At 43.8% G+C, this 72089-nt stretch overlaps 3 protein-coding genes and 1 pseudogene across 3 annotated transcripts; 3 read left to right on the top strand and 1 right to left on the bottom strand.

Moving 5' to 3' along the window:
* Positions 1–4786: 4786 nt before the first annotated feature.
* LOC125551670 (uncharacterized) lies at positions 4787–5394 on the top strand (annotated as a pseudogene).
* Positions 5395–25093: 19699 nt separating this feature from the next.
* LOC147989886 (uncharacterized) lies at positions 25094–27967 on the top strand. Its single transcript, XM_087517594.1, has 7 exons — positions 25094–25325; positions 26052–26117; positions 26615–26695; positions 26813–26884; positions 26995–27279; positions 27363–27462; positions 27547–27967. The coding sequence occupies exons 1-7, from the start codon at positions 25095–25097 to the stop codon at positions 27576–27578; spliced, it is 867 nt and encodes a 288-aa protein (XP_087373720.1). The 5' UTR covers position 25094; the 3' UTR covers positions 27579–27967.
* Positions 27968–48013: 20046 nt separating this feature from the next.
* On the top strand, positions 48014–48873 carry LOC147989887 (uncharacterized). The gene is made up of 3 exons (XM_087536474.1): positions 48014–48355; positions 48451–48542; positions 48666–48873. The coding sequence occupies exons 1-3, from the start codon at positions 48014–48016 to the stop codon at positions 48871–48873; spliced, it is 642 nt and encodes a 213-aa protein (XP_087392600.1).
* Positions 48874–67071: 18198 nt separating this feature from the next.
* On the bottom strand, positions 67072–69269 carry LOC147989888 (E3 ubiquitin-protein ligase SINA-like 2). Its single transcript, XM_087536478.1, has 3 exons — positions 69135–69269; positions 68465–69052; positions 67072–67092 (listed from the first exon to the last, which is right to left on the bottom strand). Exons 1-3 carry the CDS (start codon positions 69267–69269, stop codon positions 67072–67074), a joined length of 744 nt encoding a protein of 247 aa, XP_087392604.1.
* Between the last annotated feature and the right edge of the window lie 2820 nt (positions 69270–72089).

A 72089-nucleotide genomic window follows, 5' to 3' on the forward strand; every position in this document is an offset into this window, starting at 1 on the left:
TATGGACTGGTGCAAGCCTCTCGGAGTTGGAATAAACGCTTTGATAGTGTGATCAAAGCATTTGGTTTTATACAGACTTTTGGAGAAGCCTGTATTTACAAAAAAGTGAGTGGGAGCTCTGTAGCATTTATGATATTATATGTGGATGACATATTACTAATTGGAAATGATATAGAATTTCTGGATAGCATAAAGGGATACTTGAATAAGAGTTTTTCAATGAAAGACCTCGGTGAAGCTGCTTACATATTAGGCACTAAGATCTATAGAGATAGATCAAGACGCTTAATTGGATTTTCACAAAGCACATACCTTGACAAAGTTTTGAAGAAGTTCAAAGTGGATCAAGCAAAGAAAGGGTTCTTGCCTGTGTTACAAGGTGTGAAGTTGAGTAAGACTCAATGCCCGACCACTGCAGAAGATAGAGAGAAAATGAAAGATGTTCCCTATGCTTCAGCCATAGGCTCTATCATGTATGCAATGCTGTGTACCAGACCTGATGTGTGCCTTGCTATAAGTCTAGCAGGGAGGTACCAAAGTGATCCAGGAGTGGATCACTGGACAACGGTCAAGAACATCCTGAAATACCTGAAAAGGACTAAGGATATGTTTCTCATATATGGAGGTGACAAAGAGCTCATCGTAAAAGGTTACGTTGATGCAAGCTTTGACACTGATCCGAACGATTCTAAATCGCAAACCGGATACGTGTTTACATTAAACGGTGGAGCTGTCAGTTGGTGCAGTTCTAAACAAAGCGTTGTGGCGGGATCTACATGTGAAGCGGAGTACATAGCTGCTTCGGAAGTAGCAAATGAAGGAGTCTGGATGAAGGAGTTCATATCCGATCTAGGTGTCATACCTAGTGCATCGGGTCCAATGAATTTTTTTTGTGACAATACTGGTGCAATTGCCTTGGCAAAGAATCCAGATTTCACAAGAGAACCAAGCACATCAAGAGACGCTTCAATTCCATCTGGGATCTAGTCCAGGTGGGAGACATAGAGATTTGCAAGATATATACGGATCTGAATGTTGCAGACCCATTGACTAAGCCTCTTCCACGAGCAAAACATGATCAGCACCAAGGCTCCATGGGTGTTAGAATCATTACTGTGTAATCTAGATTATTGACTCTAGTGCAAGTGGGAGACTGAAGGAAATATGCCCTAGAGGCAATAATAAAATTATTATTTATTTCCTTATATCATGATAAATGATTATTATTCATGCTAGAATTGTATTAACCGGAAACATAATACATGTGTGAATACATAGACAAACGGAGTGTCACTAGTATGCCTCTACTTGACTAGCTCATTAATCAAAGATGGTTGTGTTTCCTAACCATGAACAAAGAGTTGTTATTTGATTAACGGGATCACATCATTAGGTGAATGATCTGATTGACATGACCCATTCCATTAACTTAGCACCCGATCGTTTAGTATGTTGCTATTGCTTTCTTCATAACTTATACATGTTCCTATGACTATGAGATTATGCAACTCCCGTTTGCCGGAGGAACACTTTGTGTGCTACCAAACGTCACAATGTAAATGGGTGATTATAAAGGTACTCTACAGGTGTCTCCAAAGGTACATGTTGGGTTGGCGTATTTCGAGATTAGGATTTGTCACTCCGATTGTCGGAGAGGTATCTCTGGGCCCTCTCGGTAATGCACATCACATAAGCCTTGCAAGCATTGCAACTAATGAGTTGGTTGCGAGATGATGTATTACGGAACGAGTAAAGAGACTTGCCGGTAACGAGATTGAACTAGGTATTGAGATACCGACGATCGAATCTCGGGCAAGTAACATACCGATGACAAAGGGAACAACGTATGTTGTTATGCGGTCTGACCGATAAAGATCTTCGTAGAATATGTAGGAGCCAATATGAGCATCCAGGTTCCGCTATTGGTTATTGACCGGAGACGTGTCTCGGTCATGTCTACATTGTTCTCGAACCCGGAGGGTCCGCACACTTAAGGTTTCGATGACAGTTATATTATGAGTTTATGAGTTTTGATGTACCGAAGTTAGTTCAGAGTCCCGGATGTGATCACGGACATGACGAGGAGTCTCGAAATGGTCGAGACATAAAGATTGATATATTGGACGGCTATATTCGGACATCGGAAGTGTTCCGGGTGATTTCGAAGAAAACCGGAGAGCCGGAGGGTTACCGGAACCCCCGGGAGAAGTAATGGGCCATATGGGCCTTAGTGGAGAGAGAGAGGGGCAGCCAAAGGTGGGCTGCGCGCCTCCTCCCCCCTGGTCCGAATTGGACTAGGAGAGGGGGGGGGGCGGCGCCCCCCTTTCCTTCTCCCTCCCCACTTCTTTCCCCTCCGAGTAGGAGTCCTACTCCTACTAGGAGGAGGACTCCTCCTTGGCGCGCCATAGGGGCCGGCCGGCCTCCTCCCCTTGATCCTTTATATACGGGGGCAGGGGGCACCCCTTGATACACAAGTTGATCCACGTGATCATATTCTCAGCCGTGTGCGGTGCCCCCTTCCACCATAATCCTCGATAATATTGTAGCGGTGCTTAGGCGAAGCCCTGCGACGATAGTACATCAAGATCGTCACCACGCCGTCGTGCTGACGGAACTCTTCCCTGACACTTTGCTGGATCGGAGTCCGGGGATCGTCATCGAGCTGAACGTGTGCTAAAACTCGGAGGTGCCGTAGTTTCGGTGCTTGATCGGTCGGGCCGTGAAGATGTAGGATTACATCAACCGCGTTGTGCTAATGCTTCCGCTGTCGGTCTACAAGGGTACGTAGATCACACTCTCCCCTCTCATTGGTATGCATCACCATGATCTTGCGTGTGCGCAGGAATTTTTTTAAAATTACTACGTTCCCCAACAAATTGGCATCCGTCTTATGTCATGGCAAAATCTGCCATTTCAATTGGAATCGATTAACCCAATACAAGGACGGAATGTGTTTCCCTTGAACCTCACTATATTTGGGTCTTTTGCAGTTGACTTTATGTACTATGCACTCACGCACTCAAAGGTCCCAGTGGATAATAACAAGAAAATTTGGATGCCGAAGATTCCACTAAAGTTAAAAAAAGTTGTGGTATCTTCGAAGGGGAGTTGTGCTAACCACAGACAACCTCACCCGTCGCTGTCGTTAGGAAAGATTGGATTGCATGCGACTTAATTCATATACAGGTACATGGGTGCACAACCTCGACTTGTCTCCCAAGCTATACATTGTACATAAGAGAAAGGAAGCGTGACAATACATGACCCTAACCTATATGTATATACACGTTCAACAGTCACAATTGACAAGAAAATAAGAAGTGTAGGTTTTATACTCATGAGATGACGACTTGAGACATGTCGTGCAGACGATAGACAAAGTCGTCACTATGGCTACCGTGTAAGACCTTGTACAATGGGAGATGCTCAGGAAGGTGCTTAGAGAAATAAACTAGGCTTTCTTTAAGCACCAGTGCTTATTTATACAGAATAGACGTTTAACTAAGCGTCTCTCCCTAGAAATAGGCACCGGTGCTTCAGAAAAACCTGATTTATTTTTCTAAGCATCTCTCATTGTACAAAGCCTAATGATGCTTAAGAGGTATGAACTGTCCATACTTTAAGAATTTATCAATGGAATTTGTCGATGGCGACTAGGATAGAGTAGGATCCACCAAAGCGGGGCAGTCCTCTACTGACCCCTTCGCACTGGGCTGCCCCCAATAATGCCAGACTTACATAACTGGCCTAACGTATTATATGTTTTTTTTAGTGGTGTAGTACCCCGGCACGTCAAATTACAAAATCTCTAGGGATACATAAGCCCCAGGCTGATCTAAAAGCCAAATGCATCGACCAATATTACTCTGGAGCGATGATCGGGCGAGCATGTGGGCTTCAAAGTTTGAAACCCACTTCTCGTGACTGAACTCAACCCCGTTAAACCACGCATCTCTAGACTTAGGCTTTGTTTGGTTCATAAGTCCTAAGATTTTTTCTAGTCCCAATTAAAAAGTTTCTAGTCTTTAAAAAATTTCTTCCTGTTTGTTTTCAGGAGTCCCTCCGTAAAAGTTATTAAATGACCATGTTACTCCTGGTATATAGAAAAATAACAATCAATCAACACCATAGGGTGGCGGACCAATGAGTGCATGGAGGGACATTGTTGGAAAAGTCCCAAAAAAGACTCTCCTTGAGAGTCTTCTTCATTTAATCCTAAAAAGCAACTTTTAGTCCATAGTAGTCTTTCCTGTTTGGTTAAAAAATCTCTAAGAAAGATTTTTTCTAGTGCCTACACCAAAAAGTCCCTGAAAACAAACACCCCTTAATTAATCTCCTGCCAAATATGATAGTACACTGGTTTGGATCCCTCCTTCAGTGTGTTGGTAACTCTGAGGCAGTCTGAAGCTATTTTAATTCTTCGGGCGAGCAGGCCATCTGCCAATGATAGCGCCTCCCTTACTGCAAGCGCTTCAACAATCTCTGCATGAATGCAGCCTGAGAAAAACAACTGTAGAAGCTCCCAGAAACTCGCCGTTGCTGCTCCTAGCAACAGTTGCTACTGCAGCCATGTCATCCACCTTCCCCAATGCTCCAAGGCCCCAGAACTGTACGTGACTTCTCCTCTTGTAACTGTCCTTTTTTTTCAACTAAAAAAAAACTGTCCTCTTTTCGGCGAGCTCACGAACAGGCCCTAAGCCACTGAAACATTTGGAGCGCGCTGGTGATCGAGTTTCGGAGTCGAATTCGAGTTTCCCGTGAAGTTTTCGAGTTCGCGAGTAATCGAATGCTGCACGCGTTTGTGCAGAGCAATGACAACGACGACACCGCGAGCCAGGGGAGCGCCGGCGTCCTCTGGGGTCGCCGTCAGCGGCGGCCGCCACGGAGATGGACGGGGACGAGACGGCCGTCGTGGCGGCGGCAGAGGCTGAGGTGGTGGGGTCGGCGGAGACGGAGGAGCACGTCCAGCGCATCCTCCTCGCCATCGACAACTTCACTCGCAAGGTGCGCCTCTTCACCCTCTCCTCCTCCCCCATCGATTCTACCTTAATCGTCTAGTGATGCCGGTGGCATTGCAGGTGTCGGAGATGCTGGACTCCGGGCGCGCCATGTTCAAGGACCTCGCCGCCGACTTTGAGGACCGCCTCTGCACGTAAGAAAAGAAACTCGCCGCGGCAAGCCCCATCATCGTCATGCTTGCTCCTCGGGCGGGTGCTCACCAACTGCTTGCTGTATTGCGTGCGTCGCAGGATCCACAAGGAGAGGGTGGACAAGTGGGAGGAGGAGATCAGGGAGCTGCGCGCCCGCGACGCCGCCAACGAGCACACCCGCGCCAGCACTTAGGCATCTCCAGCCCTTCAGGAAGAGTAAAAAATCGCCCCCTGAGGGCGCACCGGCGCTAAACCGCGCACTGGGGGCGTGATGTCCCCAGTCGCGGCCCTCCACGGGTTTTTAAAATGTTTAAATTCGGCGCAAACACAACGTAAACACGGGCGAGTTCGTTCAAATTTAAACATATTTTACAAAAAAAGAAAAAAACTACCGCGGGCTACCCCGTCGTCTCCCTCGCCGCCCGCCCATGCGGTTCTACATGTCGAGAAGGCTGTAGAACCGCGTGTAGTCACCGCCGCCATCGTCGTCGTCGTCGTCGCCCCCGCCTACGCCTCCGCCGTCCCTGCTGCATCCCTCCCCCGGTTGGCGCGGCGGGTTGGACGGTCCGGGGGTGTCGTCGTCGTCGCTATCGAGGACGACGACACCGTCCTTGTCCTCGCGCCCACGTTTGCGGGCGGCGATCTCCTCCAGGGCCCGGCACTGTCGGATCATCTCCTCGCGCAGGTAGTCGTCGCGCGACCACCGCATGGCGTCCTCGTCGGAGAACCCGCCCCGGGCTATCTCCTCGTACTCCGGGGGGAGGCTGGATTCCACCTTGGGCTCGACGAGGACGCCGGAGCTGCGGGTACGCGCGCTGACAGGCGTGTCCTGGGGCTCCGGCTTGACGGGGCGGAGGTGGAGGCAGGGAGAGCCGCTGGACGAGGAGGAGGACACCCCGGTCACCATACGCCTCGGCGTCCAGGAGCTTCCCCGGCGGCGTGAGAAGGACGGGGGAGCGGGGTACTCGAGGCGCGGCGTGTTGCTGCCCTCGATGTACTCGAGGACGGACTCCAACGTGCGCCCGGGCACGCCCCACCACCGACGCCGGCCGGCGGCGTTGAACCTGCCGGAGGGCACGACGCCGTTGGTGGCCTCGAGCTGCTCGCCGTGCCGGCGGCGGAAGTACGGCTCCCAGATTGGGCTGTCAGGGACGTACCGGGGCCCCTCCCTCGCCGCACGCGGCAGGGACGAGCGGATGCGTGCGATCTCCGCACACCGCGCCGCGCCGGTGGGTATCGGGGGCACCGGCACACCGCCGGCGCTGATCCTCCACGCCCCGGGCACCCGCATGTCCGACGGGACCGGGTACTCGGCCTCGAAAAGGAGGCGAGCCTCGTCCTCGTGCAGATGACGGTGCCCGAATCCGTTCGCCGCTGCGCCGTCGCCTGGGAAACGCTCGGCCATGCTTTCTCAACTGGTGACGGCGAGAGGAGGAAAGGGGGAGAAATGAGCGCGTCGTCGGTGGATGATCGGGGTGAGTCTCTCCGGCGCGCTTGCAGTCGGCTTTTATAGGCGGAGACGCCGCGTGGTAGGCTTGGCCGGCGCGTTACGCGTGGCGTGATTGCGTGGCGGCCGAGGGACGCGTTGTTCAGCCTTCACTGCGCCACCCGTGAGGCATCAATGGAGGCTGACCGGCGCGGCAGCGCACGACAGTTTTGGCATTGATTCGCCGCGGGAAACGACGCGATGAGGACGACGAAGGGGCGAGAAGAGAGTAGAGTTGCTGACGCGGCGGGCCCGCGGCTCTTCGCGCCAAAAACGATTCGCCCGGCGCCCCCGAGCGACCCCCAGCGCGCCGGGTTCGGATTGGGTCCGCCGACGCCAATTTCGGCCCGAGTCGGCGAAAACTGGGCTCTTGGAGGCGTGACTGGGCCGATTTTTTGGCGCCGGCGGACGAAAAAACGCCTGAAGGGGCCTTTTTGAGGGCGCGGCTGAAGATGCCCTTAGTTGCCACTACTGAATCTGAACATGAATACCTTGCACTTATTTTGGATGTTAAATACTACACTGCACTTCTCACTGTACACATTAGCTACACGAACATCATTGGATGTTAAGTACATTACACTTCTGAATCTGAAAAATGTTGTTTGGTTGTGGTTGATCCAAACCTGTCTGTACACACGAGCATCATCGAGTCCGTAGTCTGTTTCTCGAGGAACTCTTTCTTGTTTGCGATGCGTTTCGCCTGGTCCAGTGCAGCATGAAAATGAAACGGTAGAACCTTGATATGTATCCTGTCCAGCCGCGTGTCAGCACACTTTCAACCTTTCTACATGTCTCGATCTGCAAACAGAAAGTGCGAGATTAGTTTTCAGACACTGGAACTTTTTGGTATGTTTGTTTTGGTATTGAAGTAGACTGGCAGAAAAAAAATGTTCTACAAACAGGAGATTTCTCAATAATCTTTAGATGTTGTTCTCTTCATCTTGTTCAAAAAGGTTGTTTTCGGATTCTTTTCGGCATTGTTGTCCGAGTGACGGAGCTATTCAAGAAAAGTTGGCCGGGCCGGTACAAAGGAAGACCAACTATTTTTATCCACATGATCTAGTTTCGCTCAATTCTACACTGTATTTGCTATATGTTGGGTGGGCCATAGCCCATTTTCCCAACGCATAGCTCCGCCAGTCGCCTCCACTGCAGTCCAGAAGAATTTGCAGTTTAATAATACAAATGTGGTCTTTTCTTTTTGCATGGTAATACGTGTCTCATTCATATCATAAAGAACAAAGTACAAGTCACACGTAAGAACCGACATAACAAAACTGAAAAGATAGCAGAACATCTTCAAGCTTGACACCAACGCTCGTCACTTGTCTCCGGCACCACCACACCAGCCACCGAAGAAAAGAATAACGGATCACCTCCTCACCCGAACTCGACACGGCTCTATCGCTGATATGCAGCTTTGCGGGCCTCCTAAGTGGCTCATCAAAAGTGAAGCCATTGTCGTTGAACGAATCAGACCAGGGCAACACCCCGGACATGCCATCGAACTCCAGATCTGGCACCCCAGTACTACTGCAACAAGTCATGATCTGCCATAGGACCTTGGAGAGCTCCAGTACTCGGCGGGGCCACGAACAATTGCAAAGCGCTCCTGAGGCTCTCTTCACATCTTTCCTAGCCGTTTCTTGACATTGAGCAAAGTCAATGTTTTTGTTGTCTTTTGGACGTGGAATTGTTTTGACTAATGTGGCCCATATGGGGCATAGATGCTATCCGCAAGGTAGTAACCCATCGAGTAGTTGTGCTCATTGACTGAATAGTTGCAAGCAGGAGCATCTCCTGTAATAAGCTTAGCAAACAGTGGTGTTCTCGACAACACATTTAGGTCATTGTGAGAGTCAGGAAAACTAAAGAATGAATGCCATATCTAAAGATCCTTCATTGCAACTGCCTCAAGAATGATTGTTGGATTGTTGTAGTGACCTTTGTACTAACCCTTCCACTCTGCATGACAATTCTTTCAGATCCAGTGCACACCGTCAAGTGATCCAAGTATCCATGGCCATCCTCTTGCTTCACTCTCTGTCATTAGCATTTGGGTGTCTTCCTCGCTGGGTGCCCTCAAGTACTCCAGTCCAAAAGCATCGATCACTGCTCTAGTGAACCTTCGAGCGGACTCCAAGATTGTGTCTTCACCAATGTGGACATAGTCGTCAATTGCATCGGCCGAACACCCATATGCCAAAACTCAAAGAACTGCAATACACTTCATCAGAGGGCTTGCACTTATTTCTCTGCATGCATTCCTTTTAAGCTTGAACCAATCTCATACGTCTCAACGACAATGGTGATAAAAAGACTTGTGTGCATCACTAGTAGAAAAAGGGCCATTTGTCCCGGTTCATAAGGCCCATCTGTCCCGGTTGCGGAACTTGGACTAAAGGGTCGTTACTAATTCCCTTGGCCTTTAGTCCCGGTTCTTATACGAACCGGGACAGATGGGCCTCCACGTGGCCGCTGTGGTGAGCCCAGGCATGAGGGCCTTTAGTCCCAGGGTGGCACCAACCGGGACCAATAGGCATCCAGGCGTGAGCTGTTCAGGGGCTAGGTTTTTGTTTTTTTTCTGAAAGGGGGGTGGATTTGGGGTTTTTGTATGGTTAATTAAGGTGTTTCATATATTGTGTTACGTAGCTAATTAATTAATAGAGAGAAGTGTCCTCTCTTATCTCCGTGCTTGGTCGACACTACGTACTATACGTATAGAGAGGCCCTCGACAAGCTAGCTAGTAAGAAAATGAAGGAAATCATTAAGTACAGAAGTTTGTCATGCATACTGAGAGAAGTGATCGACCTCTCCTTCTCCGAGAGATTGGTCGAACAACAATTTTTCGTATTATCTATCCGACGCTACTGGCTACATACATATACAATATGTAAGATCTGTTACAATCCCCTAGCATCTGAAATCAAGTTCCACATGGTATTCTCCGGCTTTATTGATGACGTGGTCAAGAAAGAATCCCGCTAATTCCTCTTGAATTGCTTTCATGCGATCTTCTGGTAGGAGTTCATTCCGCATCTCCCACGTCTAATTTGAAGAAGGGGGTTAATACATATATATGAATGAAACTCAACAGAAATGATGGTGTAATAAAATGAAATTGTGAATATTATTGCTTACGCACATCAAATTGTCTTTTAGAGTAGCCCCGCTTATCTTTGCAAGTCGCGTTGTAGATGAACTCGCACACGTAGTATCCACAGAAATCATTCCCTTGTTCCTGCCATAAGCACTTTATGAGAAATAGATGTCAATCAAACTGATAATGAAGCATTATAAATGGCATTGATGAAAGTAGCTAGAATCAACGGGATCGAGATGCGCGGAACTAGCTAGCTAGTACTACTTACTTTCGGGTATGTCCATCGCAGCTCCCCCGGCAGTCCTGGAGCTTGTGCGGTGAATACTTTCCAAACCTTGTGAGACAAAGAAAACAATTACTTGATATCAGGAAATGAACAAAAAGATGCCGATATGGTGCGATAATGATCGATTGAACTTACTTCTCGAGCATTTTAGTCATGTCCGCATAGGTCTCGGGAGATTTTCGTCTCGAGTCAAAGACCGTTACTAGCCCTCAAGCTTAATCTCCAGGAGAATATAGTGGAAGCTGCGCACGCATGCATAACTCATCAATTACATTACTATAACCTCGCTTGAGTAATAAGGGAAACCGAATATGCACAAGACAGTAACACTCACTCGAAGTTGTAAGGAAAGAGTATTTTATCTTTGTTTTGATTTACTATCAATGATTTGAGCAAGTTGGCCTCAGCATCATCGGCGTTCTTTTCAACCTCAAATTTATCTGTGAGATTTGTGTTAATGAACCCAATATCATACATTTCTGCTTTTCTGCACTCGATGATCTCCAATCTGCATAATATAGTGAGGATAATCATATATACATGCAATGAAAGAGCTGAGCTATATATAGAGACTTAATGACAGAAGTAGTACTTACAGACAGTAGCAAGTGACCGTTAATTTATCGAGGGCATTTTGATTGAACCACTGGAAGAACTCCTCAAATAGAACAGTCAACAAATCAATTCCAACGAGGTCGTGCTCCTCTTTAACTCTCAGATACAAAGTATTCGTCCCCCCAGACTTTCTGCAGGTTTTCATGCACCAATCATGGAATCTTCGCATCATCGTTGTTAGAGATTTTTCATCTTTGACAAGAGGCTTCCCATAATGGTATTGGTGTTCTTCCACCTCCAAGAAATCATAATGTACATCGTCGGGCAGGTAATCTTTAAGATTGCTATAACCGGGCACCATCCCCGGATCATTAGCGACGATATCGCTAGACACCTTGAGTGAGGGGCATGATTGGTCCGCTTGTTCACCGAGCTAGGCAATTTTTTTCCCAACTCGTCGTTCTGCTACCCTTCGATCACTGATAGTATTTCCCGACCGCTCCGCTTCGATATATACCTTTGCAGTAATGCGCTCATAGTTGGTTTTCAGTGGAGACTTTGGTGGTTTCCTCAGGGCATCGAGTGTGCGCTTTGCTTTCACCCGGTCTAGCTTCTCCTCCGGAGGTGGATGTCTCTTTGCTTTCACCCCTTCAAAGAAGCCATTCACTTCTTTTTCCATGATCTTTGCGTTTTCTTCCACGGTCCTCTCGTATGGTAACTTCTCTAGAGGCTTGAGAGGTGGACCAAATCTGTATTGCCTGCCTTTGGCTGTACTGCTAGACGCCGGAGCAGACGGAGCAGCTGTGGCTGTCTTCTTTCGTGCTTGCTTACGAGGCAGAGGAGAAGGACTACGACGCGCCGGAGCAGCCGGGGCGGCGGCTGGTCTCTTCTGCCCTTGCTGGCGAGGCGGAGAAGGAGGAGGCCGGTGGCTGCTCGGGCGCGCCGGCGTAGGCGGAGAAGGAGGCGAAGTGCCGCCACGCGCCAGAGAAGGAGGAGGCTGGTGGCTGCTCGGGCGCGCCGGCGCAGGTGGAGAAGGAGGCGGAGTGCCGCCACGCGCCGGAGAAGGAGGCTGGTGGCTGCTCGGGCGCGCTGGTGCAGGCGGAGAAGGAGGCGGAGTGTCTCCACACGCCGGAGAAGGAGGCTGAGTGCCCTGATCACTCGCCGGAGGAGGAGGCGGTGGAGGAGGCGGAGTGCCCTGACTCGCCGGAGGAGGAGGAGGAGGCGGGGGCGTCTAGTTCGGAAGGTTGATGAGCTCCTTCCGCCATAGGCATGGAGTATTCAGAGCAGAACCCAACCGAGTCTCCCCTTCATCGGTAGGGTGGTCAAGCTCGAGCTCCTCAAATCCCTCTATTATTTCGTCCACCATCACCCTAGCATATCCTTCTGGAATCGGACGGCAGTGAAAAGTTGCGTCAGGTTCAGGACATGCAACAGAGCCAACAGCCTCCTTGACTTTCATATTCATCCATTGCGTCATAAGGTGGCAATTGTGAGACTCCGTGATTAAGTCCACGGGGTAGCTAGCAGGAGCCATGAAGATAGGCTCCTGAAGCAGCTTCGTGGAAGCCACGCTGCTTCTCCGCTGAGATGGCAGTGTAGCTTTGGGTGTAGCAACTTCGGCAGGTCGCGCGCTGCGGGCCTCGTCTCGTTCCTCTAGCGCTTGCACCCTTGTGTGCAGCGCCTGTAGTTGGGTCAACTCCTTTTTCTTCTTCCTCTCCCGGTGTTTGTAACCGCCTGCGTCGGGAAATCCAGCCTTCCACGAAAGGGATCCTGGCGTGCCTCGTGTCCGTCCGGGGTGCTCAGGATTCTCGAGGGCCTCTGTGAGCTCGTCGTTCTCTCTGTCCGGAACGAACGTCCCTTGCTGCGCCTTTTCGATATACTCTTGAAGCTTCTCGATGGGTGTGTTCAACTGCTCGTTGGTCCAAACGCACTTCCCTGTTACAGGGTCCAATTTTCCCCCAGCCCCGAAGAACCAAGTCCTGCAACGGTCTGGCCAGCGTCGCATCTCTGGTTCGATCCCTTTAGCAATGAGGTCATTCTCAGCCTTGTCCCACAACGGCCGGGCTTTTAGGTAGCCACCTGACCCCGTGCGATGGTGATGCTTCTTCTTTGCAGCATTTTTCTTGTTTGTCGCTGACATCTTCGCTGCTCTCTCAGATTTCTTTTTGGTGATAAATGCGGGCCACTAATCGTTGATCTTCTCAAATCGGCTGATGAATTCTGGAGTCTTGTCTTAGTCGACAAACGATGATTTCAGCTCATTCTTCCACCTCCTGAATAGCTCGGCCATCTTCTTAAGAGCATAAGCCTTGATCATTGGCTTTTTAACTAGATCCTTCGGATCCTCCTCTAGCGGGAAGGTGAAATTTTCCTGCAGCGCGGTCCAAAGATCAGCTTTCTGCCTATCGCTGACATAAAACACCTGAGAGTCTTTGTCCTTAGGTTTCAACCATTGCTCGATGCTGATCGGGATCATGTCCCTAACTAGAACCCCGCACTAAGCATTAAATTTTTGCTTGGTCCGGAGGGGTTAAATCGGTTGGCCAGCGTGATCAATTTCGATGATCGTGTACCTTTCATCTGAGCGCAACTTTCTCTTCGGGCCTTGCCTCGTTATCGAAGTGTTGCTCGATCCGGAGGGCTAGAAAAGAAGAAAAAGAAGAGAGTTAATATGTGTACATACCAAAAACAATTAATGCATCAATTAGGTATAGTCAGCACATGCTTAATTAATTAATATATATACCTGGCCGGACTCCGTTCGGTCACCGGAGCCGTCATCACGGTGTCCTTCCCCCTCCATTCGGTCACCGGAGCCGTCATCACGGTGTACTTCCCCCTCCATTCGGTCACCGGAGCCGTCATCACGGTGTCCTTCCTCCTCCATTGTTTGATCATCGTCGTCGTAGCCTGCTTCTTCATCCTGTCTTTCCAGACCATTGGTGCATGTGTCGTTGAGAAATGACAAGACGACATCACTTCCATGTGCGATTATCTCCCCCAACACCACTTCTTGTGCTTCGTCTCGGGGGTGCGGATCCATAGTTTCTGCAAATATTTACAACATGGCAATTATTATTCAAACATGACAGATGGATATATTAGTGGCAAACATTGAACTAGCTAGCTAAGCACAATAAGGAATTATATTAGTGGCATGGCCTCGATGCTTCTCTAGGGTTTGGTGTGGCCTCGGCGACAACACACTTTTAACTTGGTAAATTTGGGTGGCCTCAAGAGAGTTTGTCGATCGGGTAGGGGCGCGGCGGGAGGGGGTAGGAGACCGACATAATTTTTCTCTAGGGTTTGGGCGTCCTCGAGAGTTTTGGTCGAGCGAGAGGGCTGGGGGGGGGGTGCCCCCGTGGTATAAGTTATCATGGTCGAGAGGGGGTATATCGACAACGACAACATACGACGACCCCTCGACCCTCGAACCCTCGGCGACCCTCGACCCCTCGGTGACCCTCGACCCTCTACCCTAGCTAGTTCCCGCCCCTCGCCCCTCAAACCCTCGGCGACTCCTCCCCCCTCATGTCGAAGTTATCGGGGACGGGGTATATCGACAACGACATACCCGATAAAAAATAAGAAGACGAAGAAGAAATAAAAAGAGGAGAAGAAGAAAGGAATAAAAGACAAGATCGAAGAAAAAAGAAGAAGAAAAGGAGGAGAAGAAGAAAGGAATAGAGGAGAAGAAGAGAAAATAGAATATTTTCTCTTCTTCTCCTCTATTCCTTTCTTCTTCTCCTCTTTTTCCCCTTTTTTCCTCTTCTTATTTATTTCTCCTCTTCTTCCTCTCCTCTTCTTCTCCTTTTTCTTTTCCTTCTTCCTAAACTAAACATAAACTAAAATAATCCTAAAACTAAACTAAGTTATCGGGACGGGGTATATCGACAACGAAAAAAAAGAGGAGAAGAAGAAATGAATAGAGGAGAAGAAGAGGAAATAGAAAATACTATTTTCTATTTTCTCTTCTTCTCTTCTATTCATTTCTTCTTCTCCTCTTCTTTTTCTTCTTTTTTCCTCTTCTTATTTACTTCTCCTCTTCTTCCTCTCCTCTTCTTCTCCTTTCTTCCTCTTCTTATTTTCCTTTTTCCTCTCATTCTTTTTCTTCTTCTTTCCTTTCCTAGCTAGATATATAAAACTTTTCTAAAAATGTAACTTTTGCATATATAAAACTTTTCACTCTACATTTTCGTACATATGAAAAAAATAAAGTTTCTATACAAAAGTGCACAATTTTTATGAACAAATTACAACATCTAAATTAACTAGACATCTAAATAAATATAACTACACATCCGAAATTTTCCTACTCTTAAAACTAAACTAAACATAAACTAAAATAACCTAAAAACATGTAAAAACATCTAAGAATAGCATCTAAAAACTTCTAAAAAAATATAAAAACATCTACAAATATAATAGCACCGCGCAGGGGCGGATCCAGGGGCACGGTGGAGGGGCCAGCGCCGGCGCCGGCGGGCAGGGTAGGGGCGCAGGGGCGCGGGAGCAGGCTGGTGCTCACAGGGGGCGTCGCGTCGGGGCCGGCAGGGGCGCGAGGGTCGACGGCGCGTCGGGGCAGAGGGCGTCAGCGGCGGCGGCAACGACGTTGAGCAGCCTGACGGCGTCGTCGGCGACGGCGACGGCGACATTGAGCAGCCCGACGGCGTCGGTGGCGGCAGCGACGGCAAGGTGGAGCAGGGGCGTCGGGCGGCGACGGTGACGAGGAGGAGCAAGGGCGTCGGGGAGAAGAAGTGATGGATTTCATCGAAACTGCTAAGTGTTTTCTTATATACCCAGGGCATTGGTACCGGTTCATGGCACAAACCGGTACCAATGCCCCCTTTAGTCCCGGTTGGTGCCACCAACCGGGACCAAAGGTCTCTTTTCAGCAGCCCAAAGGGCGGGAAGAGAAGGCCTTCGGTCCTGGTTGGTGGTACCAACCAATACCAAAGGGGGGCATTCGTACCGGTTGGTGGCACAACCGGTACGAATGCCCCCCTTTGGTATCGGTTGGTGCCACCAACCGGGACCAAAGGCCTCGTGCTCCCCGTGGCCAAAACTTTAGTCTCATCTCGCTAGTTGAAAGGGGCGCGGAGTGGTTTATAAGCCCCACTGCCGCACCCCTCTCGAGCTCCTCTCGATTGTAGGCTTACGAGCCTTATTGCCACTGCTATGCCTGATGGGCCTACTGGGCCTTCTACAGGCCTGAATCTTGGCGCATGGTAGGGTTTCTAGTCGTATTCAGGCCGTGGTGGCCCAGTAGTTGGCACTTTTTTTGTTGTTTTATTTATTTTATTTTGTTTCTACTTACAGCAAAAAACCTTACTGTTGCTATTTTTATTTATTTTATTAAAGTTTATTTATTTTATTAAAGTTTATTTATTTTACTTTTATAAAGTTTATTTTGTTTCTACTTCTTTATTTTATTAAATTTTAATTTATTTAATTTTGTTTCTACTTTTTATTAAAGTTTATTTTGTTTCTTTCTGCTTTGCATGTTTTGAACAGAAAATACTTTGATAATTTCAGTGGCATTAATTTTATATAATTTTAGTTTAAAAAATACTAGAGGTTTATAAAAGCTTTTTAGTTCATTCCTTTTGCTATTAGAGTTTTATAAACGTTTTTTAGTTAATTTTCTTTTTTCATGGTATCATCATTTCATCCACATAGCATGTGCAAAAAATTAGAGAGGGTTACGGCAAAAATTGGATGCACTTCGTGTACAAAACAGACAATCTCTTTCGAAGTATGAGGGTTTCATACGGAAACTCGTCTGTTACAAAGAGATTTCATTTTTTGAACTTATTTGAACTCCAGAATTTTTCTGTGTTCAAAATGCACCATTCAAAGCCACGTCATCATTTTTCAACCCTTTCTGACATCATTTGTTATTTTTCATGTATTTACTGATTATTTTGAGCTATAAGACTCTGAAATTGAAAAGCATTTTAAATGAACTCTGAAAGGTTGAAAATTGGCATCGTATCATCATTTCATCCACATAGCATGTGCAAGAAAGTAGAGAGGGTTACGGTAAAAACTGGATGCACTTCGTGTACAAAACGGACAATCTCTTTCGAAGTATGAGAGTTTCATATGGAAACTCGTCTGTTACAAATGGATTTCATTTTTTGAACTTATTTGAACTCCATACCTTTTTATGTGTTCAAAATGCACCATTCAAAGCCACATCATCAATTTTCAACCCTTTCTGACTTCATTTATTATTTTTCATGCATTTACTGATTATTTTGAGCTATAAGACTCTGAAATTGAAAAGCACTACAAATGAACTCTGAAAAGGTTGAAAGTTGGCATGGTATCATAATTTCACTCACATAGCATGTGCAAGAAAGTAGACAGGCTTACGGTAAAAACTGGATGCACTTCGTGTACAAAATGCACAATCTCTTTCGAAGTATGAGGGTTTTATACGGAAATTTGTCTGTTACAAAGGGATTTCATTTTTTTGAACTTATTTGAACTCCATACTTTTTCTATGTTCAAAATGCACCATTCAAAGCCACATCATCCATTTTCAACCCTTTCTGACTTCATTTGTTATTTTTCATGCATTTACTGATTACTTTGAGCTATAAGACCCTGAAATTGAAAAGCACTACAAATAAACTCTGAAAAGGTTGAAAGTTGGCATGGTATCATCATTTCACCCACATAGCATGTGCAAGAAAGTAGAGAGGCTTACGGCAAAAACTGGATGCACTTCGTGTACAAAACAGACAATCTCTTTCGAAGTATCATAGTTTCATACGGAAACTCGTCTGTTACAAAGGGATTTCATTTTTTGAACTTATTTGAACTCCATACTTTTTATGTGTTCAAAATGCACCATTCCAAGCCACATCATCAATTTTCAACCCTTTCTGACCTCATTTATTATTTTTCATGCATTTACTGATTATTTTGAGCTATAAGACCCTAAAATTGAAAAGCACTACAAATGAACTCTGAAAAGGTTGAAAGTTGGCATGGTATCATCATTTCACCCACATAGCATGTGCAAGAAAGTAGAGAGGCTGATGGCAAAAACTGGATGCACTTCGTGTACAAAATGCACAATATCTTTCGAAGTATCAGGGTTTCATACGGAAACTCGTTTGTTACAGAGGGATTTCATTTTTTTGAACTTATTTGAACTCCATACTTTTTCTGTATTCAAAATGCATCATTCAAAGCCACATTATCAATTTTCAACCCTTTCTGACTTCATTTGTTATTTTTCATGCATTTACTGATTATTTTGAGCTATAAGACCCTGAAATTGAAAAACACTACAAATGAACTCTGAAAAGGTTGAAAGTTGGCATGATATCATCATTTCACCCACATAGCATTTGCAAGAAAGTAGACAGGCTTACGGCAAAAACTGGATGCACTTCGTGTATAAAATGCACCATTCAAAGCTACATCATCAATTTAGTACATATAGCTCTCATGGATAGATAAGTGACCAAATTAATAGAAGTCCATCATCACATTAAAAACAAAGTACATACATAGTTCTCATTGAATAACATATAGCTCTCCAGAGCATCTAGTTAAACCATACATTGAAACTATGTGAAACCTTTCAATGCAACAATAAATGCGATCATAATCACAAGCAAGGTAAAAATTGATCCAACGGCATAATGATACCAAGCCTCGGTATGAATGGCATATTTTCTAATCTTTCTCATCTTCAACCGCATTGCATCCATCTTGATCTTGTGATCATCGACGACATCCGCAACATGCAACTCCAATATCATCTTCTCCTCCTCAATTTTTTTTGTTTTTTCCTTCAAGTAATTGTTTTCTTATTCAACTAAATCTAAACTCTCGACAAAAGGGTCGGTTGGAATTTCCGGTTCAACTACCTCCTACATAAATAAAATCTATGTCAACTTGATGGGCATAATTGTCATAAACAATAAATGAACCAAATAGTTATAAAAGATAATATATACCACATCTGAATCATAGTCAGGACGAGGGCCGACGGGGGCGGATACCAAAACCATCGCACTATATAAGCACAAGCAATAATAAAAGTAAGAAAATTAGAAAAGTATCTATCTAAAGTAAGAATTTTTTTCTTTCATAAGAAGATAAGAGGCTCACCACAGTGGTGCAGGCGACGAGATCGGCGCGGGCGATCGACGGCGGTGAAGACGGGGACGGGACGTGACGGGCCGCTAAACCTAGACAAATCTCGAGGAAAATGGAGCTTGGAGGTCGAGCTTCGAGAGGAGAAAGCTTAACTAGCGTGGCTTGGGCATTTCATCGAACACCTCGTGTGCATAGGAGGTGAGCTAGAGCACCCAAATGCCCTCTCCTCGCCGGCTAGAAAAACAGAGCAATGTGGAGTGCTCTGCTGCAGCGACGGGGTATATATAGGCAACTCATTTGTCCCGTTCATGGCTGGAACCGGGACTAAAGCCCAGCCTTCTGTCCCGGTTCAAGCCAAGAACCGGGACCAATGTTTGTGGGCCAGGAGCGAGGCCCATTGGTCCCGGTTCGTGCCTGGAACCGGGACAAATGGGTCCATACGAACCGAGACCAATGCCCACGAGGCCCCGACCACCCCCCTGGGCTCACGAACCAGGACGAATGCATCCATTGGTCCTGGTTCATGGAAGAACCGGGACTAATGGGCTGGCTAGGCCCGAACGAAAGCCCCTTTTTCTACTAGTGCATCCGAAAGCGCGACAAAAGTACATCTTCGGATAGTTTGGATTTGGATCAAAGTAGTCTATCATGATCTAGGCATGGCCCTCCGCTGTATCACGGTTGAGTTCTATGCGGCCGAATGGCAATCCTCTCCTCGGCCGCCGAATATCATCATCAAAAATCATGCCAAGAACGGTTTCAAAGTCTTCATCGTCTTCTTTCATTTTTGATGAAGACGAGTCCTCAAAGACCATCTCCCTCAAAATCTTCATCTTCAGTTCAAATGACTTGGTTCAATTTGAGTGTACAAAACAAATCGAAACAGAGGAAAAAAAAGTCAAAAAACTCATCTAGGCAAACCGTCGAACACTTGTGGTGCAGTGCTGGTGCACCGGCCGACTGACGTTGTTTAGGCCAAACCAGCGGGCGGTGATGCATGTGAGTGACCTGTAACGGTGCGTTCGATGCGATGGCCACCAAAGAGGAAGAGGATCCGAGAGCAATCCAACGAATTGATTATGGCGATGGCGACAGCCGCGAACGGGCTCCGAGTCAGGTAGAAGGGTGGCAAGGGCCGAGGGAGACAACAAGGTAGCCGGGGGGACGATCGCCGGGAGGTGCGCCGGCGAAGAGGAAGTGGGGGTGGGAGTTGCAAGAGAGGTAGATTTTTTTCCTCCGAGTATATTTAGGCGCCGTATAGGAGGCGGAGTAAAAAATATATTCTCCTCTAGGGGATCGCGTAGGTGCCAGTTAGAAGAGTAAAACCAAAATTTTACTTCTCTAATGCCGGATAGGGGATCGGTTATAATTGACCTTAGACGACTCAACCTCATATGTTGGGTTAGATGACTCGTACATAGTACTCTCTCCGTAAAGAAATATAAGAATATTTATATAACTATTAGTGATCTAAACGCTTTTATACTTCTTTACAAAGGGAGTACATACTCACAATTCAATCGCTGGGCCGGCCGGGGGAGGGGGGGGGGGGGTACCAGACGTCCCTATCCGTATTGGTGATCCATCTCTTCATTAAAATGGCCAGCACTAGGCACCGTACAACCGATCCAAATTTTGGTCGGTCACCCACGCATGTGCGTGATAGACGCCTCCATGACCACCCGCTTAAGTCGATGGACCCTTGCACGAGTCCCCTTTTATTTTCCGTGACAGCTTTGGTAGTGCCTTGGTTCCCCCTTCAGCCTCCTGCTTGGAGCTCAGGGGGCGGCTCGCCGTTGCCGCTCATCGACTCTAAGATTGCAGCACTGGTGCTCCTGTGTAGTTCTGCCCTATACAGCAAATCACACTGACGGTTCCAACAAATCGACCCGCATACTATTGCAGGAATACCTAACAGTGGCGTGCGCAAAAAGCCTAGTAGTGACGGGCAAGGCTCTGAAGTGCGCCCGCCACTGACCTTCTGCCATTGCTAACACGGCATAGGTGGCGGGCACCCGCCCGCCAGTGGTACATACCTAGCAGTGGCGAGCATTTTCTAGGGCTCGTCACTAGTTATGAGCACTAACGGAGATAACGACGCACACTCAGTTGCGAGTTCCTCTCGATGCCCGCCACTGCTAATAATTTAAGGAATTGAAACAAATACACAGACTATAAATATGCGACATCACAGTACATATCATGTAATACAAGGTGTTAATACATATATACGCATCATATAAGAATTATAATATATTCATACATCATGATTGATTTACAATTTTGCATAGCCTGGGGCAAGGAGTGCACACAAAGATAATTGATGTTCAAATCGAATAAGAAAGAAAACCATGACACATGGTAAGTTAAACAACAGTAGATAATTGTTATCATCCAAGGTAAATAACTTGTCATCATTCTAGCACATGACAAGTACTAGCTATGACCTACTCCTCTCTCTTAGGTAAAATTGTATAAAACAGGTAAATAGCTCCATCTTCGCAATGGAGAATAGAGATCCACCTGTCTCCAGTACGTGGCTTGCGCACATCCATGTTGTCTCCAATTGGTTGTATACCCGTGTTCATTATTTTGGCCCATCCTTTGATGTTGATGCGTACATCTGTTGAAGAAATCGAGTATGCACTAGAGAAAGACACCGGCGGACTTGGCGGTAAGCTAACAATATGGCATGTTACCTTCCATAAACATCAGGTCAGGCAGAGTATCCTGCGGGAGCTTCTGTTGAAGAAAATAATAGTAATATAGTTAGCAATGTAGTTTTGCTTACGTAGAATGTATGCGAAAGATAGACTAGTTAGACAATAGTACAAAATCATACCATGATATGCGCAAGGATGTTAGCATGGTTCAATACGTGGACTAGAGGCACGTATCTAGTATAATTATTGCCAATTTGATAATTGATCTTAAAATTCTCAACATCATTAATAAATGAGACAAGAGATTTTTTTCTCCTCACAAGTTAGCTCCGAGCCGTAATTGTAGTATGTCTTGTCTACTGCCTTCCTTGTATTTGTTGGAGCAAAGAAATAAACTATCATTTAAAAATAAACAACTTTAGTACGGATGAATACCAAATATTTTTAAGTAAACAATATGAATTACTTAACAAATTAGTTTGATAAACTCACATACAGGTAGAACTGGAATCATGTCCACATCCACCCAAATTTCGATGTTATCTTGAGGATCATCTTCACCACCAATATCGAAGGTTATCTTCATATCCTCCTCAAATCTGTAGGCCTTGCATAGTGCTCTTCAATTTGAACAACCAAAATGGGATTCATTTACTCCATTGTAGAGCTTAACGTCAAAAGTGAAACCATGTTTCGTCTTGAGGTAATCTTTCTTCGTCTCCGTACGCTCCCTATCTTTGAAACTGAGTTTGTCTAAGACATAAGGTCTTGCGTAGCAGGGGATGCACTAGTCGAATTGCAAAAAAAAAAAATAACACATTAAAATAAAAACCACAAGTCATATGCTTAATTAAATACTTGTTGTTGCATATCGTCTCATATTCGAAGCACTCCTTCAGCGTGAGGGTGAAGCACCTACCATTTTCCAGGTGAGGTCTATCGCACATACCCCGTCATCGGAGCAGTAGTCACACTCGGGGATCCAATCATCGCCAGACATTTCCTTTGGAAGGCACGCCAACATTGCATAGCTATGATTGCAAGTACTCAAAGTAGCTAGTTGATTAACATACTTACATTTACACGTTATTCCTTAAAAATGCATACTTTGTGTGGCTAATTTGTATTGCAGTATATGTAAATTAACCTAGTGCTTGTCAGGATACATTTACATATATTTTTGTCAAGTATCCGGTTTAAATATTTTTTAAGGTTTCGGCACTTATAATTTCTAAAGTTTGACTCTTCCTATGTATGAAACACCAAGCTTTAGAATTCACGCCGACATATCCAAAGAGACAACCAAAAGTTCAAGCAGAATTCATGCCTAAATTTATAGCATAAGTGTCCTTGGGCACTCAAAATACCGTACTTTATACCACAAGTCATGCCGAAATTTTGGCATAACCTTTGCTAAAAAGAGGCCATATCAAGCGCCTGAAATTTGCCAGGACAGAAATGAATCAACATTCCGGCAAAACATAAGCCACTCAGAGGTGTCCCTGCAAAAATGATACTTTATTTCATCTACTAGTGGAGCTAGGCAATATCTTTTTTTTCGCGCGGGGGGGGGGGGGGGGGGGGGGGGGGCAAACATAAATATGGATATTTTGGGGGCCGAAAGGCACTACTTTTCCTAATCTTTGTCCCCCCAAAACTTTAGCACTTATAGCATGTATACCTATAATTAACTGAAGGCATCTACTACAACATATTATTGAACCCGGTATGAACAGAAATAATGTAAATAATAAATTTTAGGGGCCGAAAGACACTACTTTTCCTAATCTTTCTCCCCCAAAACTTTAGCACTTATAGCATGTATACCTATAATTAACTGAAGGCATCTACTACAACATATTATTGAACCCGGTATGAACAGAAATAATGTAAATAATAATAGAATATATATGCAATATTATATAATTGACCTCTAATGTGACTCTACTTTCCCTAACCCTAGTGGAACGTCCGTGTGGATGTGCGTGGCTGCTGCCGCGGCTGTCCATGTGTGTGGCGATCATGACCGCGGGTGGCGAGGAGGAAAGCTGAAGAGAGAGGCGGGGACGACGGGGATGATGATGTATTACCGAGTGGACGGCGATGGATGCAGCGGACGGCGACGGAGGCAGGTGACGAAGGCAGCGGGCGGCGACGATGGCTGTGGACGCCGAGGCCGTCGACGAGCACAATGGAGGCAGCGGATGGAGGGTGACAAAGGTAGCGGACGGCGACAATGGCAGCATGGATGAGACGACAGCGACGAGATGGAGGAGAATGAGAGTGAGTGAGTGAAGTGGGGCAGGGGAGGGGCGTGCGTGTGTGGATAGTCGATTGAGTTCGCCACTGCTACTTTGGGGTGGCGGGCTGCAAAGCCGATTTGATTTGGGGATGACCACACAGCTAACTTTGTTGTGGCGGTTGCTAGCAATTGTCGCGACAAATAATATCTGTATAAAATTCTTTCTCGGTGCCGGTTGCAGGCACTAAACTGTGACGACCAATATAGTACGCCTGCCAGTGTTGCCTTCCAGAGCAGTGGCGAGCTATACTATACACCCACCATTGACCACATTCATCACATGGCCATGCTCAGCGATGCTTATTTGTGGCGGGTCATTTACGGCACCCGCCACTACTAGTCCAGTAGCTCTGGCGGCCGCGTCGTGTCACCTGCCACTGCTTGCTTTCAAAAATAGCTGTGGCGGGTGCCCTGTGGTGTCCGCCACAGCGCCACTAATTGAGATTCATCTATAAGCCCTATTCTACTAGTGGTAGGTCGCAACACCTCAGTCACGCGAGCATGCAGTTGTGCTGGTTCCAGCATGTCGTCTCCGATGTTCCAGCACAAGGAAACACCGTCAGCAGTACCAGCTCGTGCCGGTTGCAGCATCCTTTATGACGCGTAGAGTTCCGCCGCTCGTGCACTCGTTGGATAGCCTTGATCCATGCACCGTCACGCACACTCGCACATAGTCTGTTATTTCCCTTGCCTACCATATGCCCCTTTTCCTTATCTTGTAACAGCAGCGATGTTGCAAATCATGGCGGCAAACGACGACTACAACTTAAACAAGCTTTTGCAACATCAACTCTGTTGCAAAAAAAATCTACGACAAAAACTCAGTTGCAAAAAAAATCCCGCAACACAACCTATGTTACAAAAATATATTATGTAACATAACCTTTGTTGCAAATGATTTTCCAATAAGATCTTTGTTGCGAAGTAGAGGGAGACATTGAGCCACTGGATTGTGCCAGATCCAACGACTTGTGAGGCAGCGGATCTTTTTAAAACAGCTTGTCTAATTCATATCTAGATGTTTTCTAAGAACATCACATCTAAACTCGCACAAAGAACGCAGCAATAAGGGGAAAAAAAGCTAACACAAGAGAAAATTAGACCTGTTTAAAAGATCTTTCTAAAAAAGATCGGCTGGCCGATGCGTAGCAGTCTTCATATATTTATCTCTAACTTTCAAATATTATATCTCTAACATGCCACGCGGGGGACATGCGATGTGGGTGCCTGCCGATGGGAAAGGGTGAGTCGAAGGATAAGGTAGATGCAAGTAGAATCATGAGACGACGGGAGACGCACGATCTGTTTTGTGATCTAACGTGCCGTCCGCGTATGCACAACCAGTAACTATAAATACTCCCCCTAGTAGGTCCAAAAAAGGCAACGGCGTAACCCTGCATCGATCTCTTCGCTGCCTGGCCACCATGTCTTCCTCCGCCGTCCGGCCGTGTTTCCTTTGCCTCCACGCTCCCGCTTCCTCCTCCGGCCTCCTCCTGACCAGCCGTCCGCATCACAGCAGCGCCCTGCCGCCGGCACATGGGCGTAACAACCGGAAGCCCGTCGGCCACGGGATCGTCTGCAGCCAGGCCGGCGCCGGCGATGGTCACGCCATGACGATCAAAATCAACCCCAGGGATCGAGCGGAGAAGGATTATGTGAGACACTTGACCTGATCTTCCTCTGTTTTTTGACTAACTGATACTTAATCTCCCAACGGGTGGATTTGTTTGAACTTCCGCTCCAGATTGATATTGTGATCAACCGAATATACTCTCTTTTTTACGTATGCCTTCCAAGATCAGAATTTTAAGCCTTTTCTGGTCATCCATTGATGCATCTAAATATTAATGTTCCCCGACACAATGCCTTTGATTGACTTCAACACAACCTACCCTTTTAATTCTACAGAAACAATATGCATGATCCCTAAACGCAAACCAAATAAATTTGTTTAGAAATATCCTATTGCTGCTATTGTTTGAATTCCGTCTGGCTGTTTCAAATTCCAGATATATCGAAGTATTTTCAGCAGGATCAATCGAAGTGTTTTTTTTGTTTCATCCTATTTTCCCTATTTGTTTGTCATTATTTATTTTCCGTTGAATCATTCTCTCCTTCAATGGAAAAATCGAGGGCATCATATTTGCAAGCCTTTTAACCTTACCTAGCTGCTCATGCTGAAGTTCACAACTGTACTAGACAACATATGAGATGTACTTACTAGTAGATAAAACAAATTAGGACCGAACATTGAAGGATTCCAGAAATAATGGACTGAAATTATTAAATATACAGTACTGAACTTTATAATTAATACAATATCTTGCTTAGCGTCTTGGTCATATAGTCTTATATCTGAAGTCCCTTTTTTCTTCTAAAAGGAGTTTCGTGAAGAAGGAGACAGAATTGAGGAGTACTTCAGGAAGTTTTCTAATGGCGGCACCTTGGTAACCCTTGTCCCTAACAGTATAGAATCATTTATATATATGAGTATGTGCTCCCACACCTCATATACTAGTTGGACGAGTCGGTTATACCTTATTAGCAATTTCTAATACACTTTGTTAGAAACGACCAGATACCGCAAAGTGAGTTCTGTACAAAAATTGTTCGAGTCCATATATGTGTATTTAGGAAAAATAATCCTACTACCGCATGTCTCTAAACCCATGTCAGGTAGTATATATATAGTATTTTATCATTTAAAGTATTTTCAGGACCATTTTTTATGTAACTTTGAAGCAAACTACATGAAAAAACTGTGAGTCCATAGTTTGAGGAATATTTTGAAATAGCTTCATAATTGTAGATAGGAAAAAAATATTTTTTAAATTGTACATCAACAAAACGTAGTATATATAGTACCTAAGCAGCCTGATAATACATACTCTTCGCCTAGTGTCGAAATGGCCTGACCTTTCTTTTCTTTTTTTGCGGTGAGCAGCACATGGGGTTAGCAACAATATTTCGAGGTTATATTTGCATGATCGCTAAAAATTCTGTGAGGCTGGCTTCTATTGTCATGGTAAACTAATTGTTTCTGGTATCAACACCAGCTGCGTACTCGCATTGATTTCTAACACAAATTCTCTGCTAAACACGATGACAATATCTTCTACTTTTCTCTCTGATATGATTACAGGGTAAGCCAGGCATAATTTCTGAAGATGCACGTCTCACCACACTGATGACTCCAAGAAAGGGAGAAAAGATGGTAACACAATAGTACTGTTTTTGTATTCCATGAAAAATTGATGTGGTATATACACTATGGAGCACTAACTAGTTGATTGAACTCGCTCGGTACTAAAACATACCATATAGGCTCTTGGGGTGTACGTGCGCAACTTTGTCAGTACAGCCGAGGATGCGTACAATGATAAGGTCACTGAGGAAACTATTGTTACCTTTCTTGGTGCTCTTCAAGGTGTGGCAGCAATGAGCTACTTCATGGCTCAAGACACCCTTGCAAAAATTGGTGATGATGAAGCTAGTTCACTGTACTGCGGTAAAGATTCTGTTTTCAATAGACCTTGGTTGGAGTACATGAGGAAAACAGACAATCTGAGACGTGAATTGAAGACGGCTCCGCCACAAGACCCGGACGGGGTAGGGTGAACTTCGGTTCGTTTGGCCGATTTCCTCTACTTTCTTTGCTGTCGTACTGACATTTTTGCATGGTCGCCGTGCAGATTGTGATGAATACGGTGACTGAAGCAATGAAACTCACGGAGTCCTTTGTTAGATTGATGACTGTTCGTCGCAGAACTGCGCTACTAGGCCTTATCCCAAGTAAAAATATTGTCTTCATGTATTTTGAGTTGTCACCATCTTTTCTGTTGATGTTAATTTTTGCCTCCCCTTGCATGGCGGCAGCTGTCACCACAGGCTCGGCGGTAGCAGTTTGATGGCAAACCATATCTATGCTTCAGAAAGAGAGTCACAAGTTCCTTGGAAGATTAATTGCAAGTCTGAATCGGATCAAGTTTACTCATATGCAATACATGCAACTTTGTATTATATTAATACAGTTTTCATGCGACAGTTCAGGTAGACAATATAGGGAAGACAGACTAGAGATCTCACTTTTAATCCAAAGGGTCCGTCTAGGTCTCAGTCGACATAGACTTTGCTATGTCTGGTCCTGTTTGATCATAGTTTCTGATCGCTGGTTTATGATGTTTGCTTGTTGGGCTTGTTTGTGGGCTCGGTTGTCCTTTGTCTGCTGTTTTCTGTGATGGGCTGGCTTGCATTTGTATTTTATCTCTGTCAGTTAACTGTTCATGCATCATTAATGTTTTTCAGGTTGTCGTGCATGGTAAGATTAGCTGTTCCTGCAGCTTGTGCGTGTTGGTGTTGTGTTCTCTCTCTCTCATTCTGTTCAAGTCTTTTTTTCTCCAGTTCCTTCAAAATAGAAATGACAGGCATGCAAATTGCACGTGGTAGACGGACATGCTACTGACATGTGTATAATTCCATTGGCACTACTTTTTTAAAAAGAAAAAGAATGTTAAGTTGCACATGGACAGTGGACGTGCAATTGCGCATGGCCGGAGTACATGCAACTGTGTACGGACCATGCATGTGCTAATCGAGTGTTAACATTTTTTTTCCAAAAGAAGTCCAAAACACCACCATTTAGAAAAGGAAATAACACAAATCCAAATCGGAAAAATGAAAATAGAAAGGAAAACAAATGGTAGGGAAATGAATAAATAAAAGTAAACTGAGCCGCCGAAGCACTCAGCTCCCCGCCCCGCCGGCACCCTAGTTATATCCCAGCTAACATCGCTTCGAATTGCATGTCGATTACAACATATGCGGTTGCACATGGGGCGACGTGCAACTGGGTGGCACGTTTGAAAAATAAAAACAACACTATTTAGGATAGATAAAAAACCCTACAAAAACAAAAATAAAATTAAAAGTAGAAAAATAGAAATAGTGGTAGACATGCAGTTGCAGTTGGGTGCGACGCTTGCAGTTGCGGGGATGTTGTCCGGCTTGCAACAAGCCCGCCCCCTCTACCGGAGCCCCCTCTGGCAGAACAAAAAAGTCCAGTAGCGGTCTAGAAGACATGCAGTTGCGGTCCGGTGCGACACTTGCAGTTGCATGCCTAGTGTCAAACATGCAACTGGCCCGCCCCCTCTCCCGCCGCCCCCTTCAACATAACAAAGGTCCAGTTGCAACCATGTTGGGGGGAATACAGTTGCGGCCGGGTGCGGCGCTTGTAGTTGTGGGGCTGTTGTCGGGCTTGCAACTGGCCAACCCTCTCCGACGGAACAAAAACGTCCACTTGTGGCCGGGTTACAAGACATGCAATTGCTGTCACGTGCGACACTTGCAGTTGCATTGCTAGAGTTGGGCATGCAACTGTCCCGCCTCCTCTCCCGCCGCCCCCTCCGACAAAACAAAGGTCTAATTGCAACCATGTCCGGGGACATGCAGTTGCGGTCAGGTGCGGCGCTTGCAGTTGCAGGGATGTTGTCGAGCTGGCAACTGGCCCACCCCCTTCGATAGAACAAAAAGTCCAATTGCAGTCGGGTTACAAGACATGCAGTTGCGGTCGGGTGCGACACTTGAAGTTGCGGGGCTATTGTTGGGCTTGCAACTGACCCGTCCCCTCTGATAGAATAAAAAGTCGAGTTGCAGTCGGGTTACAAGACATGCAGTTGCGGTCGGGTGCGACATTTGCAATTGCATTCCTAGTGTCAGACACGCAACTGGCCCGCCCCCTCTCCCGTTGTCCCGTCCGACAAAATAAAGGTCCAATTGCAACCATGTTTGGGGACATGCAGTTGCGGTCGGGTGCGGTGCTTGTAGTTGCAGGGATGTTGTCGGGCTTGTGATACGTCTCCAACGTATCTATAATTTTTGATTGTTCCATGCTATTATATTACCTGTTTTGGATGTTTATGGGCTTTATTATACACTTTTATATTACTTTTGGGACTAACCTATTAACCCAGAGCCCAGTGCCAGTTTCTGTTTTTTCCCTTGTTTCAGTGTTTTGCAGAAAAGGAATATCAAACGGAGTCCAAACAGAATGAAACCTTCGGGAGCGTGATTTTCGGAACAAACGTGATTCAGAAGACTTGAAGTTGAAGTCAAGGAAGCTTCGAGGTGGCCACGAGGAAGGGAGGCACGCCTGCCCCTGGGCGCGCCCCCACCCTCATGGGCCCCTCGTGGCTCCCCTGACCGACTTCTTTCACCTATATATGTCCATATACCCTAAAAACATCGGAGAGCACAATAGATCAGGAGTTCCGCCGCCAGAAGCCTCCGTAGCCACCGAAAACCAATCTAGACCCGTTCCGGCACCCTGCCGGAGGGGGGAATCCCTCTCCGGTGGCCATCTTCATCATCCCGGTGCTCTCCATGACGAGGAGGGAGTAGTTCTCCCTCGGGGTTGAGGGTATGTACCAGTAGCTATGTGTTTGATCTCTCTCTCTCTCTCTCTCTCTCTCTCTCTCTCTCTCGTGTTCTTGAGGTGGTACGATCTTGATGTATCACGAGCTTTGCTATTATAGTTGGATCCTATGATGTTTCTCCCCCTCTACTCTCTTGTGATGAATTGAGTTTTCCCTTTGAAGTTATCTTATCGGATTGAGTCTTTAAGGATTTGAGAACACTTGATGTATGTCTTGCATGTGCTTATCTGTGGTGACAATGGGATATCATGTGATCCACTTGATGTATGTTTTGGTGATCAACTTGCGAGTTCTGTGACCTCGTGAACTTATGCATAGGGGTTGGCACACGTTTTCGTCTTGACTCTCCGGTAGAAACTTTGGGGCACTCTTTGAAGTTATTTGTGTTGGTTGAATAGATGAATATGAGATTGTGTGATGCATATCGTATAATCATACCCACGGATACTTGAGGTGACATTGGAGTATCTAGGTGACATTAGGGTTTTGGTTGATTTGTGTTTTAAGGTGTTATTCTAGTACGAACTCTATGATAGATTGAACGAAAAGAATAGCTTCGTGTTATTTTACTACGGACTCTTGAATAGATCGATCAGAAAGGATAACTTTGAGATGGTTTCGTACCCTACCATAATCTCTTCGTTTGTTCTCCGCTATTAGTGACTTTGGAGTGACTCTTTGTTGCATGTTGAGGGATAGTTATATGATCCAATTATGTTATTATTGTTGAGGGAACTTGCACTAGTGAAAGTATGAACCCTAGGCCTTGTTTCAACACATTGCAATACCGTTTGTGCTCACTTTTATCATTAGTTACCTTGCTGTTTTTATATTTTCAGATTACAAAAACCATTATCTACTATCCATATTGCACTTGTATCATCATCTCTTCGCTGAACTAGTGCACCTATACAATTTACCATTGTATTGGGTGTGTTGGGGACACAAGAGACTCTTTGTTATTTGGTTGCAGGGTTGCTTGAGAGAGACCATCTTCATCCTACGCCTCCCACAGATTGATAAACCTTATGTCATTCACTTGAGGGAAATTTGCTACTGTCCTACAAACCTCTGCACTTGGAGGACCAACAACGTCTACAAGAAGAAGATTGTGTAGTAGACATCGTCTTGCAACTAGCCCGCCCCCTCTACCGGCGCCCCCTCCGACAGAACAAAAAAGTCCAGTTGCAGTCGGGCTAGAAGACATGCAGTTGCGGTCGGGTGTGACACTTGCAGTTGCATTCCTAGGGTCGGACATGCAACCGGCCCGCGCCCACTCTCGCTGCCCCCTCTGAAAAAAGGTCCAGTTGCAACCATGTTAGCGGACATGCAGTTGCAGTCGGATGCCGCACTTGTAGCTATGGGAATGTTGCCTGGCTTGCAACAGGCCCGCCCCTCTACCAGCGCCCTCTTCGATAGAACAAAAACTTCCAATTGCAGCCGGGCTAGAAGACATGGAGTTGCGGTTGGGTGCGACACTTGCAGTTGCATTCCTAGTGTCGAACTTGCAACTGACCCTACTGGTCTCTACTCGAACTACAAACAAAGTTAAAAAAACTCAAACTAGAAACAAAGTCTAGTTGGCCGGTGACAAATATTTTTGAGTAGGAAAAAAGATAAGTTACACGCCAATGACATACATACAATTCTGTATGGCCGATGTGCATGAAACGGTGTGTGGTCGATGGGCGTGTCGGCGATAATATTTTTGGAAAAAATAAGTTGCATACAGACACTGACAATAAAACATGTAATTGCATGTGAATCAATGTACATGCAATTGCATGCCATTGATATATGTGTAAACAAGTGACAATATTTTTTTAAAATAATAATAGCAATAGAAAATAAATAAAAAACAAAAACAAAAAGAAAATGGGAACAAACCAAAGCGAACAGCCCGATTAATCGCTCCTGTCCCGAGGCAATACGAGCACTAAGAAAAAACTCAGCCTAGAAGAAAGCCCAAAAAAACAGACAAAGGAAAAGCCACACCACCCCTCACGGCCAGCCTGTGGAGCATCTCTATCCAACACAAACAATAGAAGAGAAGGGAAGAAAAGAAAGAAAGAAACAAGGCAATGGGCCGGGGGCACAACTAAATTAGGCCGATACAGCACAAGGAAACAACGATCCTAAATCTTAAACAGAAAACGATGGAAGGTCAAGTACATCAACTGAGACTTCCTTAAAAATCAGTCAACTGATTTTTAGCCCAACCGTACAAAAAATGACCAATAGCAGTCAAGTGTGTAGGCATGTAGTTGTAGTTGAGGGCGACACTTGTAGTTTCAAGCCTATTGTCGGACATGCAACTCCCCCTCTCCTTCCTCTCACTTACAAAAAAAGTTCATTTGCAGCTGGTTGTGTAGGCATGCACTTGCAATTCAGGGCAACACTTGAAGTTGCAAAGCCTGCTGCTGTCAGACATGCAATTGTAGCCGAAAAGTGACACTTGTAGTTGCAAGTCTATTGTTGGACATGCAATTCACTCCTTCTCCGACAAAAACACTAGGCTAGTTGTAGTCGGTAGGGTGCTACCTCTTGAGCACTTGTGTTGGTTTTCCCTTGAAGAGGAAAGGGTGGTGCAGCAAAGTAGCGCAAGTATTTCCCTCAGTTTTTGAGAACCAAGGTATCAATCCAGTAGGAGGCTACGCGCGAGTCCCTCGCACCTGCACAAACAAATAAATCCTCGCAACCAACACGATAAGGGGTTGTCAATACCTACACGGCCACTTACGAGAGTGCGATCTGATAGATATGATAAGATAATATTTTTGGTATTTTTGTGATAAAGATGCAAAGTAAAATAAAAGCAATGAAAATAACTAAGTGTTGGAAGATTAGTATGATAAAGATAGACCTGGGGGCCATAGGTTTCACTAGTGGCTTCTCTCAAGAGCATAAGTATTTTACGGTGGGTGAACAAATTACTGTTGAGCAATTGGCAGAATTGAGCATAGTTATGAGAATATCTAGGTATGATCATGTATATAGGCATCACGTCCAATACAAGTAGACCGACTCCTACCTGCATCTACTACTATTACTCCACACATCGACCGCTATCCAGCATGCATCTAGAGTATGAAGTTCAAGAGAACAGTGTAAAACTTTAAGCAAGATGACATGATGTAGAGGGATAAACTCATGCAGGATGATGAAAACCCCATCTTGTTATCCTCGATGGCAACAATACAATACATGCCTTGTTGCCCCTACTGTCACTGGGAAAGGACACCGCAAGATTGAACCCAAAGCTAAGCACTTCTCCCATTGCAAGAAAGATCAATCTAGTAGGCCAAACCAAACTGATAATTCGAAGAGACTTGCAAAGATAACCAATCATACATAAAAGAATTCAGAGAAGATTCAAATATTTTTCATAGATAAACTTGATTATAAACCCACAATTCATCGGTCTCAACAAACACACCGCAAAAGAAGATTACATCGAATAGATCTCCACAAGAGAGGGGGAGAACTCTGTATTGAGATCCAAAAAGAGAGAAGAAGCCATCTAGCTAATAACTATGGACCCGAAGGTCTGAGGTAAACTACTCACACTTCATTGGAAGGGCTATGGTGTTGATGTAGAAGCCCTCCGTGATCGATGCCCCCTCCGGCGGAGCTCCGGAACAGGCCCCAAGATGGGATCTCGTGCATACAGAAAGTTACGGCGGTGGAATTAGGGTTTTGGCTCAGTATCTGATTGTTTGGGGATACGTAGGTATATATAGGAGAAAGAAGTACGTCGGTGGAGCAACAGGGGGCCCACGAGGGTGGAGGGCATGCCTGGGGGGGGGGGTAGGCGCGCCCCCTACCTCGTGGCCTCCCTGTTGGTTGCTTGACATAGGGTCCAAGTCTCCTGGGTCTTGTTCATTCCGAAAATCACGTCCCCGAAGGTTTCATTCCATTTGGACTCCGTTTGATATTCCTTTTCTTCGAAACCCTAAAATAGGCAAAAAAACAACAATTCTGGGCTGGGCCTCCGGTTAATAGGTTAGTCCCAAAAATAATATAAAAGTGGATAATAAAGCCCAATAATGTCCAAAACAGTAGATAATATAGCATGGAGCAATCAAAAATTATAAATACGTTGGAGACGTATCAAGCATCCCCAAGCTTAATTCCTGCTCGTCCTCGAGTAGGTAAATGATAAAAATAGAATTTTTGATGTGGAATGCTACTTGGCATAATTTCAATGTAATTCTTCTTAATTGTGGTATGAATATTCAGATCCAAAAGATTCAAGACAAAAGTTCAATATTGACATAGAAATAATAATACTTCAAGCATACTAACTAAGCAATTATGTCCTCTCAAAATAACATGGCCAAAGAAAGTTATCCCTACAAAATCATATAGTTTGGCTATGCTCTATCTTCACCACACAAAATATTTAAATCATGCACAACCCCGATGACAAGCCAAGCAATTGTTTCATACTTTTGACATTCTTAAAACTTTTTCAATCTTCACGCAATACATGAGCGTGAGCCATGGACATAGCACTTTAGGTGGAATAGAATGGTGGTTGTGGAGGAGACAAAAAGGAGAAGATAGTCTCACATCGACTAGGCGTATCAACGGGCTATGGAGATGCCCATCAATAAATATCAATGTGAGTGAGTAGGGATTGCCATGCTATATGAAAGCTCAAAAAGAAACTAAGTGGGTGTGCATCCAACTTGCTTGCTCACGAAGACCTAGGGCATTTTGAGGAAGCCCATCATTGGAATATACAAGCCAAGTTCTATAATGAAAAATTCCCACCAGTATATGAAGGTGATAACAAAGGATACTCTCTACTATGAAGATCATGGTGCTACTTTGAAGCACAAGTGTGGTAAAAGGATAGTAGCATTGTCCCTTCTCTCTTTTTCTCTCGTATTTTTTATTTGGGCCTTTTCTCCTTTTTTATGGCCTCTTTTTTTCGTCTGGAGTCTCATCCCGACTTGTGGGGGAATCATAGTCTCCATCATCCTTTCCTCACTTGGGACAATGCTCTAATAATGATGATCATCACACTTTTATTTTCTTACAACTCAAGAATTACAACTCGATACTTAGAACAAGATACGACTCTATATGAATGCCTCCGGCGCTGTACCGGGATATGCAATGACTCATGAGTGACATGTATGAAAGAATTATGAATGGTGGCTTTTCCACAAATACAATGTCAACTACATGATCATGCAAAGCAATATGACAATGATGGAGCGTGTCATAATAAACAGAACGGTGGAAAGTTGCATGGCAATATATCTCGGAATGGCTATGGAAATGCCATGATAGGTAGGTATGGTGGCTGTTTTGAGGAAGGTATATGGTGGGTGTATGATACCAGAGAAAGGTGCGTAGTATTAGAGAGGCTAGCAATGGTGGAAGGGTGAGAGTGCATATAATCCATGGACTCAACATTAGTCATAAAGAACTCATATACTTATTGCAAAAATCTACAATTTATCAAAGCAAAGTATTACGCGCATGCTCCTAGGGGGATAGATTGGTAGGAAAAGACCATCGCTCGTCCACGACCGCCACTCATAAGGAAGACAATCAATAAATAAATCATGCTCCGACTTCATCACATAACGGTTCACCATACGTGCATGCTAAGGGAATCACAAACTTCAACCCAAGTATTTCTCAAATTCACAACTACTCAACTAGCATGACTCTAATATCACCATCTCCATATCTCAAACAATTATCAACCATCAAACTTCTCTTAGTATTCAACACACTCATAAGAGAATTTTATTATTAATCTTGTATACCTAGCATATAAGGATTATATAAACAAATTAACATGCTATTTAAGACTCTCAAAATAATCTAAGTGAAGCATGAGAGATCAATAGTTTCTATAAAACAAATCCACCACCGTGCTCTAAGTGAAGTACTAGAGCAAAACTATATAACTCAAAAGATATAAGTGAAGCACATAGAGTATTCTAATAATTTCCGAATCATGTGTGTCTCTCTCAAAAGGTGTGTACAGCAAAGATGATTGTGGTAAACTAAAAAAATAAAGACTCAAATCATACAAGACGCTCCAAGCAAAACACATATCATGTGGTGAATAAAAATATAGCTCCAAGTAAAGTTACCGATAGAAGTAGACGAAAGAGGGGATGCCTTCCGGGGCATCCCCAAGCTTTGGCCTTTTGGTGTCCTTAGATTATATTGGGGGTGCCATGGGAATCCCCAAGCTTAGGCTCTTGCCACTCCTTGTTCCATAATCCATCAAATCTTTACCCAAAACTTGAAAACTTCACAACACAAAACTTAAAGTAGAAAATCTCGTGAGCTCTGTTAGCGAAAGAAAACAAAAGACCACTTCAAGGTACTGTAATGAACTCATTTTTTATTTATATTGGTGTTAAACCTACTGTATTCCAACTTCTCTATGGTTTATAAACTATTTTACTAGCCATAGATTCATCAAAGTAAGCGAACAACACACGGAAAACAGAATCTGTTAAAAACAGAACAGTCTGTAGTAATCTGTAGCTAGCGCAAGATCTGGAACCCCAAAAATTCTAAAATAAATTTCTGGACGTGAGGAATTTATCTATTAATTATCTTCAAAACTAAATATCACTTTACAAATAAAAATGTCAGCAATTCTCGTGAGCGCTAAAGTTTCTGTTTTTTACTGCAAGATTAACAAGACTTTCCCTAAATCTTCCCAACGGTTCTACTTGGCACAAACACTAATTAAACACAAAACACACAACCAAAACAGAGGCTAGATAAATTATTTATTACTAAACAGGAGCAAAAAGCAAGGAATAAAAATAAAATTGGGTTGCCTCCCAACAAGCGCTATCGTTTAATGCCCCTAGCTAGGCATAAAAAGCAAGGATAGATCTAGGTATTGCCATCTTTGGTAGGCAATCCATAAGTGGCTCTCATAATAGATTCATAAGGTAATTTAATTTTCTTTCTAGGAAAGTGTTCCATGCATTTCCTTAACAGAAATTGGAATCTAATATTTCCTTCCTTCAGATCAATAATTGCACCAATCGTTCTAAGGAAAGGTCTACCAAGAATAATAGGACATGAAGGATTGCAATCTATATCAAGAACGATAAAATCTATGGGCACATAATTCCTATTTGCAACAATAAGAACATCATTAATTCTTCCCATAGGTTTCTTAATAGTGGAATCCGCAAGGTGCAAGTTTAGAGAGCAATCATCAAAATCACGGAAACCTAACAAATCACGCAAAGTCTTTGGAATCGTGGAAACACTAGCACCCAAATCACCCAAAGCATAGCATTCATGATCTTTAATTATAATTTTAATAGTTGGTTCCACTCATCATAAAGTTTTCTAGGGATTGAAACTTCCAACTCAAGTTTTTCTTCATAAGATTGCATCAAAGCATCAACGATATGTTTGGTAAAAGCTTTATTTTGGCTATAAGCATGAGGAGAATGTAGCACGGATTGTAACAAGGAAATACAATCTATCAAAGAGCAGCTATTATAATTAAATTCTTTGAAATCCAAAATAGTAGGTTCATTAACATCTAGAGTTTTGATCTCTTCAATCCCACTTTTATCAATTTTAGCATCAAGATCTAAAAACTCCGAATTTTTGGAACGCTTTATAGGCAAAGGTAGATCATATTCAGTCCCATCATTATCAAGATTCATATTGCAAAACAAAGATTTAATAGGGGACACATCAATAACTTTTAGATCTTCATCTTTATTATCATGGTAACTAGGAGAACACGCTTTTATAAAGGAATCTTTCTTAGCACGCATCCTAGCGGTTCTTTCTTTGCACTCATCAACGGAAATTATCATGGATTTGAGAGACTCATTGATATCATGCTTAGGTGGAATAGATCTAAGTTTCAAAGATTCAACATAAGAGAAATTCTATCAACGTTCCTAGCCAACTCATCAATCTTAAGCAATTTTTCTTCAATCAAAGCATTGAAATTCTTTTGCGAAGTACTAAATTCTTTAATATTAGATTCAAAATCAGAGGGCATCTTATTGTAATTTCCATACGAATTGTTGTAGGAATTACCATAATTATTAGAGGAATTACTAGGATAAGGCCTAGGATTAAAATTTCCTCTATACGCGTTGTTACCAAAATTTTTCCTACCAACAAAATTCACATCCATAGATTCATTATTATTCTCTATCAAAGTAGACAAAGGCATATCATTAGGATCAGAAGAAACACTTTTATTAGCAAATAATTTCATAAGTTCATTCATCTTTCCACTCAAAACATTAATTTCTTCTATCGCATGCACTTTCTTATTAGTAGATCTTTCAGTGTGCCATTGAGAATAATTAACCATAATATTATCTAGGAGTTTAGTAGCTTCTCCTAAAGTGATTTCCATAAAAGTGCCTCCCGCGGCCGAATCTAAAAGATTTCTAGAAGCAAAATTCAATCCGGCATAAAATTTTTGTATAATCATCCATAAATTCAAACCATGAGTAGGGAAATTACCTATCATTAATTCCATCCTCTCCCAGGCTTGTGCAACATGTTCATGATCAAGTTGCTTAAAATTCATAATATCGTTTCTAAGAGAGATGATCTTAGCGGGAGGAAAATACTTAGAGATAAAAGCATCTTTGCACTTATTCCAAGAGTCAATACTATTTTTAGGCAAAGACGAAAACCAAGCTTTAGCACGATCTCTAAGCGAAAAAGGAAATAGCTTCAATTTAACAATATCATTGTCCACAGCTTTCTTCTTTTGCATATCACACAAATCAACGAAGCTATTTAGATGGGTAGCGGTATCTTCACTAGGAAGGCCGGAAAACAGATATTTCATGACAAGATTCAGCAAGGCAACATTAATTTCATAAGATTCAGCATCGGTAAGAGGAGCAATCGGAGTGCTAATAAAATCATTGTTGTTGGTATTGGTAAAGTCACACAATTTAGTGTTATCTTGAGCCATCGTGACAAGCAAGCAATCCAACACACAAGCAAACAAGAAACAGGCAAGAAGAGGCAAATAGAGAAGGATAAGGAGGATAGAGAGAGAGAGGGAGAATAAAACGGCAATGGTGAAGTGGGGGAGAGGAAAACGAGAGGCAAATGGCAAATAATGTAATGCGGGAGATAAGTGTTGTGATGGGCACTTGCTATGTTGACTATTGCGTAGACCTCCTCGGTAACGGTGCCAGAAATCCTTCTTACTACCTCTTGAGCACTTGCGTTGGTTTTCCCTTGAAGAGGAAAGGGTGGTGCAACAAAGTAGCATAAGTATTTCCCTCAGTTCTTGAGAACCAAGGTATCAATCCAGTAGGAGGCTACGCGCGAGTCCCTCGTACCTGCACAAACAAATAAATCCTCGCACCCAACGCGATAAGGGGTTGTCAGTCCCTACGCGGTCACTTACGAGAGTGAGATATGATAGATATGATAAGATAATATTTTTGGTATTTTTATGATAAAGATGCAAAGTAAAATAAAAGCAATGAAAATAACTAAGTGTTGGAAGATTAATATGATAAAGATAGACCCGGGGGCCATAGGTTTCACTAGTGGCTTCTCTCAAGAGCATAAGTATTTTACGGTGGGTTAACAAATTACTGTTGAGCAATTGACAAAATTGAGCATAGTTATGAGAATATCTAGGTATGATCATGTATATAGGCATCACGTCCAAGACAAGTAGACCGACTCCTGCCTGCATCTACTACTATTACTCCACACATCGACCACTATCCAGCATGCATCTAGAGTATTAAGTTCAAGAGAACAAAGTAACGCTTTAAGCAAGATGACATGATGTAGAGGGATAAACTCATGCAATATGATGATAACCCCATCTTGTTATCCTCGATGGCAACAATACAATACGTGCCTTGCTGCCCCTACTGTCACTGGGAAAGGACACCGCAAGATTGAACCCAGAGCTAAGCACTTCTCCCATTGCAAGAAAGATCAATCTAGTAGGCCAAACCAAATTGATAATTCGAAGAGACTTACAAAGATAACCAATCATACATAAAAGAATTCAGAGAAGATTCAAATATTGTTCATAGGTAAACTTGATCATAAACCCACAATTCATCGGTCTCAACAAACACACCGCAAAAGAAGATTACATCGAATAGATCTCCACAAGAGAGGGGGAGAACTTTGTATTGAGATCCAAAAAGAGAGAAGAAGCCATCTAGCTAATAACTATGGACCCGAAGGTCTGAGGTAAACTACTCACACTTCATCGGAAGGGCTATGGTGTTGATGTAGAAGCCCTCCGTGATCGATGCCCCCTCCGGCGGAGCTCCGGAACAGGCCCCAAGATGGGATCTCGTGGATACAGAAAGTTACGGCGGTGGAACTAGGGTTTTGGCTCCGTATCTGATCGTTTGGGGGTACATAGGTATATATAGGAGGAAGAAGTACGTCGGTGGGGCAATAGGGGGCCCACGAGGGTGGAGGGAGCGCCTGGGGGGGGGGGGGGGGTAGGCGCGCCCCACTACATCGTGGCCTCCCTGTTGGTTGCTTGACGTAGGGTCCAAGTCTCCTGGGTCTTGTTCATTCCAAAAATCACGATCCCGAAGGTTTCATTCCGTTTGGACTCCGTTTGATATTCCTTTTCTTCCAAACGCTAAAATAGGCAAAAAAACAGCAATTCTGGGTTGGGCCTACGGTTAATAGGTTAGTCCCAAAAATAATATAAAAGTGGATAATAAAGCCCAATAATGTCCAAAATAGTAGATAGTATAGCAGGGAGCAATCAAAAATTATAGATACGTTGGAGACATATCATAGGGGACATGTGTTAGAGGGCACACTTGCAGTTGAAGGCCTAGTACCATGTATGCACCTAGCTTCCCCTCTCCTGCAGCTCACTTACAAAAAAAATCAGTTACAGTCGGTGTGTATGCATGCAATTGCAATCGAGGGCGACACTACGGTTGCAAGCCTACTATCGAACATGAAATTGTAACTGAGGGCGATACTTGTAGTGGCAAGCATATTGTCGTACATGCAATTCATCCCCTCTCTGATAGAAACACAAGACCAGTCATAGTCAATTGGGGACATGTAGTTCCAGTCGAGGGCGAGAGTTGCAGTTGCAAGCCTAGTATAGGACATGCAACCCTCCCCCTCACCCGCCGCCCACTAACAAATAAAAAATGCCGGTTGCAGTTGGGTGTGTGGGCATGCATTGCACGCAGGTGTGTAGGCATGAAGTTCTAGCCGATGGCAACACTTGTAATTGCAGGACTACTATCGGACATGCAATTGCCTCCTCTCCGACAAAAACACAAGGTCATTGCAGTCGGGAGGGGGGCATGCAGTTGAAGTCGAGGGCGACAGTTGTAGTTGCAAGCCTGGTATCGCACATGCAACTCCCTCTCCCTCTCCTACCGCGCACTTACAAAAATAAATGTTAGTTGCAGTCGGTTATGTGGGCATGCAATTGCAGTCAGGGGTTACATTTACAGTTGGATGCCTAGTGACAGACATGCAACTGCCCTTCTCTCAACAAAAGACTAATAAATTACAGTCAATTGCGATACTTACAATTCTGCCTAATAGAAGGCATACAAGAAAATGTTTTCAAAGCAACAAAAAGAGAAAATATAAATAAATAGTAAATAAAAAGGAAATTTTAGAAAGCAAATAAAAAGAAGAAAATGTAAACAAAAATGAAACAAGAAAATGGTAAAAAAATATAAATGCAAAATAAAATCAATGTCATGAGAACACTGAATTTTGTTGTTAAAAATCACTTACTCAAAAAATAAAAAAGAGCCAGGAAAGTAAAATAGAGAACACAAAAATAAAACCATAAAAAGCCAGGCCATTACATATACCTGCCCACGCATAAAATAAACAAGAAGGAAAGAGTGGACTAGACACACCCTAAAACAGCCCGTCACCAAAAAACTGGAAGCAAACTAATTGGACATAAGAGAGAAAACAAAAAATGTTGAGAGTTAATTGAAAATGTAACTGGATGGACTAACATGTAACTGATAGTTTGATTAAACAAACGACAAAATTAGACGTAAAATGTTGAGAGTTAACTAAAAGACAAAAAATGCAAGAATAGTTTAAGAACGAAGAGAAGCCGGGCAGGTGTGCTTGAGGGAAAAAGAAAGGAGACATTATAGAACAAATAAGAACAAATAAGATGTGGCCACTCAGTGTAGCAAAATACATCAAAAATGGTACAAAATGAAAATAATGACTTATTGGAAATTTGCTTAATTCATGTTTCACATTGAAAAAGGTAGTGCAACTAAACAATAAAAAGAAGAAAAGAAGAAGTGAAAAGCAAAAAAACAAGAATAAAGAAGCAATGATAGATGATCTATTTTAGTAGATACATAAAATTATGAAGAAGAAAAAATAAAAAGTATAAGTGGAATAAACACATAAATTAGGCAACAAAAAGCAGAAATTTTCAAGTAAAAAAGGACGGCCACTTGCACACAAGGAAAAACACCCCATGCTACAGAGAGAGTACGCAGAGAGGAATGTATGTGACAGGATCCCTTCCCCTCCCTAAGTCACGGCCAGTAATGGTGACAACTTCCTCTTCTGTCTCTCTCTTCAATTGTAATAGTTTACAAAAGAAAAGAAAAAAAAGCAAACAACAAAAAATGGGTTGAACGCCTGCCCAGCCCACGGGAAAACCCTGCCCCCGCCACGACCAAAGGAGCCCAGATCAAACAACGAAACCGGAAAGAAAAACAGGCCAGACGCACGCTTTAGCAAGCCGAATTGAGACAAATAAGCTGAGCTACGCAAATCTTAAAGGAACGACAATCCAACGGTCGACTGATTTTTAGTAGCTCCAAATATATATAACATCATTAAGTTAGATGTTTACTTCTGTTTAAACTCCTCCTTGCTCTCCTACACCTTGATATCTTCTTTATCCCATCAGCACTGTAGTTGACCTAGAAAGCGTGCCCGCCGTGTCACTATCGGCTCGTTGATGCCATTTATAGGCTAAACCCTTGGTGCTTTTGGACGGTGGTGGTCAACAGGTTTCATCCGGTCGTAGATGAACAACTAGTGCATGTGCTTGCCTTGGTCACGTAAATCTGGAGCAGCGGTGCACGAGATAGAGGTGTATGGTGGTATTACGAGTTGACATCGAAATTCATTCCTAGAGGTGTTGTATTTTGAGACTTGCTCCATTCATTAGGTCACATATCTCTCAACACTCAACTCATGGATTATGCATGGTCCACCATTATAAGGTTTGTGCTAGGATTATTGAGATGGTGGCGTGAGACTGATTCTACATTGATGGCCCTGGGTTTTCTCAAACCGATTTATTCATTGTCAATGTTTGACATTACTTTTGATAATAAATAGTAGTAATATATAACTTATATGAACCAATCGATATGGCCGCTAAGGGGTTATCCTCCTTGGAAACAATAACTCCCACCTAGTGAGAGTCGTAGAAACAAAATAGGTTAGGAGAGTTGGGGGACTCCGATGGATGTGGAAAGAGGGATGAACAATGAAACAACTAAATGAGGGAATGCTCTCCCTTGATGATTGCCACTATTAACGAGTGTCATTGCAGACCGGCTAGCCGATTGATGATGGCTATGTAGAGTTGGCCGAATTGTTGAACAATGCAGCCCTAGCTACACTATACACACATACACAAAGCACATATATGTAGTCACATTCACACATTACATATCACTAGCAAAACAGCCCATGCGTTGCAACTGGAGAAAAAAATTCATAATCTCCAATGGCCATGACCACATTTGGCTGCATCACCGAGATATACTATCACTATCCTTTTCGGGAAATTGTGAACAATTTTTGAAAAATCATGAATATTCGGGAAATTGTGAATAAAAACCGTGAACATATCTGAAATCGTGAATATTTCAAATTCATGAACACTTTTACCGATTTCCGTACATTTTCTAAAATCATGAACATTTTTTGAATTCATGAACATTTATACTATTTTCAAACATTTTTTAGTTATTTTTCTTCAATAGGCGAATATTTCCAGAATCGACGAACATTTTTTTGGAAGTTGCTTGGTGGAACAATTTTTGAAATTCGCGAATATTTTTTGGTTTAGCAAACATTTTTTAAAATCCATGATCATTTTTTAAATCAGTGAATATTTTATGAATCAAAAAACTATTTTGTAAGTCACAAACGGTTTTTGAGCTCTTAGGATATTTTTCAATTCATGAATATTTTTTGAATTAGCGAAATTTTGTTCAATTTCGTTAACATTTTTATTACACGTACTTTAAAAAAAATCATGAACATTTTTAATTTCCCAAACTTTTGTTTTCAGAATTTTGAATATTTATTGTATATGCGAACATTTTCTGAATCCATAAACATTTATGAATTATTAAGAAATTTATTTCAAAATTCTCATTTTTTTATTTTTGGTTTTTTAAATCATGAATTATTTAAAGTAGAAAAACAAAGATGAAAAAGGAAAATCAAAAATAAAAATCAAAATTAAGAAACAGGCCTCCCGAACATGGGCTGGCCCAAAGAAGTGTTGTGTCTTCTCCCAGCGCGCTGAGCGCGGTATAGAAGGTTCCTACTTGGGTCGGCCGAGGCGGGTATTCCCCTGTGTGAATGTTTTTTTATCACTTATAGGTGGCATCACTGGATAATATTTTACAACTATTGGAGCAAATTTGATGACATACCGCGAGAAGCAATAGCTCTTTATTATTAGGTATAGATAAACGACTGACAAACATATACAACCCAAATATACATTTCATACAATTATATTCATTTATACCATTAGTCACATGCATCTTGCATATATACAATATCCATGTCATTGCATACATGTACATTCATGTACAACACAAGAATAAAGCAAACTTTGTGCCTTTTCAGTCCCGTGCAACCATCTGGGTTCGTTCTCCGACCAGCGCAGTCCGTGTCTGGCGCGTCAACTAATAGAGCGAAAAGTCATCAGTACCCTTGGTATGGTGCCTAGCATGACCGGATGTACCAGGATGGGGCCCACACACAAAAGTTATCAGGTTCGGGCCTCCGATGAGGGGTAATACACTACATTCCGCTTGTTATTGTTATTCAAGGTAGGTTTATATACCTCGCGTGAGGGATTATTATAGAGTTTACATGTCTACCAAGAGTTTGTTCTATCAGATTCCATTGGATGGAGAGCTCCCTAGCCTCCCCTTATAAACATGGTGGAGGGTAGGGTTTACAAAGAGAGATGCAATTGGGGCGTGTTTGGTTTCTTGCCTCGCACCTGCATCGCACCCACCATGCAATTTTCGCAACGTTTGATAGGCTGCGCGTCGTTCTGGGCTAGGCCCGACTGATGAAAAATAGCCCCCCAGCCAGGCTGAGCTCGCATGCAAGTTTCAGCCGTTTTCGCGAGCTTGCATCCGCGCATGCACCCACGCCCGCACCCACGCGAGCGAAGAGGGCTAGGGTTTCTCTCCCTGTCGATCCACACCTGCATTCGCGCCGCTCTCACCACCCCTCTCCTCTCTCCGGTGAACGGATCTCGTCGCTCTATCGCCTCGTGGGCATGTTGCCGGCGCGCATCCTCTCCGCGCAGAGGTTGGACTCTCCTCCTCCCATCCCTCTTCCATCTGTCCCCATCCCTCACGGATCCCTCTCATCTCTCTCTGCCATTGCGCTGCTGCTTCTACCGATGCGGATGTGAGCAGGCAGCTAGGCGGGATGCTGCCGTTCCCTGCACGCGTTTTGGTCGGGGCCGAGCTCCTGGCCAAGGCCGCGCGTGGCCGGCGTGGGCGTGTTTAGGTTGGAGCCGAGCTCGCAGCCATGGTCGCTGTGGCCATGGGAGCTACTCCCCTCGCTCATGTACAGACACGACACCCACACGCACACATGCGTGTGCTCACGCGTTCACCCCTGCCCTCCACACAGATGCAACCCATTGCTGGGATGCACATGCATCCCGTCGCTCCTGTACAGGCCCTGTCCTGAACCTCCTCTCCTAGATCTGTGTGATTAGCATGCATCTATGTGAGCTATTGGGCTAGTAAATTTTTTTATTATCATGGATCTATGTGAGCTAACTTGTGGAAATTACAAGGAATCTTTAGGTAGGAAAGAAAAGTGCATATATTTGTCAGCTAATTTTTTGATTATCATAGATCTATGTGAGTTAACTTCCTGAACAATTTGTTCATGTATTTATTTTGTTTTGATGATACAAATAATGTTAATATTATCAGTTCCCATGCCTTTATTAATTTATAAATATGTGCTAAATTTATATAGATGGATGACAACGGCAAGACCCGAGATACGCTGATAGTGCAAGTTGCTGGTTTGGCTGCTGTTTTGTGTGCCTATATGGCCACAATAACTACAAGGGCTAGAATTAGAAACTATCGTGCTCCAATTTGTTACGTTATGCTTGAGAGAGACGCAGCTAGGTTGTCCAATCTACGTTTTATCTATGAAACCAATGATATAAATTGCCATGACCTACTAAGGATGAACATGGCCCCATTTTATAACTTGTGTAACTTGTTTCGTGATCGGAAATTGTTGGAAGACAACATTCATACCTGCATTGAGGAGCAGCTTGCGATGTTCCTTCTTGTAGTTGGGCACAACCATAGGTTTAGGGCAATGAAACCCATATTTAGGAGGTCAATTGAAGTAATCAGTCGATACTTCAAGGCAGTTTTATATGCAATTGGGGAGTTGCGTGATGAGATAATCCAGCCCCCTTTCAATGATATTCATCCAAAAATCCTACACGTAGGTGCCTCTATCCCTACTTTAAGGTAATACTTTACCATTTAGAATTCTATGGACATGCCGGTTAACCCATATTTTACAAAAATATACCTCACCTCTTCTCTTAGGATCGTGTTGGTGCAATTGATGGCACCCATGTTGCTGCCAAGGTACCAGCTGCTATTGCTTCGGCATTTAGGGGTCAGAAAGGTGGCACTACCCAAAATGTGATGGCTGCGGTTGACTTTGACCTTAAGTTTACCTATGTGTTAGCTGTTTGGGAAGGGTCGGCCCATGATGCACTCATTTTGGCTGATGCTTTGGAAAGGAATGGTGGATTTGTTGTCCCTGCAGGTATTAGTGAACCATTTTTAGTGGCTTTTGATCATTTAAAACTATTAGTAGTAACACAACACATGACCTCTTGTTTGTTAGGAAAATTCTACCTCGTGGATGCGGGCTATGCCGTGAGGCCAAGGTTTCTTCCACCATATAGGGCTACTCGCTATCATCTTACTGAGTTTGGTGAACGTGTCCCTCAAAACGAGAAGGAATTATTCAACCTCCGCCACTCCTCATTGAGGATCACGATTGAGAGGGCGTTTGCAGCTTTCAAGAACCGGTGGAGAATTGTGGACAACAAGCCTCACCACCATTATCCCTCACAAGTCAAAATCATCCTAGCTTGCTGCATTCTTCATAATTGGATACTTCAGTGGGGAGAGGATGAGTTTGTACCACCTGAGCACACTTGGACTGGAAATCCAGCATCGGATGGTGTGATTGACATAGAACATGATAATAGAACCCGGTCACAAATTAGAGATGGTTGGGCTGGGCATATGTTTGCCAATAGGGGCATTTCACGTGTGTAGAGCTCAAGTGTAGAGCTCAATTCTATATTGTAATGTATTGTGTATAATTCTACCATGTAGAGCTCAAGTGTAGAGCTCAATTCTATGTTGTAATGCATTATGAATAATTCTGTCATGTACCCAAATTGAAACATTTATGTCTTATTTGCTACCTTATGTTGCTGTTTGAGCTCCACTTTATTTCTGTTTATTGGTTCTTTACTTCTATTTAATTATGTTTAGACTTGATATAAAATTTTATTCTCTTATGTAATCATTTTTCCTTTCCTTTTGTTTGTTCTGTACATAGGAATGATGGCTGAGATGGCGGCTGATGGTGGGCATGGCGGTGGGAATCACCCATTGCGCTGGACATCTCCAATGTTTGGGTTCATGTTACGTCGCTTTGTAGAGCTCATTGCTAGTGGAGCGAAGACGGAAAAGGGCTTTAAGGAGGTGCACCTAAACCAGGTGGCTAAGAATTGTAGTGATCACTTTGGTGTTTCCATAACCGAGACCCAAGTGTACAACCACCTCCGCAAGTGGCGTGCTAGGTGGGTGAAGATAAGTAGGCTCCGAGGCATTAGTGGGTCACTTTGGGATGATAACAACTATGTCATATTGCTGGAGAAAGAGCACTACATGGGCCATATCAAGGTTTGTACTAGCTTTTAGTGGCTGATCAGTAGCTATTTAATTACATATGCTCATAGAATTACTTATGCTCATAGAATTACTTACGCTTCATGTAGGACCATCCTAAAGATGTTGAGTACCTCAATGTGCCTTTAGAGAATTATGTTCAGATGCTTTCTATCTTGGGAAGTGGTATTGCTACAGGAAGGTATGCAATGACATCTAATGAGGCTCTTGGGGTTCCTTCAATGGTGGGAACCTCCTCATCATTTGTAAACCTTGAAGCTTGTGGTTCTGAATTTGTTGTGGATGGGAATGAACCTAGCTTGAGTGCTACTGCTGCTGCTCCTTATCGGAAGCAACCATGTAAGGATGTGTCTAGCTCCACTGGCAAAAGGAAGAGGGCTAGCTTGATGACTGAAGAAGAAGTCTTGGTCATGAGCAACATGTCTGAAGCAGTCCGTGAAGTTGCTATTGCTATCAAGTCCATCCACTACAAAAAAATACACTTCCGTGATGATACGTGTTTGTCACAGTAGGTCGCGTTTTTTGTCATGCATGTACATCCATGACGATTTTATGACAGAATCAAGATAGTCATACCTATGCTGTCGTAGAAGTGTTCCATGACATTACCAAAATTATCATCATGGAAGTGTGCACTTCCATGACGATAAATCGCACGTCACAGAAGTGCTTTCGTCAAGGGTGACCAACACGTGGCATCCACCATAACGGAACACCGTTAACCTATCGGTTCGGGTTTTGGATCCGATGACCCGTTAACAGCCCCGACCAATGGGGATTTTCCATGTGTAAAATCATCATTGGCTAGAGGAAACACGTGTCGGCTCATCGTTGGGACAGATGTCATCCACTCATTGGACAGAAGGCGCCTATGTTACGTCAACACGTGGCACGGCCCAACAGAGGCCCATTCCTGTGAAAAGGCCGGCCCGTTTGACTTGGTCAAAAGGTGGCGGGCCAGCCCATGGAAAGCCTGTTAACGGCCTGTTCGCATATAGCCCATTTACAACCCGCTAACCCAAGGCCCGTTACACCCTATCTGAATTAGGTCCAGTAGCGTCATTTGGGCCATCCAATATGATTCCAGCCCGTTTTCACTTCTGGCCCATGTATGGCCCATGACGTCTTTCAGCCCATATGAGGCCCTATGTAACTCTTGGCCTATTAATGGCCCGTGGTGAAACTGGCCCGTAATGAACAGTGTACCACTTTACACCCATTAACGGCTCATGGTTAAACTGGCACGTAATGAACAGTGTATCACTTTATACCCATTAATGGCCCGTTATTCCGTTGGGCCGTTTCCAGCCCATGTTATCTTTCGACCTTCTAAGAGCCCATTTATTCTTGGGCTCATTTCCATCATTCGTTTACTTACGGCCTGTTACTGCCATTTTTTTCTTGTGGGCCAAATTCAGCCCGTGGTTACAGTCGGCCCATTTGTGGTCCGTTAATACGTTGGGCCGTTTTCATAGCGTCATCAAATACGGCCTATTAACCATGGCCCGTTATGGTCGGCCCATGAACGGACGATTCCAACTCTAGCCCGTTTATGGCCATAATGCGGCCTGTTATTGGCCCATGTTTGGCCAATCGATCATACGACCCGTATAAGGCCCATTGATGATACGGCCCGCAGAAGGCCCATTGATGATACGGCCCGTAGAAGGCTCATTGTTTCTACGGCCCGTAGAAGGCCCATTGTTTCTACGACCCATAAAAGGCCTACTGTTTCTACGGCCCGTAGAAGGCCCACTGCTTCTACGGCCCGTAGGAGGCCTAGTGTCACTACAGTAAATATTAGCCCATGGTTATTGTGGCCTAGTTTTAAAAATAGGTTATTGCAGCCACTAGAAAACCGCGGAAAAAGAACTGCACTGACTACAAGCAAACAAATAAACAAGATAACAATGAAATAAATAAGCAAGCAACTTATGCTAGGCTATCACGACTATTACACATATTACATCCACTGGGCATCAAAGTTCGCCACCAGTGCAAATATAGGGAACAAAGCAGCATATAAACGCCATAGCAAAACAAGTCTAGAACTGAAACCACTTTAGAAGAGTTCAAGAAACAATATCCTGGGTACCCATAATGCTAGCAAGATGCTTAGCAAGCTTATTAACTTTCTCTTGTTTGGCGCTTAAATCCTCGAACGCTTGCTGTTGCACAAGAAAGTACGCATCTGAATTCTGCAGGGACTTCCTCAGTCCTTCGCCTTCTTGCCGCAGCACAGCTGACTGATGCCTTTCACCTTGTAGCTGAGACTGAAGAAGCCGAAGTGATTCAGGAAACGAGTTCAAAGAGCTTGTGCCAGCGGTACTGGCCAGTAACTCGAGCACTACATCAACGCAGGGCAGTGGGGTTTTCTCACTGTCTACAAGATCATTTTTATCACCTTTCTTGGAGACCAACAGGGTTGTCTCACTATCTTGAACCTTATCTGCATTACTTTCTCTACCATTGCATAGTGGGGTGCTCTTCTCCAATGTTCTGTTTGCATACTACAAGAGAAACAAGCAGACACATCACATGTTTAGCTTGTAGTATACGAAACTCATTTTGGTAAACCGGTTCAGTAGTAAGGTGGACAGGATAACAGCATGAAACAAACATATATCTATGTACTATGGTCACTGTATTGTCCATATCATTCTAGTTTATGTTCCCTAATCAAGATAAAGACACAGTTCAACTCATATATTTTTAAGACACAGCAGCATAGACAGAATATAAGTGTGAGAAACTACACAGCATTGGCAGCACTTGTAATGTGCATCACATGAGAACATAACTGTTTATACAACTTAAACTAAAATCAACATAGAGCAAGAAGTTAGAACAACAATCCAGTTAAAGAAATAGGTTTAAAACATACCTGTTGCACCATTGGAGTTTTAATTGGATCCTTCAAATTCGAAAGTAGTTGGTATGAGTAAATACAGTGATGCAACAACAAAGGAGTATGGACCATAGCTACGGAATCTGACCTGAGAACAATTGCTCTTCCGCTTTAAACGTGGAGTTTGGGTTAGCTGTGGTGGTCTTCGTGCTTTGGGCACTGCAGTAGCTTTACAAACTGCTTGTGTGGCGATACTCTGTGGTGGACATGGTGCTTTGTCAACTATAAGTGGGTTACTATCTGCTGGGGTTGCGGTTCGATGGGTTGTAGCTGGTTCTCTGCCCAACGGTGTAAGTGTGCAATCTGGAAGAGTCTTGATTATGTGTGGTGGGGCTAGTTTGTGGGCCAGTACAACCATGGTTCTATCTGCATCGACGGGTAGCACTGTCTTCTGTGAAGAACGAGTTTTTGCTCCCTTAGATACTGCCATCACCCCCTCCAATTCAAATGGCTGATAAACAAGAAAAGAAATTGAATGTACAGACATTGTATGATAGACAAATGTGGTAATTCACATATATGTTGTCTAACCAAATAGGACAACATGACACAATTTCACATATATGATGCCTAACTAAACAGGATAGCATGACATAGTTTCAGATATATGATGGATAACTTAATAGGATATAATGGCATAATTCAACATATGATGAGTACCTAAACGGGATGGCATGACAAAACTATATGATGTCTTTCTAAAATAGGTTGGGATGAAATAATTCACATACATGTTGTCTAAGTATACAGGATGGCATGATATAATTGACATAATTGATTCATATACTAAGCAGCTGGCACTCGCATGTATGATCTCTAAACTAAGCAGATAGAATTCAATATTGTGCATATGATGTCTAAACTAAGCAATGCAAGACACCATATGCATCATATGAGAAATATAAACATTGCAACTTAGAGCATACACCTCAAGTGGGATATAGGACTGGTCATCTGTCTCTGAATCCTCGTCTGAGGAGCTCCCTATAACCATCGAGATATATGCTTCAACAGGTACCATTCCCTGCTCTGAAGACCTTGTTTTCACTCCAGATTTTTCCGTAACCGGCTCAAATGGCTGATACACATGAAGAGTAGTTCAATATACACAGATTGTTGACAAATGGAATACGTAATGAAAAAAAGATGGCATGAGATAATTCACATATATGATGCCTGGCTCCATGGCGGTGCATAATTCACATATATGATAACTGGCTGAAAAACATGGCATTGCATAATTCACATATCTGATATAAAAAGCAAACATGAGGCATTCACACAAAGCATGTCTAATCTAAGTAGATGACATGGCAATGCAAGACACCATATGCATGATATGAGAAATATAACCCAGCCAAGTTAGAGCATGCACCTCGGCGGGGGGGGGGGGGGATACGACTGGTCATCTCTCTCTGAATCCTCCTTTGAGGAGCTATCTGCAACCAGCAAGAAATCTGCATTGACAGGTAGCACTGACTGCTCAGAAGACCTTGTTTTCACTCCAGATTTTCCCATGACCGACTCAAATGGCTGATGCACAGGAAGAGTATGATATAGAAACCAAACAGGTGGCATTCACACAAAGCAAATCTAAACTAAGCTGATGACATATAAGATGTATAATGTAAGCAATGCAAGGCGCCATATGCATGATATGACCAACATCAGCATGCCAGGTTAGAGCAAACACCTCAGGTGGTAAACAGGCCTGGTCGGCTCCTTCTGAATCTCCATCTGAACAGTTATCTTCCTCTGGAATACAATCTGGAAATGCAGGAGGGGGGGGGCACTTCACCCACCATGGAGCGGCGTCTGCATGACATTATATTCGCACACAACGGGCTTCTCTTTTTCTCTACATGTTTAGTACGATTGTGTACAATATCTGACATGCATAATAATAAAATAGTTAGATTTTGTAAGGCCTATGGGATGCATGCAAAAATCAAGACTGATGGTAGCAAACGAGTGGATGGATCCAAAACTAATGATAGCAGGTAGATTATAGCTTCAGTTTAAAAAGATAGACAATGGATCATCTATTGTTTGTTGCCCACCCAACATGAACCACATAGAAGACCCCAGATGAACCAGATAGTAGACAGATACTATTCGTTGCTGGCTCGATATGAGACCCATGGGCAATTCAAAACTCAAGATTGAACGATAAAGTAGCAGGTAATAATAACTGATGTATAACGTAAGAAAACACGAAAGACTGCGACCTCTCTTCCGGAACTATGTAGTCCTCAGGTTCATCTGCTTAGTCAATGATGGTAATGCAGTTGGCATGGCTGCCGGCAACGGGGAAGGTGATCTGAGGCGACGAAAGTAAGTCTGCAGGGGGGATCTCTGCTGCAGTGAACGCTTCTGTTGATGGTGCACCTCAGGTGGGGTGGATGATGGCACGACAGGAGCAGGACATAACACACAGAGTTTTCTTTGATGCCTATCTGAAAATTAAGTAAATCTGTAAGGGATCCTTAGAATTGGAGGATTCTATAAATGCAGGGACAGGAAAAACACAGGAATAGGAGAGGAATGTACGTGCAAAACAGAGCATTTGGAAACATAGGATTTCAGTCAACCTGGGTGTTTGGCTCACATGAATTGGAAGAACAGAGGGATGGAGAAACAAAGTGATGCGACGAGTGTACAACCTCTTTGGCATAGCCTTGTGGACATCATCATCATTGGGTTGGACGTGGAGGATGGTGATGATGCTGGTGTGACTGTCGGAGGCGGGGAAGAAGATCCGAGGCCTCCGGAAACGGCACCGAGGGTACTGCTCCGCTGTGATGGACGGTTCCGTCATTGGAGCAGCTCCGCTAAGGTGTACGGCGACGAGGCTGAAGCATGACAAGACAGACAACGTTAATCTGAAGTGGGACCCTAATATCATCTGCAATAGATGATGTAAAATACATCACTAAAAAGTGTTAGATGTAAAACGCATCAGCCGTGCCACGGCCGCTCCGACAGATGCTGTAAGTACTGTTCACTCTGAACTTAACTGAAGAAAATGAACTTCATAGTCGAAACTGATTGAACTAGTAACAGAGCATTGCAATAGATGTTTAGGGCGCTCGAGCACTAGTAACAGAGAAGTAGTGATCTAAATCAGCAGGCGCTCGAGCAGGGAACACACTAGCAGAGAGCAAGTCGTGCAGTAGCACCGCAAGCGAGTGCTAAAGCAGCAACTCCTGTAGCCGCCGGAGGTCGTGCAGCAGCAGCAGCGCAAGCGAGAGCAAGAGCAGAGCAGCAGCACAAATGAAAGCAAGAGCAGTGTAGCAGCGCGACCGACAGCAAGAACAGAGCCGCGGCGCGAGCGAGAGTCGGAGCAGCTGCAGCTAGTGCCGTTGTGGAAGTCGCCGCCGAGTAAGCAACGACATGGGGGAGAGACGCCATGGATGATGTGGCCGGCGACGGCGCCGTCGATGGAGACACGCCATGTCTGCTCGGTATCGAGCACCGACAGCCCCGTGAGATCGAATAAAAGATAAAATGCAGCGGTGAGTGCAGAACCTCCTTGGTGGCGCCGAGTTGGCCTCGGCTTCATCGGAGGAATTGGTGAGGGTGCTGCGGTTCCGGTGGGGCAGGTCAAGATGGTGCTGTGGGGGTTGAGGTGGCGCGATAGACGAGGTGAACGTCGGGGCAGCTCCTTGGAGGTGGAGGACGGGGCGGTTGATCCGGCGGGACGACAAGATCGACAATGGATCCTCATCCGGTGCGGTGGATGAGGGACGATGAGCTGTTGCGGTGGACGACGTAGTCAGGGAAGAGTCTCCTGCTGGGCGGCGGTCGGGAGGCCGACGGAGGAGCGTGGGATTTCGCGGGTTTTGGCGGCCTCGGTGTACGAATGGGGGGGGGGGGCGCGAAGGGGGAGGGGGAGCCAAGCTTAGGGACGCGCTTGTCCGAAATGTAGGGTAAGTTACTAGCGTACCCCCACCGGTTTTGACACTGCGATGTGGAGCTTCATTTTCGGCTGAGGGTAGAAGGGGGATTTCGCGTGTCTGGGCTACGGGAGCGATTTCGGATGAGGAGGGAGTTCTCGCACGCGTCCAAATTTCGGGATAACAAGGCGCGGCGCGGGTTGAAGAAGCGGGAGTTTCAAAGCAGGTGAGACAAAAGATACTCGAGCTTGAAAATTTCGGGATAACAAGGTGCAGATTCCTTGTTCGGCAGAACAAACTTAATGTGTAAAAAAGCAATTCATACAAGACACAAGAGAGTCATTTCCCCTTTTACTATATTGCTATAGCTGCCATTGAAAAAACTACAAGAAAAATGTAAAAAAATTGGGAGAACAAGATTACCCTACACATTACCAAATCGATTCGCACTTCCCTCAACAACAACAAAAGCCAAATCAATTCCCACCAAGGAAAGAGTAATGTCCCTTTTTATATGATTACAGATGCCATGATCTCGAATTTCAATTTTTGAATCCACGTTATGTTGAATTCGAATATATCGTTAGGTGACCTTGCGGTTTATAATTGATGTAGTCGTACATTTTGATCTTCCATCATATATGAACATTTTACTCCACCATGTGAACATATATATTGTCGTCTACCATATGGACTAAATTTGAATCAATTTTCCTTATTTGAATACGATTGTTGTCAAGTTGTACAATAATTTAAATATTATCTTGATAACAAAAAACATACATATAGCAGTAATCATATTTCACTATGAACTACATGTACCATACGCTCTCCAATTCAAATATTTGTATCCATTTTATGTTGAATTCAAATCATAGTACATTATTGGTCTAGGTAGCGAGATGTTTGGGATAATCTAAACCCTATTTTCATACGTATAATTTTTGACTGAATTGGGACAAGTTTTGGTATAAGCCTCTTGCAAAACTGGAGATTCTCTCAACAAGCCTCGTGGTTCCGAGAGGGAACGTGTCACCTTTGTGTGCGAAACGATATACGCTGCCTCCCCCTGATTTTATTTACAGAGGCAACATAGAACTATATGAGTGCCCTGTTAAATTTTGGAATTATTTCGGGTTCATTTGGCCTTTTTATACATTAATTGAGTTTCTGGACTTTTAATGTGCATAATCTAAATATGAATTGCATGCACATGCTCCGGTGCACCAAAGTGGGTTGAAAAACCACATGTGTGTCCTTGGTTGAATTTCTAGGTCCCATGGAAGAAATGAGAATGAAATTCAAACATCTAGGTGTCATGACTCGGCCGAGAACATCGAGAAACTTTGATTTTAAATTCATGTAAATCCAAAACTCGCCTGGAAATCATGAAACTTGGCATGGTGTCATGTCATGGCACTAACTTGTTGTGGTAAAAAAATTGGGCCGATTTGGAAGCTCGTGGTTCTAAGAGGGAACGTGCCACCTTTGAGTGTGAAACGATATACGCTTCCCCCCCTTGAGTTTCTTAACAAAGGCAACATAGAACTACATTAGTGCCCTGTTAAAATTTGGAATTATTCCGGGTTCGTTTGTCGTTTTTTATACATTAATTGAGTTTCTGGTCATTTAATGTGCATACGTCAAATTTGAACTACAAGCACATGCTCTCGTGCACCAAAGTTGGTTGAAAAATCACATTTGTGTCCTCGGGTGAATTTCTAGGTCCCATGCCAGAAATGAGAATAAAATTAAAACATCTGGGCATCGTGGCTCGTCCGAGAACATTGAGAAACTTGGTTTTAAAATTCTTGTAAATCCAAAACACGTCTGAAAATCATGAAACTTGGCATGGATGTCATGTCATGGTACTACCATGTTGGGGTAAAAAAATTGGCTGAATAGGAACAAATTTTGGTATAAGCTTCTTGCAAACCGAAGCTTCTCTCAAGAAGGCTCGTGGTTCTGAGAGGGAACGTGCCACCTTTGAGTGCGAAACGATATACGTTGTCCCCCTTGAGTTTATTTATAAAGGCAACATAGAACTACATGAGTGCCCTTTTAAATTTTGGAATTATTCTGGCTTCGTTTGGCCTTATTTACACATTAATTGAGTTTTTGGTCATTTAATGTGCATAATTCAAATTTGAACTACAAGCACATGCTCCCGTGCACCAAAGTTGGTTGAAAAATCACATTTGTGTCCTCGGGTGAATTTCTACTCCCTCCTTCCATCTATATAGGTCCTAATGCGTTTTTCGAGGCTAACTTTGACCAAACGTTAGAGCAATAATATATGACATGCAACTTACACAAAGCATACCTTCAAATTTGTATGTCAAAGGAGCTTCCAATAATATAATTTTCATAGTATACATCTCATGTGCTATTAATCTTGTCAATAGTTAAAGGCTGTCTTGAAAAACACATTAGGCCCTATATAGATGGAAGGAGGGAGTAGGTCCCATGCAAAAAATGAGAATAAAATTCAAACATCTGGGCATCGTGGCTCGGTCGAGAACATTGAGAAACTTGGTTTTAAAATCATGAAACTTGGCATGGTGTCATGTCATGGTAGTACCATGCCGTGGTAAAAAAATTTGGCCGAATAGGAACAAATTTTGGTATAAGCTTCTTGCAAATTGTAGCTTCTCTCAAGAAGGCTGGTGGTTCTGGGAGGGAACGTGTCACCTTTGTGTGCATAATTCAAATTTGAAATACAAGCACATGTTCCGGTGCACCAAAGTTGGTTGAAAAATCACATGTGTGTCCTCGGGTAAATTTCTAGGTTCCATGCAAGAAATGGGAATGAAATTCAAAATTCTAGGCGTCGTGGCTGGGTTGGAAACATTGAGAAACTTAGTTTTCTAATTCTTGTAAATCCAAAACACGCATGAAAATAATGAAACTTGGCTTGGTGCCATGACATGGCACCAACATGCTGTGGTAAATTTGCAGTCCGATTTGCGAAGGCGCACACATTAACAATCAACAAAGTCATTTTGGAACAAGTGCTGTCACGTTACAATCAGAAACACAAGTATTATTGAAACCGTGGGCGTTCTACTTATTAGTACCATTTACGTGCGGCCACGCGTCCCCATTTTAATTAGCTAGGAGGCGCCGTGCAGGGTAGCTATTTGAGTACGAGAGGCGTGCGATCAGACCCCTGCGCGTGCTTATCGGGAGGAGAGCCCTTTGACCTCCATCTGCCGTCCACCTCTCTCCCAAGGTATCCATTAATGGCGCCCGAGCCTCTGTTTAATGGGGTGGCTATGTCTCACTCGACTGAGATTTAAGAGAGAAAAAAGAAAATCTGACAGCACGGATCTTGATGTAAGATCCGACGGACCTATATAGCATCTACTGCGACTTATAGCAAGACTGATGAATATATAAGGATGATTAATTTTTTTAATCAAAGAAGGGCTTGCCCCTTCCGATTTTCATTACTGAAAACCACAACAATTCACAAGAAGTTCAGCACAACTCCAGCCTAACACGAAGGACTAAAAGCTACCAGATTGAAATCGCAACATCCCAAGAGGCCAACAAAGGCCAAACATCCGCGCTAGAACCCAACATTTCACAACCGACAACACAATCCACATCCTAAACCGATTATTACATCAAAAGAAACCAGGAAACTAGTCTTCGCAGCGAGCGGCGATGAGCTCTTTCGTGTCCTCAAGACGCTGCTTGAGAACATCCTCAGATTCCTCCACCAGCCTTTGGCGCTCGTTGCGGAGCATGTCATTCTCGTCCATAAGTTTCTTGACAATGACGCTGGTCCTCTTCAACAAGGCACTGGTCTCCTCCTGCTGGTCTACACTTCGGACGATCTTCTCCCTCAGCAGGTCGCGCTCGGCCCGGAGCCTCTCATTGCCCTCTCTTAGTTGCCGGATGACGCCGGTAGCCTGTTCAAACGAGGCTATCATGTTGTCCTGCAACCTCGCCGAGCCGGAGATCTTATCCATCTGGCCATGGACGATCGCATGCATGCGCCTGTAACAGTCGTCGCCTGCCCGCGAGAAATTTTCCCAGGCCGCCGTGGCGCAGCGGGACATCTCTACTGCATTCGTGGCGCAGCGGGACATATCTGCTGCTTCCGCGGCGCAGCCGGACCAGTCTGCTGCATCGACGGCGCGGCGGGACCTCCGTGCTGCTTCAGCAGCGCAGCGGGAGCTCTGTGATGCTACTTCCATGCGGCGGGAGATGTCGGCTGCTCTCGCAGCAAGGCAGGTGCTACCTCTTGAGCTTGCGTTGGTTTTTCCCGAAGAGGAAGGGATGATGCAGCAAAGTAGCGTAAGTATTTCCCTCAGTTTTTGAGAACCAAAGGTATCAATCCAGTAGGAGGCCACGCTCAAGTCCCTTGTACCTGCACAAAATGATAGCTACTCGCAACCAACGCGATTAGGGGTTGTCAATCCCTTCATGGTCACTTACGAGAGTGAGATCTGATAGATATAATATTTTTGGTATTTTTGGTATAGAGATGCAAAGTAAAAAGTAAAAGCAAAGTAAAAAAGCAAGGCAAGATTAAAGTGATGGAGATTGATATGATGAGAATAGACCCGGGGGCCATAGGTTTCACTAGTGGCTTCTCTCAAGAGCATAAGTATTGTACGGTGGGTGAACAAATTACTATTGAGCAATTGACAGAATTGAGCATAGTTATGAGAATATCTAGGCATGATCATGTATATAGGCATCACGTCTGTGACAAGTAGACCGAAACGATTCTGCATCTACTACTATTACTCCACTCATCGACCGCTATCCAGCATGCATCTAGAGTATTAAGTTAAAAACAGAGTAACGCCTTAAGAAAGATGACATGATGTAGAGAGATAAATTCATGCAATATGAAATAAACCCCATATTGTTATCCTCGATGGCAACGATACAATACGTGCCTTGCTGCCCCTTCTGTCACTGGGAAAGGACACTGCAAGATCGAACCCAAAGCTAAGCTCTGCTCCCATGGCAAGAACCACCAATCTAGTTGGCCAAACCAAACGGATAATTCGAAGAGACTTGCAAAAATAACCAATCATACATAAAAGAATTCAGAGAAGATTCAAATATTATTCATAGATAGACTTGATCATAAACCCACAATTCATCGGTCTCAACAAACACACCGCAAAAAGAAGATTACATCGAATAGATCTCCACAAGAGAGGGGGAGAACTTTGTATAGAGATCCAAAAAGAGAGAAGAAGCCATCTAGCTACTAACTATGAACCCGAAGGTCTGAGGTAAACTACTCACACTTCATTGGAGAGGCTATGATGATGTAGAAGCCCTCCGTGATGACGGCTCTCTCCGGCGGAGCTCCGGAACAGGCCCCAAGATGCGATCTCGTGGATACAGAAAGTTGTGGCGGTGGAATTAGGTTTTTGGCTCCTTATCTGTTCGTTTGGGGGTACGTAGGTATATATAGGAGGAAGGAGTACGTCGGTGGAGCATCGAGGGGCCCACGAGGCAGGGGGGCGCGCCCTAGGGGGGGCGCCCCCCACCCTCGTGACCGCCTCTTTGACTCCTTGGAGTAGTGTCCAAGTCTCCTGGATCACGTTCGGCGAGAAAATCACGTTCCCGAAGGTTTTATTCCGTTTGGACTCCGTTTGATATTCCGTTTCTTCGAAACACTAAAATAGGCAAAAAACAGCAATTCTGGGCTGGGCCTCCGGTTAATAGGTTAGTCCCAAAACTAATATAAAAGTGGAAAATAAAGCCCAATATAGTCCAAAACAGTAGATAATATAGCATGGAGCAATCAAAAATTATAGATACGTTGGAGATGTATCAGGCATCCCCAAGCTTAATTCCTGCTCGTCCTCAAGTAGGTAAATGATAAAAAGAGAATTTTTGATGCGGAGTGCTACTTGGCATAATTTCAATGCAAATCTTCTTAATTGTGATATGAATATTCAGATTCGAAAGATTCAAGACAAAAGTTTATATTGACATAAAAATAATAATACTTCAAGCATACAAACAAAGCAATTATGTCTTCTCAAAATAACATGGCCAAAGAAAGTTATGCCTACAAAATCATATAGTCTGGCTATGCTCTATCTTCACCACACAAAGTATTTAAATCATGCACAACCCCGATGACAAGCCAAGCAATTGTTTCATACTCTAACTTTTTCAAAACTTTTTCAATCTTCATGCAATACATGAGCGTGAGCCATGGATATAGCACTATAGGTGGAATAGAATGGTGGTTGTGGAGAAGACAAAAAGGAGAAGATAGTCTCACATCAACTAGGCATATCAACAGGCTATGGAGATGCCCATCAATAGATATCAATGTGAGTGAGTAGGGATTGCCATGCAACAGATGCACTAGAGCTATAAGTATATGAAAGCTCAAAAAGAAACTAAGTGGGTGTGCATCCAACTTGCTTGCTCATGAAGACCTAGGGCAATTTGAGGAAGCCCATCATTGGAATATACAAGCCAAGTTCTATAATGTAAAATTCCCACTAGTATATGGAAGTGATAACATGAGAGACTCTCTACTATCAAGATCATGGTGCTACTTTGAAGCACTAGTGTGGTAAAAGGATAGTAGCATTGCCCCTTTTTATTTATTTTCTCTTTTTTTGGGCCTTCTTTTTTTTCTTTGGCCTTTCTCTTTTTTGGGACAATGCTTTATTAAATGATGATCATCACACTTTTATTTATTTACAACTCAATGATTACAACTCGATTCTAAAACTAAGTATGACTCTATATGGATGCCTCCGGCGGTGTACCGGGATATGCAATGAATCAAGAGTGACACGTATGAAAAAATTATGAACGGTGGCTTTGCCACAAATACTATGTCAACTACATGATCATGCTAAGCAATATGACAATGGTGAATGTGTCATGATGAACTAGATGGTGGAAAGTTGCATGGAAATATATCTCGGAATGGCTATGGAAATGTCATAGTAGGTAGGTATGGTGGCTGTTTTGAGGAAGGTACATGGTAGGTGTATGATACCGGCGAAAGGTGCGCGGTATTAGAGAGGCTAGCAAAGGTGGAAGGGTGAGAGTGCGTATAATCCATGGACTCAACATTAGTCATAAAGAACTCATATACTTATTGCAAAAATCTAGAAGTTATCAAAGCAAAGTATTACGCGCATGCTCCTAGGGGGATAGATTGGTAGGAAAAGACCATCGCTCGTCCCCGACCGCCACTCATAAGGAAGACAATCAATAAATAAATCATGCTCCGACTTCATCACATAACGGTTCACCATACGTGCATGCTACGGGAATCACAAACCTTAACACAAGTATTCTTTAAATTCACAACTACTCAACTAGCATGACTTTAATATTATCACCTCCATATCTCAAAACAATTATCATGCTTCAATCTTTTCTTAGTATTCAACACACTCAAAAGAAAGTTTCACAAATCTTGAATACCAAGCATATTATTATTAAGCAAATTACCATCCTATTAAGAGACTCTCAAAATAATTTAAGTGAAGCATCAGAGATCAATAGTTTCTTTAAAACAAATCCACCACCGTGCTCTAAAAGATCTAAGTGAAGCACATAGAGAAAAATTATAACGCTCAAAAGATATAAGTGAAGCACATAGAGCAAAACTACTTAGCTCAAAAAGATATAAGTGAAGCACATAGAGCAAAACTACATAGCTCAAAAGATATAAGTGAAGCACATAGAGTATTCTATCAAATTCTAATTCATGTATGGCTCTCTCAAAAGGTGTGTACAGCAAGGATGATTGTGGCATACTAATACACAAAGACACAAATAATACAAGACGCTCCAAGCAAAACACATATCATGTGGGTGAATAAAAATATAGCTCCAAGTAAATTACCGATGGAAGTGGACGAAAGAGGGGATGCCTTCCGGGGCATCCCCAAGCTTTGACTTTTTGGTGTCCTTGGATTATCTTGGGGGTGCCATGGGCATCCCCAAGCTTAGGCTCTTGCCACTCCTTGTTCCATAATCCATCAAAAGAATTCACCCAAAACTTGAAAACTTCACAACACAAAACTTAAAGTAGAAAACTCGTGAGCTCCGTTAGCGAAAGAAAACAAAAGACCACTTCAAGGTACTGTAATGAACTCATTCTTTATTTATATTGGTGTTAAACCTACTGTATTCCAACTTCTATGTGGATTATAAACTATTTTACTAGCCATAGATTCATCAAAATAAGCAAACAACACACGAAAAACAGAATCTGTCAAAAACAGAACAGTCTGTAGTAATATGTAGCTAGCGCAAGATCTGGAACCCCAAAAATTCTAAAATAAATTTCTGGACGTGTGGAATTTATCTATTAATCATCTTCAAAAAGAATTAACTAAATATCACTCTTAAAATAAAAATGAAAACAGTTCTCGTGAGCGCTAAAGTTTCTGTTTTTTACAGCAAGTTCAACAAGACTTTCCCCAAGTCTTCCCAACGGTTCTACTTGGCACAAACACTAATTAAACACAAAAAAGACAACCAAAACAGAGGCTAAATAATTTATTTATTACTAAACAGGAGCAAAAATCAAGGAATAAAAAATAAAATTGGGTTGCCTCCCAACAAGCGCTGTCGTTTAACGCCCCTAGCTAGGCATAAAAGCGAGGATAGATCTAGGTATTGCCATCTTTGGTAGGCAATCCATAAGTGGCTCTCATGATAGTTTCATATGGCAATTTTATTTTATTTCTAGGAAAGTGTTCCATGCCCCTTTTTAATGGAAATTTAAATCTAATATTCCCTTCCTTCATATCAATAATCGCACCAACCGTTCTAAGGAAAGTTCTACCAAGACTAATAGGGCAAGAAGGATTGCAATCTATATCAAGAACAATGAAATCTACGGGCACATAATTCCTATTTGCAACAATAAGAACATCATTAATCCTTCCCATAGGTTTCTTAATAGTATAATCCGCAAGATGCAAGTTTAGTGAGCAATCATCAAAATTACGGAAATCTAGCAAATCACACAAAGTCTTGGGAATAGTAGAGACACTAGCACCCAAATCACACAAAGCATAAAACTCATGATATTTAATTTTAATTTTAATAGCTGTTTCCCACTCATAATAGAGTTTCTAGGGATAGAAACGTTCAACTCAAGTTTTTCTTCATAAGATTGCCTCGAGACATCAACAATATGTTCGGTGAAGGCTTTATGTTGACTATAAGCATGTGGAGAATTTAGCACGGATTGCAACAAGGAAATACAATAAATTAAAGAGCAACTTTCATAATTAAATTCCTTGAAATCCAATATAGTGGGTTTAGCAACATCTAGATTTTTATTTCTTTCAATCCCACTTTCATCAATTTCATCATAAAGATCTAAATACTCTGAATTTTTAGAACGCCTTCTAGGTAAAGGAAGATCATATTCAGTTTCATCAAGATTCATATTGCAAAACAAATATTTAATAGGGGACACATCAATAACTTTTAGATCTTCATCTTGATTTTCATAGGAATTCGGTTTAGCAGCCATCTTATTGACTAAGGTGGCTTGCATATCCGAAATTTCAGCAGTCATCTTTTCTAGACGAGCAATTTGGGATCTTATACCATCAAATTCTTTAGACATATCACCAAGCTCTTTATTCATATAACTCATAAAACATTTTTCTTCCTTAAGCTCGTTTCGAAAGAAATTATTATGCTCAAATTGCATAACCATAAATTTCCTAACGTTGTTTTCGATCTCCTCTAACCTTTTAAGGTGAAGATCACCGAATCTTGGTTGAGCCATCGCGACAAACAAGCAAACTAGCACACGAGCAAACAAAAAGGCAAGTGAGAAAGAGAGGGAGGATAGAGAGAGAGGGCGAATAAAACGGCAAGGGTGAAGTGGGGGAGAGGAAAACGAGAGGAAAATGGCAAATAATGTAATGCGAGAGATAGGGATTGTGATGGGTACTTGGTATGTTGACTTTTTGCGTAGACTCCCCGGCAACGGCGCCAGAAATCCTTCTTGCTATCTCTTGAGCTTGCGTTGGTTTTTCCCGAAGAGGAAGGGATGATGCAGCAAAGTAGCGTAAGTATTTCCCTCAGTTTTTGAGAACCAAGGTATCAATCCAGTAGGAGGCCACGCTCAAGTCCCTTGTACCTGCACAAAATGATAGCTACTCGCAACCAACGCGATTAGGGGTTGTCAATCCCTTCATGGTCACTTACGAGAGTGAGATCTGATAGATATAATATTTTTGGTATTTTTGGTATAGAGATGCAAAGTAAAAAGTAAAAGCAAAGTAAAAAAGCAAGGCAAGATTAAAGTGATGGAGATTGATATGATGAGAATAGACCCGGGGGCCATAGGTTTCACTAGTGGCTTCTCTCAAGAGCATAAGTATTGTACGGTGGGTGAACAAATTACTATTGAGCAATTGACAGAATTGAGCATAGTTATGAGAATATCTAGGCATGATCATGTATATAGGCATCACGTCTGTGACAAGTAGACCGAAACGATTCTGCATCTACTACTATTACTCCACTCATCGACCGCTATCCAGCATGCATCTAGAGTATTAAGTTAAAAACAGAGTAACGCCTTAAGAAAGATGACATGATGTAGAGAGATAAATTCATGCAATATGAAATAAACCCCATCTTGTTATCCTCGATGGCAACGATACGATACGTGCCTTGCTGCCCCTTCTGTCACTGGGAAAGGACACTGCAAGATCGAACCCAAAGCTAAGCTCTGCTCCCATGGCAAGAACCACCAATCTAGTTGGCCAAACCAAACGGATAATTCGAAGAGACTTGCAAAAATAACCAATCATACATAAAAGAATTCAGAGAAGATTCAAATATTATTCATAGATAGACTTGATCATAAACCCACAATTCATCGGTCTCAACAAACACACCGCAAAAAGAAGATTACATCGAATAGATCTCCACAAGAGAGGGGGAGAACTTTGTATAGAGATCCAAAAAGAGAGAAGAAGCCATCTAGCTACTAACTATGAACCCGAAGGTCTGAGGTAAACTACTCACACTTCATCGGAGAGGCTATGATGATGTAGAAGCCCTCCGTGATGACGGCCCTCTCCGGCGGAGCTCCGGAACAGGCCCCAAGATGGGATCTCGTGGATATAGAAAGTTGCGGCAGTGGAATTAGGTTTTTGGCTCCTTATCTGTTCGTTTGGGGGTACATAGGTATATATAGGAGGAAGGAGTACGTCGGTGGAGCATCGAGGGGCCCACGAGGCAGGGGGGCGCGCCCAAGGGGGGGGCCCACCCTCGTGACCGCCTCTTTGACTCCTTGGAGTAGGGTGCAAGTCTCCTGGATCACGTTCGGCGAGAAAATCACGTCCCCGAAGGTTTTATTCCGTTTGATATTCCGTTTCTTCGAAACACTGAAATAGGCAAAAAATAGCAATTCTGGGCTGGGCCTCCGGTTAATAGGTTAGTCCCAAAAGTAATATAAAAGTGGAAAATAAAGCCCAATATAGTCCAAAACAGTAGATAATATAGCATGGAGCAATCAAAAATTATAGATACGTTGGACACGTATCAGCGGGACATCTCTCGTGCTTCCGCTTCCATGCTCGCCTCTCCCTGGTGGCAATCTCTCAACCCAGAACTCACGCTGGCCATGGCAGACGCAAGGGAAGGATGCTGAATGACTTGTTTGTTTTTGTGGATGAGGAGTTGAGGAGGAATGTGCAGTCATCTTGGCATACTAATATTTATAACTGAGTACTAATACGCTCCTAAGTGGGAAACCGTTTAGGTTGTGATCAGTGTGAACAGGTTTGCAATTCAATATACTCCCCTTTTGTAAGGCCCCGCTTTGGAAAGGTGCATGCATGCAACCATTTCATTGGTTGCATTGAAAGCCATTGTTGTTGGTGCCATGGCTGAAAAATTAATATACTTCATGCGTGCTTTTTCATTGGCTGCATGCATGTGAGAGAGTGCATTGGGAGTGAAATGAAAGAATTAATGTGAGCAAATTACTATGTGTCTTGGTCTAAGAGAAATTGTCTTTAGTCCTAATAAACCCGGACAGAGGGAGTAGCATGGTACTAATACGCTCCTAAGTGGGAAACCGTTTAGGTTGTGATCGGTGTGAACAGGTTTGCAATTCAATATAGCGTGGTACTAATACGCTCCTAAGTGGGAAACCGTTTAGGTTGTGATCGGTGTGAACAGGTTTGCAATTCAATATAGCGTGGAGTAATTTGCAATTCAAATTTTAGTTTTTCCATTTTATAAGGCTCAATTTGGTTGTTCCCCAACACATGTTCAGATTCCAAGGTGCATTAAATCATTGCATGCAAGTATTAAGAGAAAATTGACCAATGCATGTACTTTATGCATGCATGCATTGCAATTAATGCACTGATAAACATAATTTTTTGAGAAAAACAAGAGCATTAATTAGGTGCTTTTGCAAACTACAAAAAATATTCCACCACTCACCATCTTGGTTGGTGAGATTTTTGAATTAAGCCCTATAAACCGGAAAGGAGGGAGTACTGCTGTGTACGTGCAATAACTGGCACCGTCGTATACATATCTTATGGTTAATGGGGTGTTCGACAGGAATAGCCGCGTGACAAGCTCTAGGCTAGTCTTTTTTCAGACGCATTAAACCTATCTCTCGGGACTTCTCGCACGCACCATCGTGCCACCCACAAAAACTTGTACTCTGAGTTTAGTAGTACGTTATACAGGAAGAGAAGAGGTGCACGCACGCACTCGTTCTCTCACACACGCGTCTGTTTTTTCTCGAAAAGGAGGATGATGACCCCCGGCCTCTGCATCTGGGAGTCACACACGCATCTGTAGCTACAAATTGTAGTGTTCTCAACCATTCGATTGGCTCTATCATGGATGTACCTATATACTAAAACATGTCTAGATACATCTATATTTTGACAAATGGAAGGCATGTATTGTGGAACAGAGGGAGTGCTTGTCATCAAAATGGATAAAAGGGACGTATCTAGAACTAAAATACGTCTACATACATCTCCTTTTATCCATTTTGATGACAAGTAGTACTTCTTACCCAAAGGAACTTTATATCCAACAGACAGAAAAATATCCGTTCGACTGTTGGAAATTACTGATCTGATGTCGAAGTAATTGCTACATCGCCACCAAAACCCACCATTTCTTAAGCTAAAGTAGACCAAGGTAATCCCTATATTAGCATATTACTAAGATAAACAGAAGGCACTGTAGAAACATTTAGGACGTGAGCTTGTCAATCTGAATGTGGAGGGACACAAGCTTAGCCCCGGCTAGCAGATTGTGCAGAACTGTCAAGAAGGTCAGCTCCTGCACGTCGACGTCGCCGGGATCCTTGCTGCTTGTCACCTCCATTTCCACCTTGACGGCGTCGGTCGTGCCTTTGGGCTCTGCCGGCGGGCCGTTCGCCCACAGCTTGGGCACATAGTGCGGCAGTGGGTAGGCCCCCGCTCTGATGCAGACGACCGACACGGCGATAGGCGCGCGGCGGTCCTCCTCCGCAAACAGAAAGAGCCGTGGCTCCGACAGTGGCACATGCAGCTGGAGCACCTTGCCGTACTGGATCCTATGCACGGGCATGGGATGCGCGGTGCTGATGTGGTGGTAGAGCGCCGGCGGCGGGCCTTCGTAGCCGCAGACGGGCACGGGGCATTTGCAGGGCGCGAGCGGACACACGCTCTGGTGATCGGTGAGCTTGTGGTAACTGACGTAGAGCCCACAGCCTTCGTGTGGGCACTCCACCCTCACCGAAGAAAGGACGGAGTCCACCGCCGTGTTCCGCACGTTGAAGCCCCCATCGCGCTCGCACTTCTGGCACTGTAGCTGGTTCCCGGGACGCTCGACGCGGCAGTCCGCGTAGGCCAGGTGCCCTCCCTTGCACTGCAGAAATCAATCGAACATCACATCAATCAAGAAACCTGCACCTTGCTCAATCAGCCGAACGGATGAGGTGTATTCGAACCTCATACACTGGAGGCGTCAAGGGGCGGAGGCACAAGGGGCAGTGGAGCACGGTGAGGTCCATCGAGACCTTAGAGAGCTCCATCGTCGGGTCATGTTCGGTCTGCATGATCTCGTCCTCCTCGTGCACAACCATCTCTTGACTTGGGCCGGAGTATTACAAAGCTTTACCGTCACATATTTTATACTACTTCAAGGTGCATTAAATCAACACATGCAAGTACTCCCTCCGGTCCTTTTGCTCCGCACATTAGCTTTGTCTGAAATCAAAGTTTGCTAAGTTTGACCAAATTTATATTAAAAAATATTAACATCTATAACATCTAATAAATATAATATGAAAATATATTTCGAGATGGATCTAATAATAAATATGTTGTTATGTGAATGTTAATAATTTTTGTATAAATTTGGTCAAAGTTGGATGAGATTGACTTCAGACAAACCTAATATGCAGAGTAAAAAGGACCGGAGGGAGTATCAAAAGGAGAGTCACGACATGCATGCATGTGTTGTAATTAATGCATTGGTAAACGCAAATTATTGAAATATATCGAGTGCAGTGCTTTGATGTGTCACGTCAACTCGTACATCAACGAGAAGTTTGATTATCCTCTCCCTCGTGGACTTAACTGCACCTACCTTTGGCTGTATGACAGGTTGGCCACACACCTGTCGGGCCCACCTGTCATACACACAAAGGCAGGAGCATCCCTCCCTCGCCCATGAGCGTGGTGGCTGGCAAGACTAGGAGAAGCTTTCGCTACACGCTCCCCCTCCCGCACGCGGTGGACATGTAGCAGTTCAATCGGTGTCATATGGCCAGAAGCGTACTGTAGTACTCCTCCAATGCAGTAGCACTCCATCATTGTTCGACTTCCTGAAGAGGCAAAGAGCCAAGCACAACCCAGACGCTCGTGTGGCAGTTTCATGTGTAGAGTAGTCCAGGATAGCGTGTACCATGTCTGTAAGCTTAAAATCGTTGGGGTCGGCTCCATGCTATGTGGCCGTCTTGAAGTTTTTAAAAAAAAATTAAAATAGTCTTCTGGCCCTACCTGACACCCTCGTGATTGTAGTTTGCACGCTCATCTGGTCAAGACAGGAATATATATTTTAATTTGTTTTTTTTTCGAAAAGGGGGGACTCCCCGGCCTCTGCATCAGAACGATGCATACGGCCACATATATTTTAATTTGTGGTGGGTAAATGTTAGAGGTTGCAGCAAATATATTGTACACTACGGGTCTTTCAGCCAAGTTTAGAGGCAAGCATGTGGGGCTAGTGCTATGATGTGTCGTGTCAACTCGTACAACGAGGAGAAGCTTGATTTTACTACATGCCTTCTCCCTCACTCATGCGCGCGGTTGCTCGCAAACGAGGACAGGCTTTTGCTTAGTAGTACTTCTACAACAAGCTATCCGTCCCGCTCGCGGTGGAAGGACATGCAGCAGTGGATTCGACACTGTAGAAGCAGTAGTACTAACATCATTGTTCGTCTTCTTGAAGAGGCAAAGTGCCAAGCGCAGACCGAACATTGCAGTTGCGAACATTGGAGCACGCATATAGCCAGGCTCTTGCATGAGACAAAATTGCTATGTGAGCACACTATTGTACTAGTACGTACAACTACTTGCTAGTATAGCCCCACCACTCCAATCCATCTACTCCCAAGTCTCTGCGCAACACTGCTCACTCCAATCCAAGACCAAGTGACCAGAAGCCACAAGCACCTACGGAGGCGATGGACGCGAGCGGCAGTCGGCTGTGCCAAATCATCCAAGGAGCCGGCCTGCAGCCCCGCACCGCGCAGCGTTTCTAGACGGTGCTGGCGACCGCAGGCATTGTTCACGCGGTCATCACCGCCGAGGGAGGAAACCCACAGCTGCCGGAGGGGCCTGATCCTCTGCTCGTGCCGTTCTCTCCGACACAGCGCCAGCTCGGGAGGTCCTCCGACCCTTCTTCCTCCCTGCCGTATTGTCCGCAGATCTAACCTGCCGCCGCCGACATCCCGGCGACCCTCAGGTATAAGTTCTTTGAAAGCGGCCTTGCTCTACTGCCTCAGCTCCCCACGTGTCTGCATGTGCATCTTTTTCTACTCCCATCAGCTCTTCCAAAGCCACCTAAATTTTTAGTATTATTAGAGGTAAAGCTACTTCATGCATTCAAATCTAGGGCTTTGTTCAAACAACGAAGAAAGGGGGGAAAGTTGTAGCATGAATCTAGGAATTGATTCAAAGAGGAAATAATATGGTGAAAGTAGTAGAGACCGGATACCCAACTGGTCTCTTGGTTGAAAAGGGAAATAATGGGAAAACGCAGTACAAACTAGATAAGGAACATATCTATTATTGGTTGAAAAAAGGATAGAAAGTGGCGGCTGGTGGACAAGTCAACAGAGTATGTCCAAGATTAGATTTGCTGCCATCACATAGTAAAAGGTCTCCAGGATTAGATTTGCTGCCCTCACATAGTAAAAGGTCTCAGGATTAGATTTGCTGCCCTCACATAGTAAAAGGTCTCAGGATTATATTTTCTGCCCTCACATAGTAAAAGGTCTTCAGGATTAGATTTGCTGCCCTCACATAGTAAAAGGTCTTCAGGATTAGATTTGCTGCTCTCACATAGTAAAAGGTCTCCAGGATTAGATTTGCTGCCCTCACATAGTACAAGGTCTCCAGGATTAGGTTTGCTGCCCTCACATAGCATGAACAAACTCGGCATCACCACTTTATGCCTCCTTGTAGGTACATTGTACTGATGCGTCCACTGTTGCATGTCCTTATACCAACCTTTTGCTGTTGTTCATGTAAGGGCGCATGTAAAATGAAGCGATCACACTATTACCTTAGGGACATGTCTAACCAATGTTATTGTTAATCTAATGCCTCCAGTGATAAGATGCAATTAAACTATGTTACAAATGGCACTCCTGCTGTTTCCCCCAGTATGATAAGTA

This window comes from Triticum urartu, chromosome 1A (assembly GCF_056163025.1).
Source record: "Triticum urartu cultivar PI428250 chromosome 1A, HENAU_Tu73, whole genome shotgun sequence".
In the NCBI taxonomy this organism is placed as follows: domain Eukaryota; kingdom Viridiplantae; phylum Streptophyta; class Magnoliopsida; order Poales; family Poaceae; genus Triticum; species Triticum urartu.

What these genes read in the sequence shown, in the direction of transcription:
- LOC147989887 (XM_087536474.1), top strand. Translation starts at nt 48,014, where the DNA reads ATGGCTGAGATGGCGGCTGATGGTGGGCATGGCGGTGGGAATCACCCA. An exon ending in ACTACATGGGCCATATCAAG is followed by an intron (nt 48,356 to 48,450) that starts GTTTGTACTAGC and finishes CGCTTCATGTAG; the next exon opens with GACCATCCTAAAGATGTTGA. An exon ending in AGTGGTATTGCTACAGGAAG is followed by an intron (nt 48,543 to 48,665) that starts GTATGCAATGAC and finishes ACCTAGCTTGAG; the next exon opens with TGCTACTGCTGCTGCTCCTT.
- LOC147989888 (XM_087536478.1), bottom strand. Translation starts at nt 69,269, where the DNA reads ATGGTTGTGCACGAGGAGGACGAGATCATGCAGACCGAACATGACCCG. An exon ending in TGACGCCTCCAGTGTATGAG is followed by an intron (nt 69,053 to 69,134) that starts GTTCGAATACAC and finishes TGATTTCTGCAG; the next exon opens with TGCAAGGGAGGGCACCTGGC. An exon ending in AGGAGCTGACCTTCTTGACA is followed by an intron (nt 67,093 to 68,464) that starts GTTCTGCACAAT and finishes ACATGCATGCAG; the next exon opens with CCAATGAAAAAGCACGCATG.
- LOC147989886 (XM_087517594.1), top strand. Translation starts at nt 25,095, where the DNA reads ATGTCTTCCTCCGCCGTCCGGCCGTGTTTCCTTTGCCTCCACGCTCCC. An exon ending in GGCTGGCTTCTATTGTCATG is followed by an intron (nt 26,696 to 26,812) that starts GTAAACTAATTG and finishes ATATGATTACAG; the next exon opens with GGTAAGCCAGGCATAATTTC. An exon ending in GCTACTAGGCCTTATCCCAA is followed by an intron (nt 27,463 to 27,546) that starts GTAAAAATATTG and finishes GCATGGCGGCAG; the next exon opens with CTGTCACCACAGGCTCGGCG.